Source organism: Borostomias antarcticus (genome assembly GCF_949987555.1).
Source record: "Borostomias antarcticus genome assembly, chromosome: 19".
NCBI classification, from domain to species: Eukaryota; Metazoa; Chordata; class Actinopteri; order Stomiiformes; family Stomiidae; genus Borostomias; species Borostomias antarcticus.
Window position 1 is genome coordinate 17,271,527 of NC_140252.1, and position 53,062 is coordinate 17,324,588.

Consider the following 53,062-nt stretch of genomic DNA (forward strand, 5'->3'; position numbering starts at 1 on the left):
CATCTCCACCATATCCCAGATGACTCCCAACACACCCCCAACACACCCCCCCATAAACAGAACATTTCCACCAGACAGCTCAAATGGCGTCTCCCTGCCATGTTGACGCTGCCCCCTCCCCTTGGCTCTCTGCATGGCTCTTTTTTTAGAATACAGTACACACCCCTAAGCGCCCTCCCTGTCACCTAAGCCTCCGTGACGCAAGGAAAAAGGGGTAAGGCCACGGTGCTTTGGCTGCGCGCCACTTGGCGGTCCTAGTACGGCCGCCGGGCTAATCTTAGCGCCGTGCCGTTATGTGCCAGTCAGGAAATATTGATCCTAACTGGCGTGCAGAGTCATTTGGTGTCAGGGGTATGGTAGCTAGCTGCTAGCGAGGACATGTTATATGGAACTTGTGTTATATGGAACATGTTGTTGGATAACTTCAATAGAAACGACAAACAACTTTGTCATACGGTGGGTTTTTCACAGCACACTGTGATAAGGCACACACACACAGTGACAGAATGTCACATTTTTCTTCACCTATCCTGTCGTCTTTCCCCCCAAGGGCAGCCAGGAGCAGAGCGTAGGCAGCGTGCAACCAAGTGCTCCTTAGCGATCTGTTCTTCTGCGTGCTTTTCATATTGGGTTCTTTTATGGAGGAACGCGGGGAGAACGCGGGGAGAACATGCAAACTCCGCTCAGAAAGGCCCGGAGACCTTCTTGCTGTGAGGCGACAGTACTAAGTACTGCACCGTGCCACACGCGAGTGATTTTGGGGTTCAGTGACTTGCTCAAGGACACTTTGGCACTGCCGGGAGCTGGGATCGAACCGGTGACCTTGCGATCCCCAACCGGCCGCTCTACCTCCTGAGCATACACGGATGACGGAACGCAAACGGGTCTCTTCCGCGTCCTTACGTCACGATGTTGATGATCTCTCGTAGGTCGTCCTCGGACGAGACCCCCGTCAGCGTTTTCCAGTCACCCGGATCCTCCGTGCATCCGGCTTGCTCGCCGGTACTTTCCGCCCCTGCGTCATTCGTGTGGAACGCCCTCGTGGTTGATGTCCTTGTTTTGGCTCCCACAGTACCGGTTCGCCGGCTGGGGGCTATTTGCTGAGCTATTTCGTCGCTCACTCTTGGTGACCCCCCCCCTTCAGATGTTTGTAGGTAACACTGCTTGTTCTTATTGATGTTACACACAGCATTCTGGTGTAGCAGCATTCTGTCAGTAAGTAAGTAGCCTTGGGAACCAATGGTTCTGGAGCCTATTGGCCCATAGGGCAGGAGCCTATCGCCTGATTCCTTAGCGTGAGGCAGCTTGATGTACAAGTACACACCCCCTGGATTGTATGTCACAGGGACCTGCCCCCAATCCAACCCTTGATGCTGAGCGCAGGGAGGCATGGTATGAGTCGACCCGGAATCGAACCCCCAACCTCCCGCTCTCAGGGCGGACACTCCAACCACAAGGCCACTGGGCAGCATTCTGCAGCGTGACGATAATAAGCCCATGATTTTCGCTCCTACATCGCTCTGCTTCTCCACCCAAACGTGTCTCGGAATACACGACTGCAAGTTGCGCTGGATCTTGCGTCAGCTGATCTCTTTAAAGGCAGCTTAGGGGGGGGGGAGGGGGCGGGGCCAAGCAGAGGGTTGTTGAGTTCAAACGTGCCACACGTACAGACTGCAGCCACATTCCGTACCGGGGGGGAATGTTTGAGACCGAGAGCATGTCTCACACACTGACGCTGCTTTTTCTGCTACTCCACTTTCACACTAACCATGCCATTCATTCATTTTAAAGTAGCTTTAACATGTAACTTGGACATCTGTGGTGCATTAGCATGTTAACTTTCAAGCATCGCTAGGTCTGGTAACTTTTACCCCCTTAATTGTTCTGTTAAATTCCCTGTTAAATTGGGAATGTAGGATGAAATGACCCACGTGCAATATTTGCTGTCATGCTCATTCAGTAGCCCGGACCAAGCTTTGTTCAAGATGGTGTACAGTACATGCTGTAGACACTATGGGAGTACAGTACTGTGCCTATGTAGCAGGACAGCTCTCTAAACCAGCTGTTTATATTATTATACCACTAATTCATGTTCATCCAACCACACTGCTCATTCATAATCACACACACACACAAGAAACAAGTCCTTGTGGGAAATGCTTGTTTGAAGACCTGAAAATAGGGACAGATATACACACAGTACGGAGTACACAGCACACATTCTCCAAGTTTATATTCAAGATGAAAGAACCACCAACGAGGTAAGCGAAGAGACTTCAGATCCTGACTGCAGTGCATGCAGACCTATAATCACTCAAGTCATGTCTGGCATGGCCACGCCCGGCAAACCACCAACGAGACATTGTACACCTCTGGGGTTTCGCAACGTGGGACGCCCTGGAGACCGCACCCCCCCCGCACCCCACTATGCCGCCTCTTCCCTCTTGCCGTGGCGTCATATGACTCGTTCCCGCCCGGAGCGTCCGGATGACGTTTGACATATTTGTCGTGTTCTAGACTCTATATGGGTCACCTTACACCATCTTACACAACAAACGCACTGAGCTAGTATCCCAGCGTGTGTTTAGGCATTGTTTGAGGTTTTTGGGTTAGGGTTAGATTGCTATGTGTTGATTAGCCAAGCTGACTGTCTGTCCCCCTGGCTATGAGACAGCCTGTACAGCCTGTCCCCCTGGCTATGAGACGGCCTGTACAGTCTGTCCCCCTGGCTATGAGACGGCCCGTACAGCCTGTCCCCCTGGCTATGAGACAGCCCATACAGCCTGTCCCCCTGGCTATGAGACAGCCCATACAGCCTGTCCCCCTGGCTATGAGACGGCCCAGCCTGTCCCCCTGGCTATGAGACGGCTCGTACAGCCTGTCCCCCTGGCTATGAGACGGCCCATACAGCCTGTCCCCCTGGCTATGAGACGGCCCATACAGCCTGTCCCCCTGGCTATGAGACGGCCCAGCCTGTCCTCCTGGTTATGAGACGGCCCATACAGCCTGTCCCCCTGGCTATGAGACGGCCTGTACAGCCTGTCCCCGTGGCTATGAGACGGCCTGTCCCGGGCGCCGCGGCACAAGTGGAGCTCAGGCACGTAGGGATGCAGGAAGCAGGAGAGGTTACAGGAAGTTGAGAGCAGCTCGTGAGACTACGTGTTTCTCCACAGCAGTAGTGGTTGCCAACTTTCCATATCAAGATGACTAATAGAGGAGTACAGAGGTTTGGGAGATTAATGAGACAGAGAAGTTATAAACATACAGTACATACACAGCCCTTACAGTTGCTCTCCCACATGATATTGTGTGTCCATATACAGTATGTATTTATATATATTTACAAATAATAAGACAAAACATCTATCTTTGTCTTGGCAACATCCACAAGATGACTGACATTCCTGTGTCTGTATCTGGGTCCCCAGGAAGATTAGTTGTTGCTTCGGAGGCAGCTAATTGGGATTCTTATTAAACAATCAATTAATCAATCAATCCTCTCTCCAATATTAACTTCATATAGGAGTGCTTTCGTACAGTAGATTAACCCAGTACTACCTTATAATATTCCTAAGGTGACTGACATTCCTGTCTTTATCTGTATATATTGCTACAGTGGCTTCCCTTATTATTTAATCAAATCAACCAACCAGTCAGTTAACCAACCAACCAACCAACCAGTCAGTTAACCAACCTATCAACCAACCAACCAACCAGTCAGTTAACCAACCTATCAACCAACCAACCAGTCAGTTAACCAACCAACCAACCAACCAACCAACCAGTCAGTTAACCAACCAACCAACCAACCAACCAACCAGTCAGTTAACCAACCTATCAACCAACCAACCAGTCAGTTAACCAACCTATCAACCAACCAACCAGTCAGTTAACCAACCTATCAACCAACCAGTCAGTTAACCAACCTATCAACCAACCAACCAGTCAGTTAACCAACCTATCAACCAACCAACCAGTCAGTTAACCAACCTATCAACCAACCAGTCAGTTAACCAACCTATCAACCAACCAACCAACCAGTCAGTCAGCCAACCTATCAACCAATCAACCAGTCAGTCAACCGATCAACCAACCAACCAGTCAGTCAGTCAACCTATCAACCAACCAACCAGTCAGTCAGTCAACCAACCAACCAGTCAGTCAACCAACCAGTCAGTCAACCAGTCAGTCAACCAACCAATCAACCAGTCAGTTAACCAGCCTATCAACCAACCAACCAGTCAGTCAGCCAACCTATAAACCAACCAACCAGTCAGTCAACCGATCAACCAACCAACCAGTCAGTCAACCGATCAACCAACCAACCAGTCAGTCAACCAACCTATCAACCAACCAACCAGTCAGTCAACCAACCAATCAACCAACCAACCAACCAACCAGTCAGTCAACCGATCCATGTCGTCCTCTCCCTCCACAGGGGTGTTCCTGCGCTGGAACCGCTCCTCCAGGTGTCAGGACGAGGCCTTCGAGGAGATGGTCCACATCGTCCAGTACAACAAGGAGCTCCAGAACAAGGTGAACAGCCTGCGCAGGCAACTGGCCCAGCTGGAGACCGAGGACCCACTGCTGCAGACGCCTTAGAGAGGGGCCGGGACGCCGGCGGAGGGGAGGGGAGGGGAGGGAGGGGAGGGAGAGAGAGGGGTGGAGGGAGAGAAGGAGGTGGGGTGAAAGACTGAAGGGCCCTCTCATAGGGTTCGGGGGGGGTAGGGGGACTTGGGGGGATGTGGAGGGGGTCGATCCCACTTCAATTTAAGCCAGTTCAGGTTAAGGATTAAAATTCCATTAAAATTGAAAGTCAAAAACTGACAGGTGCCAAATGTTTTCAATGTAGATCAGTGGAAACGATGGATTGGAAAGTAACGGAAACCAATCTGTAGTTTGAAAATACTTGTTTCCTAGTATTTGAGAGGCGTCAGAGGGAGAGAGGGAGAGAGGGAGGGAGGGAGGGAGGGAGGAAGAGATACATACAAACAGAGAAACACAGCCAGTCTCTTATTCCTCAGAGCACCGACCACTAAAGGCAAACATCGCCCCCCCCCCTCCAGCCATCCTGCCTCTCAGTATGTACACACACACACACTCACAGGCTCAATTTGATACACACACACACTCCCCCAGTCAGCTGCCTTCACAGCTGTGAACCTTTTTAAACCGTCACTTGAATTTCCACTCTATCGCAACACATGCACACACACACAAACTGTAGACACCCAGCAAACACCCACCATACATACACACTTTCGACACGCACGCAAACACACCATACACACACACACACTGTACACACACACGCAAACTCACCACACACACACACGCAAACACACTGTAGACACAAAAAACACCATATATACACAAACACACACACATCCATACACACAATGTGCTTACAACAGGCCTAACAAAAAGAAAACAACATAACCCTTTGGCAACAACAATCTACCCTGAGTGTTGGATAAAGCAGAGTCTGCTAACAAATGTTTACATGTAAGATAGTCATGCTAGTGACACTCCCAACAGCCTGTATTCTTCCTGGAAAACCAAAAACTCATAAACATCATATCAGATTGACATCCAAAGGCAGCAGGCTACTGTAACTCAGTTACTCTGCTTTTCAGACCAGGGTCAATTACATGCAGAAGTTATTGCACACTTATTATTAATATTAATATAATTAATATATATAATAGTGGTAGATAGGTAAGTACTTGTGATCCCCGTTAGGGGCGGGGGGGGGCGGGGCTTGTAAATAGTGAAAGAGGAAGTGATGACAGGCTTCCAGTCACTGGTTGATCATCACCTCTTCAGAATCTGCGAAGTCACTGTATTCACTAGAAGTCACTATAAACATATTCATCATCTCTAATGGGCGCCAATTCTCTTGGGGACCAAAATACATCTGTTTTAGATTAATTCCCTTCAGTCGGCAAAAACGCACTGTACATTTCAGCCTGTGGCAGTACTGTGTGTTATTACACTGCATTACCATGGCAACACATACCAGGCACCAGAGCCCAGAGATAAGGAGTCATTTATAGATTAATAGAATTCGGCCAATGGTGTACATGCATAGGTACGTACGTACATACATACAATAATATAGTCATACATACATACATGCATACAGTAATACGTACATGCATACATACATACATATATACATACATACATACATGCATACAGTAATACGTACATGCATACATACGTACATACATACAGTAATATAGTCATACATACATACCTACATGCATACTGACTGCAGGTCTGCTGCTCCCTCTCATGTGTACTGTAGGCCCACCTGAGGGGGCCGTCCTGAGCAAAGATGTTCAGCGACATTCCTCCCACCCACGTGATCCGTATACATGAATAGGATAGCACTTTTCCACAACATTCCAAGCAATTCTTCCAAAGGATGATGTGAACAGGAACATTTCCACAAAGCAGTTAGTCGTGGATTGGCCAGTTGATTTTGGAAGCACTAGAATCGCATAACGTGACATGAGCACTATTAGATGTTTTAGGTTATGGGTTAGGGTTCTGAAATGTTACCACTGTTATACTTTTAATAATGATGATATGGCGCTTTTTTGGGGAGACGCATTTCGCGGGCTGTATACAACATGTCATATTCTGCTACAATATATGAAAACTTGCTTATTATGTTATGTACTTAAAACTATTGTGTATGTTTTCAATCATTGCAAGTAACAGATCGTCCACAGTGGCCAAAACTTCTTAATACTGAATGTGAATATCTATCCATCTATCTCTCTTCATGAGACATGAAAAGGCACAAACATTCAGAATGATCAATGATTGTTTTCTCACATCTCTACTTTGGAAGAGACATTGTATATCATCACCACGGTGACCTATATTCAGCCAAATTACTTGAGTTTTGTCCTTTGCTATTTTCAGACGGTAAAAATGCTACTCTAGCTAGCTATTGCTGACAAGGTTAGCAAAGAACAAGCTCTACGGTTGGCCAGTGTCTGTCTGGACTCTGGTTTGGTTGTCTACAAGGGAACATGTTGCATATTGCTCACATCTGCTTTCTGTACTGTATATACCACATTTTCTGTACTGTGTTCTGCTTGTGTTGGCCTGCTTCATATTGCCTTGGTGACTAAATATGCTCACTTGCATGAATGAATGGGGTTTAGATGATAGATTTAGACAAGGGGGCAGTGTGCATGGGAAACAATTCCTTTCCCACACATCGTATTAGTGCACTATTTTAATATGAAGGCCTTGAGCCCAACACTGTTTTGGCGCATTGACAAGCCCAACAGGCAACAAAAAAACAAGCTTGACACACATTTGTTTCTTGTCACTTTCTAATTGTCTTGTCTTGTACATATCACGATCAGTGCAATGAATGCCTTAATGGAAAATGAGAATTTAAGGTCAAATGTTTTTTCTTTTTCTATCATCAATGTTATGAGGAGCCTTTTGTTTATGTTAACCTCACTGTGCAAATGATACGTTAAATATGATTTTTTTTTAATATATATATATATGTTCTGAAGGCATTTAAAGGTGATTGTTCCAAAGGGATTTATTTGTGTCATGCGTGTTCATTGTTTTTTCCCCCAGAGACAAAACCCTGTGTGTGTTCAAAATACTTCTAGTTTTCTATGGAGGGGAAATAATATACCCAGCCCTAATATCTGATACCTAATAGTGCTTCTACTGTACCCTTGGTTACACACATTTACAAATTATTGTTCTCAAAACAACAACTCAAGTGTGATAGCACTGACACGGACACACACGTGTGAAATGCCTCCAAGTGTTGCAATGGCCGAGCGGAATGCACCATCCGATGAAGCCATTAGTAAATAAATAGCCCGGACTGGCCCATGGTGTTTACATCGTACTGTGTAGTTGTCTGAGTTTAAATTTAGTAGGCTACAGTAGTGACCACAACACACACACTTTATTTCAGGCTATGTACATGTAACAAAAAGCATGGGTTTTTGGCTTTGTTGAAACAAGGAAGGGACTTAGTGTACGTTACACGCTCCCTGTAGTCCCAATCAATTAATCAATCAAAACAATCAATTTTTTTTATCCCAGTGAATGGGGTGTTAGTGACTGTTGCTAAGGATACAGACGCACATCACCTGCCAGGCATCACCTGTCTGTGACATGGAAGGTCATGAGAAGGTATGAGAACATCATCAATTCCCGGTGGAGGGGATGGGGGGGGCTTTTTTCCCCAAAGTCACTGAACATAGCAAATAAAGTGTGTCACAAGACATTCATTAACCTGCGGCTTGCTGTTTCCTTTCCCTGTGACGAACGTGGGGGCGTGCAGCTGTCGACCAGTCACATGCCGGAACAGTTAGATTAGGCAGATTTAATCTTGCTCCCCTTTTTGGATACGTTCGGAGCTCTTTGGCACAACCAACCCCAAAACAAACAAAGCTTCAATGTCATGTCACATGGTGGGTGTGAAGAGAGTAGACAGACGCAAACAAGCCAAACCTGTTCTGAATATACATCCAACGCCCCATTATGAGATATTGAATCATTAATGTTATTGTTAGGCACTCGAAATGCTACATTACAGAATTATAAACAGTATGGCTGAGACTGGATGTAAAATGTGGACAGGTAGTGAAAGGCCATGTGTCTGTGGGCAGCAGGTGTAGTGTAAACGCTGATAACCCCCCCACCCCGGAATGTGTATATTGACTTTCAGGATCTGTGTTTGGGCAGCATAGGCTAGGCTACATGTACATTACATGGGTGGTGCTGTATGTGTGTGCAGAAACACACGTACACACACACACACCAAAGACCTTTAAATAGAAGAGGCATGCACATATAGGCTACACACACAGACACACTCACTCACTCACTAACACACACGTTTAATGGTAGCCTAGGCTATATTAGGATATCTGTACTAATTGTGATTGGATCAATGAGACCACAGACGAGACGATGATGAGACCACAGACGATGATAGGCTACATGGTGACAGACAAATAGAACCACGCATTTATAGCCAAACCATTCCCAAAACCTTCCTACTTCTCACACAGCCAAGACCCCCCCCCCCCTTCCCAGCAACAACAAAAAACACTATCAACTCTCAACGAGAAACACTCTCACGCCTCCGCACCACTCGCTCCCAGGTTTGGGACAGAGGGAATTCGTGGCCCATCATGCGGGGCGGAGAGCCAAACTGAACCAGCGAGCCCTCGGTGACGTCTTGTGGGAGTGGTTTCGAGGACCGCACCTCCGAGGATCAGCCAATCCGAGCGAAGCCGGCTTCCCTTGAAACCAGATGGCCGCAGATATATAGCTGGCAGCCGACGAAGCTGATGCAATAGCAGAGGGAGATAACGCTCGTGTGGAAACTGACCAGAATAGCGGAAGGACACCGGTTAAAACAGAAGCATCCTATTAAGGCTCGGAGGAAAAGGACTTGTTTTAGCACTGTGAAGTTTTAATTTATCGGTGAGTGAATAAGCCTATATTTTATTTCAATCCAGGCCTAATGTGTAGGCTGTTGAATAGGCTATTCTTGTATTTCCTTAAAGAAAATGTAGTTCAATTAGTATAGGCCTAATTGATTAACTTAGCTTTAATGCAACCAACGACTGTAATCCTATCCATTCAGAAATTAATGAATTGGGTTTGATCATCCGAAATATGTACAACTACAGGCTTGGTCGCTGAAGTAATGGGCTTAGCCAAAGACGAAAGTGGGAGAATTCGGTAATAGAATAGAATATGTATTTTCGCCATATAGCCTACAACCAGTAGGCTACAGGTAGGCCTACATGTATTGGGCTTCTTGTTATCGCATGTCCTTACAATATCTTATCAGCAAATTAATTCCTCATTACAGTATTAGGTAGCCTACGCAACTAGACATTATAATGTTTCCAATCTGGAAATTAACTGTCTGTAGTCTAGAAGTCCATGGGTGACTGTGACTGAGTAATATCCGGTCTGGTCAGTGCGTAAGAGGAATTCAGAGGAGAAATGCAGAACATTTAGGCCTATTGTGTTTCCTGCAAAAAATACATTGTTGCACGTTGATTACATCACAGATATAGAGCCCGTAGGCTATTAGGCTATTAATTATTATTATGTAGGCTATTACAGGCTAATACGCCCCTAAATGATAGCCTACATAGATTCTAGATCTGAAACTTGGGCTTTAACAAATGATGACAACTGTTGGGAATCTTGCGCTTTCACAGTGCAAAACGCGAGACAAAAGATTCAAGATCCGTTTTAGAGATCAGACAAAAGATAGCCTAATTTCGTGCCCTAAATCTTTATGTATAGGCTATCCCATCTCCTTTGTGGCAACCCTTAAAAAGTGTGTATAGCAATTAATAGCTTGGTATTGATTTCATGTAGCCTGCATCCTCATATCCACACCTCTCGCTCTGATTGGCTGGTGGCGAGCGCAGGGCTGTATAAATGCGCTCAACTTTCGCTCTTCTTCCCTTTTTCGAACTTCACCCGACTTTTCGGTAAGACAAGAAAAGCACATTGAAAACGTGTTGATATTTTACTAAATGTGTTATTGTCTTATACGTGTTGCATATCAAAAGCAGTATTTAACTTTAGGCTTGCGTGCATATCAAAGATGCGTCCCTTCGCGCTCAAGTTCATGCAACAATGTATCCATTGTCCTTATAACCGCTGATATTGTAGCCTATCAAATATGTGCAAAATTGTGTGCTATAATGTGCAATTCGCTTGGCCATGTCCTTTTCGGCTCTCAACATTTCTGCACCCTGAATAGCTTAATAATAATAATAATAATAATAATAATAACAATAATAATAAAAAGTAAAATAAATAAAGTCGTTATATTATAAAGCACTTTTCATTGTGAGACAATCTTAGACAAGCTTAGGCTGTGGACTCTGTTTGACTAATGTCAGGGTTTTTTTTGTCAGTTGAGACTATTAAATCAGTCTACTCCTAATTTTCTTGGCACCCTCACTGTCCCTGGCAAGGCTGACGGGTTTTCGGGAAGGCTGATTTTAAGAGAGAGACAGATAATGGCAGTCAAAGACTTTGCGCTGCCTCAAGGTCTCCTGTAGACAGTACTCACGCCAGTGAACCAAAGAACTTCAAGGATATCTAGTTCCTAAGATACAGAGCTGTGCTTCAACCCAAGACCCAGGCAAACGTGATGGCTCGACCGATCTGTCCTCCCCCTGCTCAGGTGACTGTGAAGATGCCTGTGGTGAGATCCCTCAGCAAGGTGGCCAAGCAGGCCCTGCTCAGCCCGGGGTGTGGGTGCCAAGCGCTGACCGTGGCCGTGCGAAACATCAGCTTCTCGCCACGCCAGGTTACGTCTGATGCCAGCTTCCACTCAGTGTCCTTCTCCGAGACAGACCACCCCAAGGTGCTTATCACAGGTAAGAGACACATTTGGGGAACCCTATCACCACACAGCACTATACCGTAGATGACATGATGGCTTGGGAAGAACATGATTGAACTTAAGAAAATGGGAGAACACTTGACTTTAAGCCAAACATCATAAAGCATTGTTAGTATAAGACCTGTTTTTGAACGCTTAATTATCTGCATGATGACATTTAATCAGCTGATACCGTGTGAAGTCATCCTGATGCCAATTCACCGCATGGGAATGCTTGCTTAAACTCAAGTGTTGGAAGAACAGCTTGTGTAAATGTGTAGGTGTTTGCGTATGAGGGAGGGGGGGGGGTGGGGGGGGGGGGGTTGGGAAGGGGACAGCATGTGCGTTGCCGTAGACCTGAGTCACCATGGCCCCCCTCTTCTCAATCGCTCCCTCGGGCTCTCTGTGACGTACCTGGACATGCCTCTCCCTGTCACTGATCTCTGCTGATTATTCCCTGTTGACAAGCTGAAGGCTCTGCCCTCTGATTATCTTTCTCTCTCTCTCTCTCTCTCTCCCTCTCTCTTTCTCCCTCCCTCTCTCTCCCTCCCTCCCTCTCTCTCCCTCCCTCTCTCTCTCTCTCTCTCTCTCTCTCGCTCTGTCAGGTGGCCTTCTTGGACAGCTGGGGGTTGGGCTTGCCAAAATGTTGAGGTAAGAATGCTGCAGTTCTGTTTAGGCTCTGATATCTACAGCGCTGCTATGCTGTATTACATTTCCTTTCTGGTATGTACCATTGTGTACATACAGTAGGCCTGGTTTTACAGTAGTTTACAGAACACCAGCTGCCCGTGTGTTAACGAGACTTCCTGTCTGACAGGAAGCGGTTCGGCAACAACAACGTGATTCTGTCAGATATCAGGAAGCCACCGAGCCATGTGTTCCACAGTGGTGAGTCAACACAGCTGCTTCTGAGAAAAAACTCCTCAAGTCTCAATGGACTCAACCCCAGTATATACCCCCCCCTACCCCCACAGTATCCCCCCCCTACCCCCCAGTATATACCCCCCCTACCCCCCAGTATATACCCCCCCCTACCTCCAGTATATACCCCCCCTATCCCCCAGTATATACCCCCCCTACCCCCCAGTATATACCCCCCCCTACCCCCCAGTATATACCCCCCCTACCCCTCAGTATATACCCCCCCTACCCCTCAGTATATACACCCCCCCTACCCCTCAGTATATTACCCCCCCTACCCCCCAGTATATACCCCCCTACCCCTCAGTATATACCCCCCCTACCCCCCAGTATATACCCCCCTACCTCCCAGTATATACCCCCCTATCCCCCAGTATATACCCCCCCTACCCCCCAGTATATACCCCCCCCTACCCCCCAGTATATACCCCCCCTACCCCTCAGTATATACCCCCCCCTACCCCTCAGTATATACCCCCCCCTACCCCTCAGTATATACCCCCCCTACCCCCCAGTATATACCCCCCTACCCCTCAGTATATACCCCCCCTACCCCCCCAGTATATACCGCCCCTACCCCTCAGTATATACCCCCCTACCCCCCAGTATATACCCCCCCCTACCCCCATACACACACACTACAGACCATCACTTCATTACGGCTTATTTTTGACGTAGAGACACAACATGAGTTTATGTTAAGAAATGGTCATGCCACGTGTCTTAAAAGGACAAGCATGCATTGTTGGTCGTGCAATAAATTAAGAAAATTATTGGGGTGAGATATTATTTTAACGCCACACAAATTAGAAATACATAAATGACATCCGTTAATATTTTACTTTTGTGCCGTAACCATTTGTATCAGTCAGATGTTGACAGACAAGGCAAATAAAATGTTGAAACGAAGTCTAGAAAAAAAAATCCCCTTCCATTTACCAGCACAGCTGAGAACAACGTCTGTATTTGGAGAACAGTGAACAAACGCTGGTATTGATTATTTAGGGAAAACCTGTGAAGAAAGGTCAATAGGAAGCAGGCTTCTTTCCGAACAGTCTGTTGACAAATTAGGTAACAATCCAGATCAATACATGATGTATAGTGACTGACCTGCCAACACTCAACTGTTTTACACGTGACAAATGCAGGTGTGTTTAACTACAAACTGAGTCAAATATTCTCCCGTTTAGATATTTGTGATATGAATGTGATTGTTCTGTAAGTATCCTGTAACTCCCCATGATAACAAATGTAGAAGGATAGGAAAGAAACATATTGTGAAAATGCCAGTTTGTTAATAATCAATGTAGTACATTGAGGGCGGCCATTTTGTCATAGCGCGAGTCCTGTTTCAAACGCCGGCTCTGTTTCCTCAGGCCCCTTCATCTACTCAGACATCCTGGACTACAAGAACCTGCGCGAGATCGTGGTGAACAACCGCATCACCTGGCTGGTTCACTACAGCGCCCTTCTGAGCGCCGTCGGCGAGGCCAACGTGCCCCTGGCGCGCGCCGTCAACATCACCGGTGAGCACCCGACCGGGACAACCAGCCCCTCCCGGGGCTTTTGGTCCACAACACGTCACAGGCTCTCTCAACGCAGTTCTTAGAAGCGGCAGGTTCCTAACAGACGGGACTCATCTCTCTCTCTCTCTCTCTCTCTCTCTCTCTCTCTCTCTCCCTTTCTCTCTCTCTCTCCTCTCCTTCTCCTCTCCCTCTCCCTCTCCCTCTCCCTCTCTCTCTCTCTCTCTCTCTCTCTCTCTCTCTCTCTCTCTTCCTCTCCCTCTCTCTCTCTCGCCCACAGGCCTTCACAACATCCTGGACATCGCCGCGGAGCACGGCCTGCGCCTGTTCGTCCCGAGCACCATCGGCGCCTTCGGCCCCACGTCGCCCCGAAATCCCACCCCTGACCTCTGCATACAGAGGCCGCGCACCATCTACGGCGTCTCGAAAGTCCACGCCGAGCTGATGGGAGAGGTGAGGCCCTTCTCACTCTTCTCACCGTCCATCCGGTTCACACATCTGATGAGCTGAAATCCTAATATTCGGATAGTCAGTTTCAGACTGGAATATGTGACCTTTGTGCTCATTTATTTTTAATATTTAGACTTTCTGGGACTTATTTATTTATTGTTTACATGTTGTGCGAAGTTTGATGATTTTGAGTCGTAGCCAACCCCCACCGCTTTTGCACAGAATAAGTCGTTGTCATTTTGTAAGTAATAAATTGTTCTTAACTGACCTAGCTGCGTAAATAAAGGTTGATAATAATTGCTTTCCTTTTCTCCAGTACTACCACCACCGCTACGGCCTGGACTTCCGCTGCCTGCGCTACCCAGGGATCATCTCCGCCGACTCCCAGCCAGGAGGCGGAACGACAGGTGAGCCAATCAGGCGCCTGTCTGCCCCGCCTGTTCTCCACCTCTCTCTGTTTGCGCCCCCGAACGCCGGCTTCCCTCGCTGGCATCGACGTATCGCACGGGCTGTTATGTAACTGTGTGTTTTCAGTCACAGTTGATAACACTGGGCAGCGCCGAGGCCGCGTATCTCAGCCCCCCCCAGCCCCCCCTCTCGAACCCTCTTGCCCTGTGTCTCGCCATCTGTTTATCTGTGGGGTGACTTTGCGGGCTGGTATCTTTGGCTAGGGAGGGGCAACAACTACTACAGTAGACTTGTGTTGTCATTCTCAAATGTAACCACGAAGATCTTGGTCCAGAAAACGATGAAAATATGAGTCTCAATTGGTGCATACCTCATAAGATTATATGCATTCGGCTGCTGAATTTCATTGTCGCCGGTCCTAATGTCAGGTGTTTTTCCGACCTCCATACCCCCACAGCTGTAGTGCGAGACACACATGTTCGTAACGGTAACCAATCGGAACGCTTCCCTCCGCAGACTACGCCGTGCAGATCTTCCACGACGCCGTCAAGACGGGGAAGTTCGAGTGCAACCTGAAGCCCGACACGCGCCTCCCCATGATGTACATCGACGACTGTCTGCGCGCCACGCTGGAGGTCTTGGAGGCGCCCGCCGACACGCTGAGCATGAGGACCTACAACATCAACGCCATGAGCTTCACCCCCGAGGAGCTGGCCCAGGAGGTCCAGAAGCAGCTGCCCGACCTGGAGGTCACGTACGACATCGACCACGTGCGACAGGCCATCGGTGAGTACGCTCGCGGTCGGTGTGTATCGCCCTGTCGTCCTACGCAGTCAAGTCAGTGTGGCGAAGTTTTTTGTGCGTGTCTGTTTTGGTGAAGTATTTTACTGAATTCTAAAAAAATGTTTTGTCGAATTGCAAATTAATTGCCGAGTTATAAAAAATAAGAAGTCCGTCGATGTTTGTCTCCTCTCGTAACCGAAACGCGCGGCGGAACGGAAGTGGCAGATCTTGACGCCATCCTCTCTCCCCCCCCACCCCCCCCCCCCCGCCTTTTACAGCCGACAGCTGGCCGATGGACTTCGACGACAGGAACGCGCGGACAGACTGGGGCTGGAAGCACGACTACGACCTCCCGGAGCTCGTCCAGACGATGCTCAACTTCATCGGCTCGGAGTCGCGCGTCGCCCGTGCCAACTGACTGGAACCCGGCGGGGAGGGCGCCTCTTTGTATATAACTGTGAAGAAAGACTGCTAAAAAAAAAAAGAGAAGGGAGAAACGTGGTCTGTACATAGTCTTTTACTCTCTCTCCTCTCTGTGTAATTTGGAAGGGCTCTGTTTGCCTGAGCTACCGCGTCTGCAGAATGCGAAGGTCGCGCTCGCGAGCCGACCGGCCAACCCCCCCCCTCCTCCTCTCTCTCTTTCCCTCTCTCTGTCTGTCTGGGAAGCGATCAGAGGAGCGAGGGCCGATCACAGGGCTTCTGAACATGCGTTTGACTAAAACGTTGGGGATGACTTGCATGGCTATGAATTGCTAGCTGTAATCATCGTAATGTATTCTGGGCAGAACCAAGCAAATTGAACAAATGAATGTAACGACAGGCAATCTTAAGTGCTTGAACACTTTCTCGTTAAGAAAAAAAAAAAGAGCGGTTTTCTGTTAATTTAATTTGCTGAGAACTGAGAACTCTGTTCTCGGGGGACCCCTAATTTATGGCCAAAATCAAGCTTGTAAAGGCGCTTTGATTGAGAGGTTTACAAAATAAGCATTTTCCTTTGATGCACTTTAGAAAGATTGAAATCCTTTAAAATCATCGTTGGCGAACAGATGCAGGGAATGGCGCGAGGGGGCGGTTCTGTCAGTGCATCTGCGCTCGTAGAGGTGTGGAGACACTCATTAAAGATGAGTGAGAATTAGTTCTTATTTTGTTTTGTTTATTCCATTTATTTTGCATTCTCTATTTATTCTGTCTGCTGGTGACATGTGAGTAAATGTGCTTTTTGCACTCTTATATGAATGTTCCACAGCCCTTCTCGAATCTTGACAGACTTTTTTTTTTTTTTCTCTCCAATAGTCCATTCCAGTTGTCTACCCTTAAAGGGATGACTCCATGGGTTTCTGGATTTTAAAAAAGGGATATGTAACCATGTCTGTGGTGATATGTTTATTTTCCGATTCTGTTAATGAATGCATCACTTTCTATGTGAAAGTAGGAGTAAGTTATGTTCTTTTGATTGCAAAGACCTGCTTTGTCATTAAAAAACTATTTTTTTCCAAGTACTGGAAGCCTACGTCTGTCTCTGTACTGGCATCTCCTAGCACACAGTCTCAGTGTAAACAAACACTTCCTCTGGGTTTGAACATGTTCTTACACTTCCCCTTTAACAACTCAAATAGGAGTGACTGTCGGCAGCGCGGCCAAGCAGAAGAATGAGTCTATTTACACTCCAGAGGAAGTCCTGTATGGGGCTGACGGTGGCGTTTGTACAAAATGTGAGACTTGTACAGTACATTGGTACCTAATAAAAACTAGTGGTGTTGAGTTGATTACCTCATAGCATGAAAGAGAGCTCAAGGTGGTAGATTTCTACTTCCATAACTGGAACGGAATAGAATAGAACTTTTATTTTGCCATGTGCAAAGCAAGTACAAGTACAGGTACCTCCTAGGAGAGCAGTCTACTTTCTCTCAGCCACAGAAACTCTGCTCAGGATGTGTGAGAGGGGAGGGTGTGTGAGAGGGGAGGGTGTGTGAGAGGGGAGGGTGTGTAAAGCCGCAGTTCAGACATGCCTTAGCTGAGGTGTTTTAATAAAAGGTCAAAAACGAACTGTCTGCTTATTCTGCTCTCAGGTGATATGTGTGCCCCAACTTGCCATATGCATCCAACCATGCATGAGAGCAATTTTATGGAAAAACAGACTTCTGGTTTTTATATAATGACACAGGGAAGCTTTAATGTAACCTTTACTAGAACTTAGCCTTTTACTAGATCGTACTGTGAGTAAGGACACGTTTTGCAGGAATGTTTACTTACTGCTTTTGAAACATTTGATCTGCAACTAGAGAGAACAGATGACATTTGACATATGAGATTAGTCACCACCCTCTAATATTAAGAGTGACATTCAGATGACATGTCAGTTATGAAACTAGGCTACTGACGGGACTTCAAGTGTATCATGTTGTTTAAATGCAGTGGAACAAGTTCTATATATAGATTCTTGAACATATGACCACAACACAACCCTTACGAAACATCCACCCATGTTCTTGTATAGACAGGAAACATCTGATTGAAAATATGAACTTGATGAACACACATGATGCACCTATAAGCTATTTCTGACAGTCTTGAGAATAGTTGAATATTTATGAAATAAGTGAATAATGATGAATATAGTCTACAATTATGATACAGTAACAGCCTTTCATAATTGAACAATTTAATATTTTGACTGTTATAAGTAAGCCTAATGTGACCGACCTCAACTTTCTTTCAGCAAACGTTTTTTGTGTGCCTTGGTCAAGCTGTTGACTACTTAAACTAATGTTTACTGTAGGTTATCTTGACAGACATCAGATCAAGGGCTGCTGAATTGCATTGCTTTTACACAGATAAGAGTGAAATACCCCCGTCTACTAAGTATTCACATCCTCTGAATGCACCTGTATCATTTGATTCAGCCAAAAGGAAGCATAGAATGAATGTAGAATGTGTTTGACCAGGCAGGGAGTGCAGTTAAAATGGCTGAACATAACCAATCATTAGTGGAGACCACTGCCCTGTCAGCTCCAAAGATCTATCTTTCTGCACATCAGTGTGCAGCCAATGGGAGGTCATCGCCGGTCGGACTGTTTTCAGTGATTGAGTTTGGGCTGGAAGTCGAGCCCAGAGGCCAGCACAATAATCTGACACTTGATAGCCTGTAAATAACGGTCCCCGTGGGTGATCTGTGTTTGGTTCTGAGCAGAGGAGAGGGGAGGGGCGAAGCGCGCGGTGAACAGGGAAACACGCTTATAATCACATCGTTTTCTTCTTCCCAGAAACGGACCCGAGGGGATTATTTGAGATTTGGAAAATACTGTACTTTTCCGATTTTAAATGGTGTGACACCTGTATAGGCCAATTTTAAAGGAGTACTTTGGTATTCAGCACCATAGGTCCTGTTATAAGGTTATTTACAATCATATACATCGGTCAAAATAAAAACTTTGATGGACTTTGCACTGTTGCGATATTAGTGCTGGTAAGTAGTACACAGTGGATCTCTATGGGCATAAAGGCTCATGCTGAAACCATATATCTAGAGATCCATTACAGGTAGCTGTGACATGAGCAATGAGCAATAATATCTCAAGAGTACTTGAGATTTGAGTCTGTCCAATGTTTTTATATGGACTGTTGTATGATTGAAAATAACCTTTTAGTGCTCATGATGCTAAATACCAAACTACTCCTTTAAAAGGAGGGGGCATACCAGTCACGTTTTCATCATGTCTGGAGAGGAACATTTTAAGTTTCAGGTTCTCTAATGAAATGCAAATGAGGGATTTTTTTTGTGTGCAAAAGAGTAAATATTTGCACGTGTTCTGTATGTTTAGTTTTCCTTGCAGCGGTTTTGCAGTATCCCTACACTGCTGCCCTTGTGTAGCCTACAGTATGTTATACTGCACATGAATGTGCATCTTTGTGTTGCTTTTTTCATTCTGTATCTGATCCTTGTATCCTATATGTTCATATGTTCATATGTTATATGTAGGTATGTATTTTATTGCTGACGGCGCCTCTTGGCTAGGTCATCATTGAAAATGAGAACTGGTTTCTCAACTGATTTTACCTAGTAAAATAAAGGTCAAATAAAAAAATAAAATAAAAAATGTCTGGGAATGTTAGATGCAGGACCTCGTTGCATCTGTATAGAACATCTCACCTTCACTCCAACACCCCCGTATAGAAATGACTCATATAATAATCGCAGTCGATAATTCCTCCCTCTTGCAAGATGTCTCATGTGAGCAGTGGTGATCTCTCATTCCTGCTTTTCGCCTCTCCTCCCTTAGCGCAGTATTTCCGAGAATTCTATAGGTCAGAAAGAGAGAATAATCGCAACCTTCTAGGCATTATAATATACTTGGAGCAGCCCAGCCAATTAAGTATGCTTCTTGGGTAGCGTCCTGGTTATGTAACAGGCCTTGGTGCACGCTCACTCACACACACCCACTCACGCTCTCCTGGCCCCCAGCCAATGGGAAGGCTGGACAGCTCTGGGGTCTTGTTGTTTTCGTACGTTCCTCGTGTGACAAGATTGATGGCGGGTTGAACAGAAGGGGGGAGGGGGGCAGGGGGCACAGAGATGTGTACAGTAGTGTAGTGAAAGCGAGGGAAGAAGAGAAGGGGTATGTGTGTGTGTGTCTGTGTGTGTGTGTGTGAGGAGGAAGGGGGGGGGGGGCATAAACAATGTCTAAACCTAATACATCCATGGTCTTAACAATCTGTGCTGCAGCTGTCCTCCACCTGGCAACCAGTTGCCATGGAGACACAGGCCGACCCCCCCCCGCCCCCTCCTCCTTCCACCCGTTGTCCACTCCCTCGTCGGGCGACGCAGGAGCGACATCATCCGCCCTCCCCTACGGCCCCAGCTCAGTCAAAACACTGAAATACTCTGAGCGTTTCCCCCCCGCGGCCCCCTCTCAAAGGCTTATTCAGAGAAGAAGAAATGGGCTTTTCAGGGTGGAGGCCGGAGTTGCGTAACACATGGATCAATTCAATGAGGCGTAAAAAAAGAAGAAGACAGAACTCATTTTTCGCTCAGAGGGGTTTATCAATAGTATTTCTCCAATCCATAGCCAGGCACCTGATCAATGACATTATGGGGTCGGTGACCTTAGTCGTCTGACAGAAGCTGCCATGATATTTATGAGGCCTTCGAATTCAATAATCCTTTAATGATAAAGCCTGCCTTACCAATGACCCATTGACCTGACAATAATAATAAATTTACCGTAGGCCTACTGTACCATTCATATTTAGTGCACACGTATGCACTTTGCAATGTAAAACTGTATTTGTATTCTATATCCAGTGTACACAACAGCAAGGCATTTCAGTTTCAATTTGAGACTACTAGGATTTCCAGTAGCTGTGTGATTTCCAGTCAAAGCTGTGTCTGTTGGGAAAATCCCTTATCTCCTCAGTGATGACCAGTGCCTGTACTCCCAGCAGTCTTTTTAAGATGGTCTGGTTTTTCCAGCCAGGAGTCAAATAAACGTACTGTAGAATGAGTCAAATGAAACCGACTCTAGAAGAAGTCAAATGATATCTACTGTAGAATGAATCAAATGGAACTACTGTAGAGGGAGTCAATTGAAACTACTGAAGGATGTAGTCAAATGAAACCTGCTGTAGAAGGTGTCAAATGATACCTACTGTAGAAGGAGTCAAATTAAATTTACTGTAGAAGGAGTCAAATCAAACCTACTGTAGAAGGAGTCAAATTAAACCTACTGTAGAAGGCGTCAAATTAAACCTACTGTAGAAGGAGTCAAATTAAACCTACTGTAGAAGGAGTCAAATCAAACCTACTGTAGAAGGAGTCAAATTAAACCTACTGTAGAAGGCGGCAAATTAAACCTACTGTAGAAGGCGGCAAATTAAACTACTGTAGAAGTCATGGAGGAGAGAAGAGGAGGAGTATATATCTGTCATAACAACCCAGACATCACCTCCTAACCCCCCTCTCTCTTTTCTTTCTCTCTCTCTCCATCTCTCATCTTTTTTTCTCTTTCTCTCTCTCAGCTGTGTTAGTGAAGACGTAGGGAAGGATGTTCTCCTGAATGGGATGATCCTCATGGTCTCTTTAAGAAGTTCCAGATTGGTCAGGTTGGCGATCTCTGTCACTGATCCATCTTAAGCCCCTGACATTGACTATTGCGCAACCTCCTCTTAATCCCTTGCTTGAGGTAAAGATTGACCTTCCATGCAGACCTGGGATTAATTATCCCAAGCCTAGATAGATAGATAGATAGATAGATAGATAGATAGATAGATAGATAGATAGATAGATAGATAGATAGATAGATAGATAGATAGATAGATAGATAGATAGATAGATAGATAGATAGATAGATAGATAGATAGATAGATAGATAGATAGATAGATAGATAGATAGATAGATAGATAGATAGATAGATAGATAGATAGATATGTAGGGGTGGGACCTATGCCCACTCTCCCATTGCTCTCTGTAAAGCGCATTGTGTTGCTTCTGTGTATGAAATGCGCTATACAAATAAAGTTTGATTTGATTTGATGGATAGATACTGTAGACAAACAGATGGAAGGATCAGACTGACAAGACAGACAGAAAGACAGACAGACAAAGTAGTCATAGGATAGGATAAACTACAGACAAGCACAAACCAGATGTCCACCACAGAGCTGGTTATAAACACACAATCACAATTCTATTGGACATACAGGCTCAATATAACTCTCTTGATTTTGTGCAATTTGTTTGTTTTTCATCCATTTGACCGACCAATGAGTTCCGACTCTTGAATTAGGCCTGGGCTAAGTCATGGCATGCCACGTGCATGTCCTCTCTCGTTTTGTACAGTAGACTACTGGGCCTGAAATAAAGAGATCTGGGAGACTAGCCAGTATGGGAACCACACCACACTGGGAAAGTGTGTGAGGGATTTCTGTTTCCTTATGGAAGGACAGGGGGCTGGGGTAGAGAGAAAGAGATCAGTGAACCAGATTAGTCCTCCAAGAAGATGTGTCTTTAGATATTATCTCGTTGTTTTCCTCCTCGACCCGACCCCGGATAAGCGGATGAAGAAGAAGTTTTCCTACTCAAAGCAGCTGAGTTACACATTTTTGCTCCAGCTACCATGTAGTGTCTCGAACAGCCTGAAAGATAAGATGGTTATGGTTTCTATGCCATATTTCTAATCTACACTCACAGAATGCAGAACACTATTTCTCTAAAACTCAACGATTAGGCCTACATTGAATATTTTACATATCTCAAGACTAGCCTGCATCTATAAACCAAGCCTAGCCATAGGCCTACATTTTGATGGATGTTGACTGTGTTGAACCAGTGATCTCAGCACATGCTTAAAACATATTGTTTTCAACAAAGGCAGATTTCTTTAGTAGGCTACCACCACCACCACCCAGTCTTTCAAGCTCGATTGTAGATTAGATGTACCTGCTAGATGACCCAGGAACTGACCTGCTGCTGCCATGGAAAGGCGAATATAAACACAACTGAACTGACTTAATCACACAAAGATTTTTTTTTAAATATGATAGCAGTTTCCCTTTCAGCTTTACTGAAGGTCAATTAACTGCTCAAGATATTTGACTATAATTGTCTGCACCGGCAACTCGTGTTTCTTTCTACAACTAGAATAAATGGTTAGATTAGGACTATGAAGAACTTTAGTAAACTCAAGACACTTCATACACGTTGTACATTCTGACCCTAGAAATAGCCTACTATTTCCTCTCGTGGGAGTTGCAGAAACCAGGAACATTGCATTAAAGTTGATTGATGGAAACTGGCGCCCCCCCACCCCGTTACACAACAATGTATTAATAAATAAATATTCATTTAAGTCGGTAGCCAATTGCGTCATAGCTGGTGTGCGCGCTGTCCATACCATAATATTGTTATACGATGGGAGAATTGGAGAAAGCCTATCTATAATACTAGAAACTTTAATTTAGCATCCAGATTGCAAATGTATTGGCCAGATAATTAATTATGTTGAACTGTTGCTCATTCTTCAACTTGGCTGTGGACAAGTGTGGAAATCACACACAATGCACATTTCCTCATCACATGTATCAATTTGAATCATATTTGATCAATTCCAGTAACATATCTTATAGCCCACTTATTTCTTGAATGATCGACGATACTTGGTAGATAGAGTAGACAGCTAGATAGTGTTTGACTATGGCGCCCTCCTGTGTTGTAAAACGTTCCGTAAAAACACCAAAAGGAAAATGAGCAGAAAATGAAAACATTCTAGGCAAATAACTATTTGGCAGATATCATTAATTGAATTGCAGAGCAGAATGCATTTATCATCTAATACGGAAAGGATCACGATTTTTATACAGGCAACTCTGAGACACCCAAGGGCCCTTACCCACGCGTTTTAAGACCCCAGGATGTCCATGCTTGCGGAACGTGAGTGCTGAATCAAAAACATTTCTAAACATGATTTTGTAGGTATTTCTGTCAAGATACGTCTATAGTATTGTTGTTGTTTGTTCATAACAAGTTGCTTCTGATTATAATAAAAGTCAAGTCTGTAAATGCCTCTGTAATAAATTGTTATTTGAATTTCGAAATCGTCATGCTAGCTAACGTTTAGCTGTAGAGTGAAGCTAAACTAGCTAGTTACTGTAACTACAGCTTTATAAACATGTAACGTTATGCTTCTGATACAGTACGTCTCTACAGTACTGGGTCAGATTTGTAATTGCCATTGTACAGTAAGGTGTATGTATGTATGTATTGTATGTATGTATTGTTTAGAAGATGAGTTAACACCACATTCCACCTTATTATTGTCTCGTCGGTTACATGATCTTCTGATGATAGATCCGTGACAATTCCTGTTTTCTCTCCACCTGTCTTCCATGAATTCCTGTTTTCTCTCCACCTGTCTTCCATGAATTCCTGTTTTCTCTCCACCTGTCTTCCATGAATTCCTGTTTTCTCTCCACCTGTCTTCCATGAATTCCTGTTTTCTCTCCACCTGTCTTCCATGAATTCCTGTGTTCTCTCCACCTGTCCTCCCTGTAGCCCGGAGGAAACAGAAGTGGTCTGTCGACCCAAGGAACAGCGCCTGGAGCAACGATGAGTCCAAATTCGGCCAGAAGATGCTGGAGCGAATGGGCTGGTCCAAGGGCAAGGTACAGTAGCCTACCTCATGTATTTAGCTAGCCAGCTTTACCTATTTTAACTATGTATTGCTGCTATAACCAGCCAGCATTACAAATGGTAAATGGACTGCACTTATATAGCGCTTTTCCACCTTAGCGGCACTCAAAGCGCTTTACAATGACCTCTCATTCACCCATTCACACACACCAATGGCGGCAGCTGCCATGCAAGGTGCTAACCTGCTCATTGGGAACAATTTGGGGTTCAGTGTCTTGCTCAAGGACACGTCGACATGTGGACAGTCGGAGCTGGGATTCGAACCACTGACCCTTCGATCATTGAACGACCCGCTCTACCAACTGAGCTACAGCCGCCCCCAAATAACGTGAACTTAGGCAAAGTTAGCAGCTACCCAGTTATTTAAAAGTGTGTGGAGCAGTGGTTTAGTCAGTTGGTTATACAGTAGCTTCCCCATGTTATTTGCACGTCACTTGTTTGGGCAGAAAGATTAAGATAACTTTAGTGTCTCTGAGAGATGAAAATGATCTGGAGATAACTGATGTATTTAGATTAGATATTTAGATGACTAGATTAGATTCAATTTTATTGTCATTGAGTAGCCTACATGTACTGGGACAACAACATGTGGTTTAGCATCTAACCAGGTGTGCGAAAGAAGCAGTAAAGTGCTGTCTCATATACATACAGTATGTTTACTGTATTATATATAATATTAAGATATGGAAAATCTGAGGTATATACAGTATGAACAGAATGATTGGTTTAAGAGTATGCACAGATATTGTTCATATTTCATACATGTATGCACTTCTGACCTGTAGGCTGCCTTTGTCCCTGTCTATTAAAGTTGTGAGCTTAGCTTTGTCCAACTGTCCAATCTGGAACTGTGCTCTATCAGTGATTAATGATTGTTATTGGTTAATATCTGTTCCTGTGATTCGACCAGGGCCTGGGGAGAACAGAGCAAGGTTCCACTGAGCACGTCAAGGTCAAGGTGAAGAACAATAACCTGGGACTGGGAACAGCTGCCAACCATGAGGTGAGCAGGGTCTGCAAATAGGTATAGGTATAGGTACTGCATTTGTAACACGCTCCCCATCCAGTTGTTACACTGGCCCGGAGTGCCATTCACACACCAATGGCGGCAGCTGCCATGCAAGGCGCTTGCCTGCTCATTGGGAGCAATTTTGGGGTTCAGTGTCTTGCCCAAGGACACTTCGACAGGTGAAGGAGAAGAAGGAGAAGCCGGGATTCGAACCACCGACCCTACGATCACTGAACGACCCGCTCTACCTCCTGAGCTATACCGCCAAAATGATACATGGTTGGTAGCTTGCAAAGTAAAGCTAATTTCAAAAGCAAGTGTCCGAAAACTTTCAACTACTGCTGAAAGCAGTGTCAAAAAGCTGAGTGGACTGCTTGGATCTCTGTCTGATTTTGATAACTTCTGTGTTATGGTTAAGTATTGACGATGTGTTTCCAGTGTGTTTGATGGCTCCAATCTTTTACAGGACAACTGGATCGCCCATCAAGATGACTTCAACCAGCTTCTGGCCGATCTGAACAACTGCCATAGTCAAAACGGCAGCAAAGGTAAGAGGGAAATGCGTATGTTTTTAAATGTTGTATATACAGACCTGCAAACTTGTCACCTTTAGGCTACAGTCACCTTTTTATGTTAACCATGGTAGTTTCAGTGAATCTAGAGGGTTTTAGTTTAGTATGCCTTTTTCATTACTCCAGAGTTTGCAGGTCTGTATATAAAATCACATAGTCTCGATCAATTCATGTTACTTGTTCCGTGAAAGATAACCTCACTTAAAGTTAAATCATTCAGATCTGTACTGTCAACAAGACAAAATACATCCATACTGGTACCTTATCTTTAATATTAATTGATTGTGTGATTTGTAAACGGTGTATCCATAACATATCTGTAATTGAGCACATCATGGAGCCAGCAGCAACATGTCACTGTGATTAAACACTGTACGTTTACATCTGGATCTGACCACTGTATGCCAGTCCTAGTCTAGTCTAGCTTTGTTTGGTAGATTTATTTGTCGCCCACCAGGGGGTGCTATTGCAACATATAGGAGGCTGTAATGGTCTGTGAGAAATATCAGAGAAAGGTGGTTATCAGTTGGATCTTGTTCCTGAGGAAACAATTTATATCATCAGTAAAATATATTGTAGCTTAATGGAAGTGAGGTTGAACAAGACTAATTTTGATTGGTTTTGACCAAGACTATTTTTTTGATTGGTTTTATATTGTATTTGTTTTTTAGAGCCCATTGCCGAAGAGAAGCAGGGCTTCAGCTTGGAGGAAAAGTCAAAGACGTCCAAAAAGAGGGTCCATTATATGAAGTTCACCAAAGGTGAGTGTCATGGCTGCCTAAAGTTGTTTTTTAACTTCCTAATTCTTCTTCCAAGCACTAATGTAGGATTTGGTCTGTGTCTAGGTAAAATGCATCCTATTCCCAATCTTCCCTTTTTGGATGACTAAATGAAGATTGGATGTGGGGGCTTTGTGTCACTAACAGTTGGGTCTTAGATGGGTTGGCCGGCCTCACCAGTTTGCTGCCACAGAAGACTCTTCGGTACATTTGTACCTCTTTGGGCATAACTGAACACCAAACACTAGCTTTTCGCAAACACTAGCTTTTAGCAAACACTAGCTTTTAGCAATTTATGAAACTGTAGTGTACATAACCATATCTTGTGTGGCCTGAAATTTGAATAACACACACACACACACACACACACACACACACACACACACACACACACACACAAGATCTCTCTCTCTTTCTTTCTCCCTGTATCATAGCACCCATTACAGCCTGACTCAACCAGGTGTCCTTTTTATCACATCACCCAGTGTGATGAATATGACCCTGGTTCCTCCGTCCTCACATACCGGTTCCCCTCCTCGGCCCGCTGGTTGGCTGGGACACGGGTCAGAGCAGCAGTCCATCAGGCCGTGCCGGGTCACCGAGGCCCCGCTCAGGTCAGCATAACCACAGCGTCCAGCTAGGGTGACGGGGAGGTTAGTTATTAATAACCCCTCATTCACCAGGATTACTACCCGTTACAACAGTAAGCCAAGCATCGGGTCAGGTAAGGGCACGGGCTGAACATTGCCCTGACGTTCAGGGCAATTGGAGAAGCCTGCTGTTCTGGTCAGTTGGAGGAGGGATCACAATCGGTTTGCCAGTGGATGGTCAAATATAATCAGCAGGAGTGGCTGCAGGTTTGAGTGGTAGGAGTGAGTGCCCCATCGCACAAATTGGCCTGTTTCCACCACGGGTCATAGAAGCTGTTGCAATAAGCCATGCTCTATGTAACATTTACAATTATACCCTATATAGGCTAGGTGTTTACCTTAAACTTTCCTGCAATACTATGCGATGAAGAATATTATTGTTCAAATATTGTTTATTTTAGATATTGCATTACACCCACGCTGTATTATTGAAAGCCACCTTGTTTTGTCCAATGTGCACGCGTAAACAAAATTCCTTTGCTTACACCTCACCTGGAAGACTCTTTCTTACGTCACTCAATAGCCACTTCCTGTTTCCTGCTCGGGGCATCTGGCCTGTCCATTTGCAGCTCTCTCCCCCCCCCCCCAAACAACACACTCCAGCGTCTGTGCGAGCCATTAGGTGACCTCTTCTGGTAACACCGGGCCCAAGATCTCTCCCCCAGACACACTCGGACCTGTTTTCATGCTCTTAATTTAGCCGGGGCGCGGAAGGACGGTGAAAGATAAAGACAGATAAAGAGCAGAGGTTTGGATGTACCTATGAGGGGGGAGACGCTTGAAGTAGAGGATGGACATCCTTACAGCCTTGCCCTCCCACCTCCCGACCCTCTGTCAACCCCCCCTCCTCCTCCTCCTCCTCCTCCTCCTCCCCACCCCAAACACACACACAAGCAACCCCGATGACCCTCACGAGAGAAGACCTCAAATAAACCCTCTCACAGCCAACACGACGCGGCGGCGTCCACATTCCGTTTCCCGCCTCACCGGGAAGTGGACGTTTGGCCAAGCGTGGGACATGCGCGTGCGATCACGGGCGAGGTTTCGTGTGTTACGTCACAATCCGCCATGGATTTTAAAAAAAAACACTCCACAACCTAGCGTTTAGCATTAGCTAGACCGCTATTCCATATCGTAGTGAAGCTGACGCTAACCTAATCGCACGTGTCGCCTACAGGCGAAAGCACCTTAAACCCCCCCCCCACACAGAGTGTGCTTGACAGGCTAAGCCAAACAGGCATTCTGCAGGATTGTTGACCTCAAGAATCCTCTCCTGTTGTCATGCCATTGAAGGGACGCCGGACAGACTCGTTTGCCCACCAACCGCTAATAACCTCGGTATGAAACAGGATATCTCCACGCTGCACCTTCCTGGGTGGGATGACGGGGTTTCACTTTACATTTGCAAGGGAAGGTGAGTGGGATGGTAACCTTATAAGAGAGAGAGAACCACGAGAAAACTGTTGGCTCGTTGCTAGGGTTCGAGACAGCCTTACAGTTAAAATGGTCGCCTCAGCCGCTTGCTTAAAGTATGTGGTTTTGTTGTTCACCGTGGACAACCGCGGCGTTCCCCCGGCAACCGGCGAACGTCCACGCCCCATGTCCTCCAGTCTGCCCCCTCCTCCCTCTCTGCGCAGCGGTTGTCAGTTTGGACGCCGCTAATGGATTTAGAGCGGCTAAGCTGATTACAGGTGAAGTTAATGAGGCTGCCTGTCAGGCGCTACTTGCCCAGCTCCATAGCCGCACATGGACACAGTGGCTAAAAGGAACAGCGCGTGTTCACAACAAAAGGGAAGTGTCACGCGTCGGGAGCGCTGAGCCGTTCGTATCACCGACCGTTCGAGCTCAGCCGCGAAGCTTATCGCGCTTGTATTTACCGAACGTAACTCCTTGACTCCCGACGCCGAGCCGCGGTCGGCGACGAAGGCGACGCGTCCCTCGGCGGGCGCTCTTTCGGCGTGGCCGGTTTGAGACGCAGCAAACTTTTCCCCCCCAGAGGGCCTCTCTCTCTCTCTCTCTCTCTCTCTCTCTCTCTCTCCCTCTCCCTCCGAAAGCAGGCCCCGTCGCCTCGTCCTCTCCCTCATCCCGTCTATTTTTACCAGGCGTCCCATCGCGGCCGGGGCGGCGAGCGGGCCCCCGCGGAGGATTGATGACCGTCGCTTGGCGGAGAAAGGCACGGGGCGTCTCCGCCGCTGCCAGGGCCCGTGCCCGCCCCGCGTAAACCAGTAACCCAGATTTAATTGCGCCCCCATCTATCACCGCCCTGTCAGGAACGAGGGAGGTCAGCCCATGTGAGCTGTAACTACGGCGCTGACCAGTCGGGGCTCCAGTGTCCAGCTCCGCTCTGACCTCCCCGCTGCACAAAAGTCCTCTCAAACACCTGGGACTTACCAGACGCCAATTTAACCACAGAGCTACGCCACTAATAGTGCGGAGATGTGGTCCTGTAGGGTTCAGTTGATGGGTGCGTGGTGATCGTCTCGCCAGAGGTGTGGGTTCGAGGGCTGCAGCGGTATTCTCAAGTTACATAACCTAATCCCCTGATTACAAACATATTAATCCCCACGCTGGTACAAAACTGTTGCTTGTGAACTATTGCCTTCTGTGCTAAGCCGTCGTTCATTCATTGCTACATCCAGTCTTACAAAAATACCGTCTTAATTCTCCCCGACGCACAGTTAAATGTCATTCAGCATTAATTGTGACAAGATACCTTTAATCTTGGCACCGTACTGCACATCTCAGGTTGTCCACTTAGTTTGCTGTCAGATTAGCCAGCCTGCCAAGGAAAGCCGCGGCGATTGCGCAAGCGGGCTTGGCAGGCGTCTCCGATCGGCGTCTGTTGCCATCTTGGCTCTAACCTTGGAAACCAAGCAAGTTCCACAACACTTCCATAGCGCACAGGCGGCGGCGCTCACCCCCCTGTCCTGACCCGACGGCAACCGGACCAAAGTTGGTTTACATCTCCACGTTGTCGCTAACACTTTCCCCCCCGAAACTGGGTACATTTAGACAGATACTTCCTGAAGACAAAGTGACGCAACAAAGGGCACGACATACCTAACGCTTACCTTCCAGTAAGATCAATAGAGGACGTACACGGCTCGGACGCCTGTTTGTTTTTTAACTCGAGACACAGACTGTTCGGTGGCTCTTCGGGGCCCGGGGGGCCTTGGGCTTTGAAAGCCAGGGAGGAGGAGAGGAGGGAGGGAGGGAGGGAGGGAGGGAGGGAGAGGAGAGGAGGGAGGGAGGGAGAGGGGGGGGGGGGTTTAGAGCAATAAATAACCAAATGTTATCAGGAGCCGCTGAAGGAAGAGGATGCAGCTGTACGAACACGACTCGGGAGTCTGAGACGGTCCCGTCCCCCCCGCGCTCCCGGAGTCTTTGAGGCCCCCGGCTGGAAAGCGGGGCCGGCCGTGGGCGTGGCGGGGGTCCTCTCGCCCGACCGGTTTATTTTTCTTTTCGGGACGTTTTCATCCTTAAAGCGACCACGCAGAAACGTGGGACGTGAGAACTTTTTTTCCCCGAACCTCTTTCCCCTTCAGCTCCTCTGGAAAAAGTTCAAAACGGTGTTCAGATGTTGTCGTTTTCTTTAATTAATAACTAGGATTTTTTTTTTTCCTCAATGAATAGTAGGTGCCTGTTGGTTTTGAAATGGACTAGACTCTAGATAAACTACTGTGGAAATGTTGTCCTTTTCATATTCCTCTACTTTCAAATTTAATTTTAATTATGTTCAATAATATCTACCTCCCCCTCTCTTCTCAAGAACGGCCATTTATACCGTACCTTTGATTGTATTACCATACACACTACGAGTTCGCTAGCTATATACCCAATTTCAACGTGGTCCCTAGAAAGAGCCATACTTGGATGCATTGGAAACGGTTCGACCCAAACTAAACTTGCTTTGTAATGTGGGCCTGACGCCATCGCCTTGTGTAACGGCGTGCACTAATCAGAGCACCTCTGTCTAATTGGATTCTTCCAGGGAAGGACCTGTCGCGTCGCAGTGAGACGGACCTGGCCTGTATCTTTGGGAAGAGGGCCAAGCACTCCAACGACCGTGAGGAGGTAAGACTCTACAGGCTAGGGGAGAGAGGACAGGTGGTCTGAGTGCAGTCAGGCTAACTCGGCCCTGATCATATCCCTGCCTTAACTAGGGCTGCTGGGATCACCTGTGTTCAGTCATACACCTCTTGACTTTAATGGACCTGTGGTCATTGTATAAATTGAGCATTGAAACGCCATTGCTTTGCTTTTTTAATGTATATAAATAAAACCCATTTAGTTTATTTTTACGTATCAGTGCCCACGTCCATCAAATCAAATAAAAAATTGCTATTAAATAATGTTTTACCAATATGAAGTCGGACGATGGATGCTAAAACTGAAAGTGTCATATTTTAAGTGATGAGAGTATATTATATTATATACAGAGTTTGTCATTGCACTCTTATATTGTTGTGTTTCTCATTCAAAAATAACAATGACCAAACCTTCTAAGTATTAGTGTGGTTCAAAGTAATATGGGAACACATTAAGATCTAGATTTAAAGATCAAATTAAGACATTGTGCGTCATCAATGAATACCTCATCTTGTTGTCATGACTTCATTAACCGTTTGGAAAAAAAATCCTCACATGGCACCCCCAATCTTAAACAGAAATTGTTTTTAACTGATCATTTAAACTACTGCTGCGGTCAAATGCCTCCACGGTCTTAAACAAGCAAACATCTGTCCCGATCCTTCAGGGTGCACAGAAATGTGCCAAAATGAAAGATCCAGCCCCCCTGCCTGCCGCCACCTGTCATGGGCAGCACATTCCCAGTGGGGCTGGCACACCCCCCCCCCTCTCTGGGCTTATCCGCTCCTGCCCCCGTAATCAAGACTGAGCACACAGCTGCTGCTACCAGAACCGCTCTAAGAACCGCTCTAAGAACCGCTGGGCCTCATGTGATCCCCGGTCACCCACCCCCCCCTCCCCCCTGTGGGCTCCCGACCCCTCCCCGCTCCAGCCCCCGAGACCCCCCACCCCCACCCCCAGATTAGCCATGTTATAGCGAGCGGCCCGAGGCCCCAGATTAGCCATGTTAATCACAGCGGACCACCGTTAGCGGCAGAAGCACCTGCGGTAAATCCAGTTAAAGGATTTGCCCTCCGCCTCCCTCCCTCTCTCTCTCTTCTCTCTTTCCCTTCACTCTCTCTCTACCTCTCTTCTTCTCTTATGCGCAGGTGACCGCTTGGGTCAGTGTGCCAGCAGGCACCATTACAGATAACTCTTAATCAGGGTGAGGTGGGCAGAAATCTGAAACGATGACACCTGCCCCCCTCTCCCCCCCGAAAAAAAAGGATGTTGATCCATTTCCCCAGTCCCAACTTTTGGTGGTTTGTCACATTCATTTTGTCAGATTTGCCTCATGGCTCTTTGACTGTTGCTTAACACTCACCACCCAAATAGATTCAGATCCCTGTATTTTGTAATAGATGATTAAGACGATTAGCGAAGTGACTTCCAGCCGGTCTACTGGTTATTTCTAATTCCCTCGCTCGGCAATCCTCAGATTAGAATCCCCCCATGGATGAGAGGAGAATAATTAGATTTTATTATCTAATTTTAAAATTTAACATGATTGATAAGTCGCAGATATGACCGTGCTCATGTTCAATTTACAGATTTTAATGTTTATTTTAAGTTTTGCGGAAGAATAGGCAACGGTAGGCTCACATCAAAGGGAGCGTTTGCACACCACATGCAGTTCATGTCATGATGTAATTTGGGTTTAGGAGTTGTTTGATTTGGCAGCATCGCCGTGCCCAGTAGTAGGCTGTGAGGAGTTGTGACTGGCTCAGGAAACCGCATGACTCGAGTTAATAGTTGGACACGCCGTGTTGGTCTCTGTGGACATGCTGCTTAGCACCCGTGTTTGTCCTGTCAGAAGAGGGAACGCGGCCAATAAGCCGTAACATAAAACATCAAAGTGATAATTATATCAGGCTGTTAAAGGAAAGGTTCAACGCATTCTTCCTCAGTAGCCTGATTCCCCGCGATCTATCAAGGGCACAGGTGATGTAGCCTAATGTTGACAAGAGAGTGGTCGTTTAAAAGTTATCTTACAGCGTTCAAGTGTGTATTTCTGTCTGTTTGCAGTCTTGGAAAAAACTCCTTAATAGGGGACAAAGGTAAAGCAAGAAATATTTGTCCTCCCCTATTTCATCAGTTTATTTTTTACATTTGTTATATTTTTAAATGATTCGTGACAAGTCTGGACTCTTGTCTGTGCCACTTCCGACACTCAGATTCCTTCCTGTTCTCTTAGGCCCCATTAACACGGCCAGAAAAACAACAACACAGGTGTAGCTTTGATTAGAATGCACACAGCCCCCCCCCCCCCCCCCCAATCTTCTCCTCTTTCTCCTCCGTCTTTGGCTCGAAGAAATTGGCGCCCCGAATCCATAATTCCCACTAAAGAGCCCCTGCATGTCCCCGGCCACCACCATCACAATGGACGCCTCTCCCTCGTTGATTAACATTGGAAATAAACGCAAGCAATATGCGCTGTCGTCCCCCCCCCTCCCCCCTCCCTCTCTAATCGCTTTGTCATGGCTTATTATTGTCCCGGTCTGAGGGGACACACCATTGGCCAGATAGAAAACACTCAACACATCCACAATGGTATCCCACGAGGCCGTGCGGCGAGGGCCCCGGGAAACGTGCAGGTAGAGGGGGCGCCGGACGTTTCGCACCACACGTGACGCGTCGACAGCCCACTGAATGGCGTTGGCGCGCCAGCTTTGTAGTGTCACGTTCTGGACACGCCACGTTGCTTTGCATGGATGTATTTGTATCGAGTCCGTACAAAGCTTGCATATCTACTCCGGAAGACTGGTGGCCTGGACTGTGGCCTGTGTCCACACAGGAAGTTGCATGTGTACCTGGGTTGGTGCCTGAATCCACAATGGGAGGTTTGGTTTATTGGCCGTGGTGGGGCACCCCCCCTCCTCCACACACACACACACACACACACACACACAGGGGGGCAGAACTGGTTGGGGTGTGCTCATGCACCGTCCAGACCCATATCTGCACTCCGTCAAGGTATGGCCTTGGGACGCCCTCACCGCTGCCTAACCCTCTCTGGAAGAACCTCCCCAAAACCTGCCCCCCCCCTCAACTCCCCCCTCCCCCCCTCCCTGCAGTGGCTGCGGCCCTCCTACCCCCCCCCCCTCCCCCTCTCTGCTGTGGTGTTCCTTCCTCCATAGAGATGTGCTTCCTGCCAGCTTCTTATCGCTGGTCACAACGGCGCTCTTCCACACACTCACACACACACACACACACACAAAAGGCCGTCGCACACAGCCCTGCTCGCCGAAGGCCCCGCCGTCCAGATGGAGAGGGAGGGGCGTGGCGGGGCAGCCAGGGTTCCTTCCCTCCCTCAGCACGCGTCGGCGGCGTTGAAAACTGGCGCCGTTTCTCGCCGCACCTCTCTGGGCGGGCAGACAACACATTGACATCACTCCTATCTTTTGATCTCCGGTCATAAGTAAAGAGGACTCATAAAATTGTTTTTGGCGATGTATCTACCACCGTAAACAAACAAAGATGAAGCAAACTGCTACAGATTGACGTAGCGTAGCACAACGCGGTAGTCTGGCTGGCCAGACGGAGCAGGTGATTAATACGAGCGTCGCCACCGAGCGCCCCGCCTTCGCCTCTCGCCACGGGGAAGTATTTCCACCCCCGACATCATTCACCCCCTCCCAGACCGGCGGGGCGGGTTGTATCTAGCGCCGCTCGGAGCAGCTGTCCATCCACACCGCTCTCTGCGATCCATCACAGACCCCTCCCCCCTCCCCCTCAGCTCCAGCCCCCCTCCCCCTCCTCTCGTCCGCCCCCGGCGCGACACAATTACTCACCGCAAGACAAACGACGGGGCCCTCGCCGCCGAGATATCAGAAGAGCCCCGGACACTTCTAAATGAAGGCGCTTTGGCAGCCCCGCGTTCCCCGTGCTTATCGGCGGGCGAGCAGCGCCCCTGGCCGTCCTCCCCTCCACCCCCAACCCTCCTCCTCCACCTCCTGCCACCCCCCTCCTCTCCCCCCGCCCCCCCCCCTCCCCTACCCCCGGCTCTCAGCGCGCCTCTCCTCGGGGGGTTTAGTTAGGGGAGCCGCGGGGAGGGCTTGATTTATCTCCCCTGCCCCTCCGCCCGGCCACTCTGCCAGGGGGAAAGAGCAGACGAGGCTCCAACGGGCCCCGGCTCCAAAGCCCGGCATTAGCTGAAATAAACCTTCCTGCCGCCCGGTGAAAAATGTCCCCTGATTGGCTAATTAATCAGTCAAAGGGGAGCGACGCGGCCCGCGACTTGAGGGACCCGCGCCGGCGAGCGCAGAGGGCCCGCTGATAAATAGACTCCCCGCCGATTCATACATCAAGAAAAGTTAGTCATTTTTTAAAGCTGCCAGCTCGCCTGAGAGAACGCCTGAGAGAACGCCGAAGCCGCACACTTTCATATTTTCGCCCACTATTTATATATATAATTTTTCTTTTTCGGTGGGGGAAAAAAACTTACTCTCTTTGACAATTCTGTGTTTGACATAGTCAAATTTTCGAAGCTGTATATTTTTATATTCTTCTTCTGTAAAGCAGTGTACTTTTGGGATATAATACTTCTGGCAGTTCATTTTAATTCATCTAATGAATTAACAATATACAGTATTAAAAACACCAAACAAAACCTTGTAATTACCCTATAAATATTACTTAATTTGTTGAAGTGGCAAACTGATTGATGTTGAACAAGACAGATTCCTAGGTGCAGGGGGCAACCATCCCACATCAGATGAATAAACCACAAAGGACCCACTCTCTTTTGTGTGAATTAATTTCAATATGAATGAGCCTAGATTTTGGCTAGGTGCCTGCATTCCGAAAATTCAGTGCCGTCCTCCAACGTCACGTTCAAAAAAATAATAAATTAATTAAAAATAATCCTCTTTTTTAAAAAACAATAACGTGAGGTATAAGAGCGGAGAAGCTGGCGACAGCCAATAAAAAGAGGATATTCTTGTCAGCAGTTATCCACGTTAGGATCAACCCCCTCCAGCTGATTTGTGTGCGGTCGGCGTGAACGGCAAACCTCTCGCGACTTCAAACGTAATTTTGCGGAAACGGAACCACGCCCACTTTATCACATATTCAGATTCACAAACTGCATCGGTGCCTCTCCCTTTCTGATGCTACGGTTGATGAATAAGTGTTTCTTGGCTGTGAGTTGGCGCAGGCCTGGCTTAGATGTTGGGAAAGTTCCAGTCAGGCGGGCGGCTCAGCGTGCTCCTGGGGGTCGCCACGACCTCCGCGCCCTCTCCCACTCCCACGCTGGCCCGGGCACAAAGGGCCGCCGCCCCCCGAGCCTCGCCGGACGCCACCTGTTGAGGGCTCCTCCTGCCCACGCCTCGGCCGCATGAAGGATCGCGCGTCAGCAGGGGGGCCTCCCTCGGCGCCGCCATCTTCCTGGAAATAGGGCGGAGCGGGGGCGGGTCTGGGGGGAGTGGGGGGGGGGGGGGCACGTTTGGCAGATGCGGCAGGGCGCCAGGGAGTCGCCGGGTGCACGGTCGAGAGTGCGGACACGTTGCTGACGGCGCAGAATCCCAGTGTCCTTTTCAGCGAAGAAATATGCTAACAGGCTAATGCATGGGTCTCTTATCAACCCCGGACCCGGTACGACCAAGGGAAACATTCTCGGATGTTCGTTTTGCACTGCAAAGGCTAGAAGCAGGCTTTGGTATTGGTTTCTTAGACTGTTGGGAGGCTTTTTCTAGTTACGATAGCGTTCCTTTTTTTAAGCCTCAGAGCTTTGTCCCTTTTTGCTGCCAATAGTTAAACACAATTTCACTGTACCTGTTTCCTAACGCTTTCATCGCCATCTCTTTTCAAAATGTAGCTCAAATGTTCAGTTTTCTTTGGCTGTTTTACACACACCATTGTAAAAGCAATCTCAGGACCCGTTGTTTTTATTTCTATCAAAGCAGCCATGTTTTCACCAGCCTCAATTTCCACTTCCACCGTTTTCCATCAGTTTTGTCGACGTGTACTTTTATTTTTCTACCGCCGGCACTTGGACTAATGTGTAATTGGCAAAGAGACGAAGATACCGAAATAGACACTTTTATTTTCGTCACAAACGCGCCTCGGCCTCGGCGCGCATCGGGACGGAGCGGCGGCGGGCGTGTTCGGCGCACGGCTAATGCGCTCGCGGGCCGCCGTGTTTGTTGTGAAACCAAGGAGCTCTTAATCCCCCCCCCCCCCCCCCCCACAGATAACATCTAATTGCCTCAGACTGAAGCGCCGCCTCTCTTAAGAGCGCGTCCGCTGACTGGGGGCCCGGCGCTGCTGCCCCCTGCACAATAAAGGGGCCCGCCAAGTGTCAACGCCAACCCCCCCCCCTCCCTCCCCTTCCTCCCACCTGCAACCCCTCCGCCCCCAGACGGCTCTCTAGATGGCTCGCTCCGGGCCGCGCCAGCCCGCTGACACGTACAGATTAGCGCGGGAGGAGAAAAAAGAAAGAAAGCGTCTGTCTCCTAGTTAAGCTGGAATGTACGGGGGCCCAGGTAATTACAGGCGTAGCGAAACTAACCGTCCCAAAGATCTCCAGCCCCTCCTCCTCCAGGCTGGTAACAGACACCGCCTCCCGTTTAATCACTGCCTCTTTAATCTAATAAATCACAGCGCGGAGAAAGTAAACGCCGTGTCCTCCGTCTTCAGGGGGGTGACACCTATGCTCGGGGAGGGGGGGAGGGGGTGGCATTCGCCATGTTAAACAAGCACAGGGCAGTCATGCCGCATGCATAATGTCCTCTCCATTTGTAAGCCATGATTAACGTTTTCGCAGGGGCGGCGCAAAGGTGTGAATTCTTTCATAACTGAGCAAGTTACATTTTAACAGGCCCTCACATTTTCTGGTCTTTTGGACAGTTGGCTTTGCCCGAACCCTACCTGGTTAACAGGACTCTCTGAATTGGGTTTAGCAAGGAAAGATGGAAAGATGTTTCGTCACATTTTCTTCTGTCTCACAATCCAAATTAATCACACGTTAATCGATTTAGATAGATGGATACTTTAATGATCCCCCTAGGGGCAAATTTGGCGTTTCAGCAGTGGGGAAATTACAGCAGAGGTTGGAAATGCAGATACAGATACTATGCATAGTACCATAATAACAATAACCATAAAAAGAAGATCTTCGACAGATCGTGAATGAATCCGGTTGCTTTCGTCAGTGGAGAGGATCAGGTTTTGTTTCAGTGAAAGTAATTGATGAGGATGGAGCTGGTGACGTGGTTATTTACTCAGGGCAGGGCAGGGTGGAAGGGGGGTCCACCTGTTTACTTGTCCGCCCACATCAGGCTTATGAAAGATGGGCCACAGCCCTGTGAGCTGGCCAGCGGAGGACAGCTGGGTAATCTGGCTCCTGATCCATAGACCTCTGCTATCGCCAAATTTATTATTGTGGCAGGACAATGAGGGCACCGCCAGGCAATTAACGGACAAGCGCCCCCCCTCCTAATATTGGCTGGATATTATCGGGAAAATATCCAGTAATGCAAACCTGCACTTTTTGAGAAGAGCTAAAAAAAGAAAAAAAAGAAGAAGAAAAGAAACCAAGGCCTTGTCAGCATTAAAACAGATTCAGAAGCTGAAACAATTAGTTTCAGCCCCCCCCCCCCCCAGAACTGTCAATAAGTAGACAACAGTTTTTTTTTGTCTTAAAAATGTATAGCAGTATTGCACATGCTATTTCAATCTCTTTCTATAATGCTCTCTTGGGTTCATTTTTGACAGGGGCTTATTAAGACTGCTTTTTAATATCGGTGAACCTACTTTGGTTGCATACAACACATCACAGCAAAAAAAAAAAAAAAAAACTTGGCCTGATTAATTCGTCTTTGGCCAAACGGCATCTCTCAGACCTGTCTGGAGTTTCTGCCCCAGAAGGTCAGTAATGGAGGGTGAGGCAGATTTTGGCTGCTCTATGATTTGTAAAAAAAGGGTGGCAAAACCTTGTAGCAATTAAAATGTGCAGTCAACATGACTTAACCATAAATCAACCGGGTACGGTTGATAGGTCATCAGGTATTGTTCATAAGGTTGGATTTGAATCACTGCTGCTTATACAGCAAAAATGAACTCTGATTCCCCCCCCTCAACTGCTATGTAGCTCTTCGGTTCTGAAGGTAAATACGAGAAAGAAAGAGCCATTGAATCGAGCATTATTTTGGCATCGGATAACTTGTTTTCCACACCTTCTCATCCGTTTTTGACAACCCAAACATCTTCTCGGTGACAAGCCCGGGAGGAACCTCCCCGGGAGGATTGCCGAGGCCGAATTCACCTGAGCTTTTAATTACCTGCGTGTACCAGCCAAGTGTTCGAGTAGCCTCCTACAGGCGCCCTGTCAAGTTTTACAGGACCTTCCAGTAGGATCTCGCGTGTAGTAACTTTAAATGCTATACTTTCAACTTAACCGTTGGTTGTAAATGGAGAGATAATTGTCAAAACCAATGAAACAACATGCTTTCCTTTCGATGGCCCAACCCATACTGTCTGATCTCTTAGTGGTTAGCTGTCAGTTATCCTGATCCCAACACTGATAACAGACATCGTGATTTACTCTCGTCAAACCGTCAGAGCTCCTCTGGCTGTTCACCTCAGACGAGCTCCTCTACAGGGACACCAACAGCCACTTCAGAGAGTCCAGGCGGAGGATGTCTAAGGCAACCTGCTGACCTGAATAGCTATCTTTTACATAAACAACAAAGACTAATGCCCTCAACGCAAGAAGGTAACAAGGTTCAGGCAGGGTCGGTGTTGACGTCGGGTGGTTACCGCTTAACGATTTTCAGCCTAAATGTGTATATTTTTGTTTTCTTGGAATGATGTTCCAAGGCGTTTACCGCAGGAAAGGTCCAGACCCAGATCCTAAACAACCAAAATTCAGTCCTAGGTTTCTATCCACCACGCCATCTTCCGTTGAGTAAATGGAGACATCCCACCCTGCCTGACTTCCTGAGCTACAGGCCCCTTATGTCTTCCTGAGCCTGCTCTGAATCTCCCGTTTTCAGCGGTTACAGTATCGCGGCTCATTATTGCATCTCGGCATCATGTCACATCGCCCTCATAAGTAGGTCTTAATCCCTAGACTCTCGGAGAACAGGACCATCGCTGACTCGACATGAACGAAAGTAGCCCCGGGAATCGTCACTTGCGTATTACAGGTTCCGATCAAAGTTTTGTGTCGTAAGAACTCGCGACTTTCGATATACAGGACAGTGTTGTTTTAGTTTAATAACTTGGCATAAACCATTCACATCCGCCCTTCCTCTAGTCATTCTGCTGGCTCCGTATCGATTCTGCCGCGGAATGACTTGGCGTCTACGCTGACAGCTTGGCATCCGCGCCCGCGTCTCTTCAGCACTCCCCGTTAGCAGTGGGAGATGGAGCTGGAGTGTCTTAAAGGAGACGGCCTGCAGGGAAGACCCCCGCCCCACTCCCCCTCCATCCACCCCACCCTTCTCTGGGACCCTGCCCGGGGCCCGGCCCCCGCAGGGGAGGGGAGCGGCGGGAGCAGGAAGAGGGCCGACAGCCCGCCAGGCTGCTCCTCTGCCGACGGGGGCCTTATCTCCCGGCCGCACGCGGTGCAGACAGTGCATCCTCTTCCTGGTGCTCCGCAAGGCGGGAGGCGGACCGAGAGGATGAGGATGAGAGGAGGTGGTGGTGGAGGTGGTGGTGGTGGTGCTGGAGGGGTATAGGTGTGTTTACCAGCAGCCTTCCTGTTCCTCCGCTCCTCAGCTCCTGTGTAGTGGTGTACACCACCGTGAAAATAGAACAGATGCAGTTAAATTTGGTCCCGGCCCTCGTGAAAGTAGGGCCTTGTCTGAGAGTAGCGCCTTGTGTGGTTTGTCACCGTTTGAGGTGTGTGTGTGTGTGTGTGCGCGTGCGTGCACTGTCCATCGGCCTGAAGGTGTTTCTTAGTGTGCGTGTGTGTGTTTGTCTTGATGGGTGTGTAGGTGTGTGTGTGTGTGTGTGTGTTTGTCTTGATGGGTGTGTGTGTGTGTGTGTGTTTTTCTTGATGGGTGTGTGTGTGTGTGTGTTTGTCTTGATGGGTGTGTAGGTGTGTGTGTGTGTGTGTTTGTCTTGATGGGTGTGTAGGTGTGTGTGTGTGGTGCAAACTTCAGCCTGTGCTCAGCACAGTACTTCCCCCTCAGTATGGGAGATAAGCCTAATGGAGGTCCCCAGGCACAGAGAGGAAGAGCTACACACTTCCCTGATGAAGGGGATATCTCCCCCCTCCTCCCTCCCTCCCTCCCTCCGTCCCCCCGTCCCCCCTCTCGTTCACCCCCCTCTCCCCTGTCCCCTGAGAGTAATTTCACAGGCAGTTGAAAAGTGCCCCCTAGCCATCATCCCAAATCCCTGCTACATGTTAGTTCGACCCCTTCAGCCTTAAGCCCCTATCCTCGTCCCCAAACCAGAGGGAATGCCATTGTACGATAACAGGGAGTATAGATTTTTCTGGGGAACTTTGAAAGTTTTGTCTAATGGCACCCTCTCCTTCAGGTCAATCCTCCCCTTGTTAGAAGTTGGGTGCATTTCAACAAGAGGTCGGAGGAAGCAGAAAACTTGGCTTTTTTGAACTGTGCGGTCACAAAATATGGTCTGTAGATCATGTGCGATATCATGAGTATTTAAATCGCGGGCAGGTGCACCCGTTACAACGTAAAAAAGGGAAGAAAGAAAAGGCAGAATTGTTACCATCTCAGGAAAAGTCAAATATTCCACTTAACATCTGTCACCATATTTAAAGTGCTTCTACTTTGAAAATCAGAAAAACATTCAATTTCACACCCTTAATCGTAGAATGATTTATATGTTTTTGCCAATTGATCAATACATGAGTCCTCAAAACAATGCCCATACCTATCTCCCATATGGAATAATATTGATTATAAGTATGTTTTAGTTGGTTAAGGACAAAGATTAATGGCCAGTAGGTTGGTTGCTCAAATCCCAAGTGGTATACCCAGATATACTGTATATGTGAATGTTAGTTGCAATATTCTTGAATTGCTTACGTGGACAGATATCCATTGCATATGTCCACTTACATGCACATAAAGTAAATGAGTTATATGTATATTTTTACTTAATACAGTAAGTGTAAATCTCACTGTAAAGCTATTGAATGTTATTAGTACTATCAAGCTTTGCTAGGGCCATTTCATATGAGCCTGGCTGCCCCAGGCTCTGGACCTCTAGCTGCCGTGGGCGGGAGTACTTAACTTGACAGACAAACTCCTTCAGCCAATCAGTATAACAAAACGTGATGCCAATGGAGGAAGTTAATAAATCAAACTTTTGCCAAATCCAGTCAAAAGAACAGCAAAAGTGTCTTTAATGCTGAGGAACTTCACAAGTGCATACTCTTGTTCTCGTTTAATGTTGTCGTTGAGCCTATTTCTGCAATAACTGCACTCGTGGCCGTCTTTATTCTATTAACGGTAACGTTACAGCTAGCTTCAATTACTGTTTTGCCAGCAGCGGCCTGCATTTCACGTCATTAACTACGGGAACCAATCAGGGGATGTGTTCCACCGGGAACCAATCAGGGGCTGTGTTCCACTGGAGGGACAGAACAGCAGTTAGAAAGCAGTCTCTGATTAATCCCGGTTACATTGTAATTTCTGGAAATGGATGTGCATACAAGGAAGACCAGTCTGTATCGGGAAAGTAGAAAAACTTTTTTTTTTTTTTTTTGCAAGACAGACTGGCTACCAAGCTAATTTCATATTGTTTTGGTCGTTCAGGTTTTGTTTTCTACAGATAATACCCAATGGTGTTTACACAGCACCAGTTCCCTTTTTAGACTCACTCAGTATAGTCGGATCACTCCACAGCGGAATAGAGTTTACCATGTGTTACAGGCAAACAAGCACAGGTACAAATTGCTTATCTTTACAGTATCTTACAGTATCAGCGCTAATCACTTCCTCATTCCAATCCTATGTACTCAGCTAGACATTTAAAGGTTCCCAAACTGCCTATGTACTATACTATCTGTCATCTAGCAGTCTATCAGTATCATCCTCATCTACTTATCTCATCCAATCATGGATGACTGTGTCTGTGTGCATGATGTAGGCAGTGCAATGAAATAACATTCAGGTACACAGTTGTGCATGGCGTTCAATTGTTCCGAGTGTTGGTCAGAGTCCGTGCTGCTATTGAATCCTAATCTCAGTTGTAGAGGCATTAAGGTCTCCCACCGACAAGAGTTTTCCCCTTTTATCTCCCCAATCTGTAGCGTTTGAAAAATGTCGTCCCAGACGCCGTCTCCGCGGTCGCGTCGGAGCGATGGCATTGTTTAGCGCGGTCCTCGGGAGAAGGCGTTCTCCGGGACTAAATCATTAGGCATTCAATAGGCCCATTAGGAAAATGAAGACAAATGGACCTCGCGGGCAAGTGTTTGGCCACGCCGGTACAGTTAGACCGAGACCGCGGTCTTCCACCGCCAGCACCGCCGGTGTGTCATATGTGCCCTGATAGAGCAGTTTGGCCCGCGGCAACTGACATCACAGATCCATTAGTCATTTAGCAGACGCTTTTATTCAAAGCGACTTAGAATAATTGCACATTAAATACCACTGACTCGTGGCTTATTGTTGATTTTCAAATGAGTAGTTGATTCACGTCCGTTATTTGTACGCAGAATAGCGCTTCTCTATATGGTTGCATAGTACAAATTCATGAGTGGTCTCAGTGGCCATTGTTGGAATGCACGTTGAGGGCCTCATGTCAAGCTCCTGTGCTCTTTATGGCTATGCTGTTTGATCCTAGATAGGTTTTCAGTGTGTCTAAATGTCCCATTTCTCCCTCTTTCTCTCTCTCCCTCTCTCCCTCTATTTCTCTCTCTCTCTCTCTCTCTCGTACCGATTCCCAGGGGGAGAAGGAGGAGCCGGAGGCGTCCGCGGCCCCTGAAGCGGACGTGGAGGCCATCGTCAAGACGGTCCCCAGCACCCTCACCATGCAGCAGTACTTTGCCCAGCGGATGGCTCAGCTGAAGAAGGGTCGTGGCGAGGCCCGGGCGCCGGCCTCATCACCGGAGGCGGAGGAGGAGGACGGCAGCGGGACACGGGTCCCGGCAGAGGCCTCCGACTCCACTCAGAACACCACGGACAACGACCCAGAACAACCCCGGTCCAAGAAGAAGAAGAAGAAGAAGAAGAAAAGCAAGAGGGAGGCGACAGTGGAGGCGACGGAGCAGGGCGCAGTTTGTCCCGTGACGGCGGAGTGTGCGGATGAGGAGACCCGCTCGGAGAGGAAGAAGAAAAAGAGGAAGAGGGCAGAGAAGGACGAGGCGGTGGACGGTAGCGCCGCCGCTGGCGAGGAGCAGAACTGCGAGGAGGAGGCGGAGACTCCTACTCTGAAGAAGAGGAAGAAGAAGAAGAAGCAGAAAGACACTAACGCTGGAGCGGACCTAGTTAACACACAAGAACCAACTGAGAATGTGGAGGAGAAGAAATCCAAAAAGGACAAGAAAAAGAAGAGGAAAGAGCTAGACTAGGGACTACTTGATAAGATACTGACCACCAGGGCGGCCATTTCCTAACTCTCCATCTTTCCCTTGGCTCTTTTCAAGCATTGGGGAAACCGTGCTTTTCTGTATGACCCTGGTCAAACATGCAAGAACATGGACATGACCCCATGCTGGGGCTCCCAAATGTAAACCTTCCTTACTAGCAGACAGGTTGAGTTGATTGTGTTATTTTCTCACCAATGCATTCTGGGTAACTGAAAGAGACCTCATTCTAGCCCCGAATGATGCACATGACAAAGTTGATGATCATACTCACTAACCCTTACCTGTACATCGTTGATCAGATATACTGCTGTGTCCAAGACATTGGTTATGTCTTATGTGCCTATGCATACATTAGGGCAATGAGTTTCTCAAACATCTAACATTTTTTAAACAACCAGATCAACTCGGAGCCATAACTATTTAGTAATTTTATGAATGTTTGGCTTATTTTCTGGATTGATGACCATCTATGAGACGTTTCAACATCTATTAAACGTCCAAATGAATTTGGAGCCATGCATATTTTGCAATGTCATGAAACGGCTTATTCTGAATTGATGTGAATCTGATGAGACTTTACTGAATCACAAAGGGTGTGTGTGCACATTTCTTTATTTTATTTTATGTATTTTTATTTTTGGGGGGAGGGTTGGTGTCAGGTAAGTGTTGACCAATTCAGAGAGTCACCAGTGATTGGTCTAACGTTAACTGAAGGAATGTCAGCTGTGTTCTTTAGAACAATGCAGGGGAACTCAATCCATGGTTTTAACAACACCGTCAGGGCTCTGCATGTCTCTATAAAGTGTTTTAGGGATAACAGAAAGATACATTTGACAAGCTATCCTTAAGGGAGAGTAAGACCTCACTGGAATGGATTGTTTTGTTTGACATCTCCTCAACTCCTGTTTTAGAAACATGAAATCCATTTTTCTGTATACACTTAAAATAAATCAAATTCAAAATGACTTCTATGTGACCCAGAATTCATCCATGTTTCCAATACCTTTTAGAACTACTGTAAATGTGAACATGACTGATCAAAACTCAATAAGTGATGTACGTACATCTTGGGTTTCCATTCGCATCATGTCAGCTGTAGAAGATTGCAGTAATGCTTTGTACGCCCTTCAGGGATATGAAGCTTCGATAAACAAGAACAATACACAGGGGTGAGGTCCCTGTCTTGTTGGCAGATGGCAAATTACACAACCAACAGCAACATTTTGTCTACATTTTACTACACGTTTCCTGGTTACTGTTGCAGTGTTTTATGTAGTAATGAGTGGATTATGTGGCACTCGGTCCATAGAATGATACCCAAAACAAAGCCATTGTCTTTCTGGTTAATTGCCCTATTGCATGTTTCATGTTATTTATAAAATATCTTGTCCTACATAGTTAGAATATTGTCAGATACTGCATGAGTAAGCTGTAGACTTTAAGCACTCCATATTCTACAGTAGTACTTTGGTAATTTATCTTAATAATTAAGCCACCCACAAAATGAGGCTTTATCTAAAGCCATAAACAGCTGAGGGATTGCAGACTTTTGCATCTACCTGTAATTGTAAAGGAGAGAGAAATCACTACTGAGATGTTGTAGGGGCCCCTGTAACATGTTGTAAGGGGCCCCTGCTCAACCAACACAGCTGCAGCTTGTGAAATGGCTGTAATTAGAGCACTTGCGTCAAGGAAACTGTGTCTTCTCTGGACAGGTGTCTATTCACCTGTACGACCAGTGACACTAGACAAACATTCTCCGTCTGGGCCTTTTACAGTGTTATGAAATACTATTGCTTTCACCGAGGAAAGTGAGTAAGTGGTGTGAGTCAAAGACGGAAAAAGGAAACTCGCTGTCATCGTTACTCATCAAAACAAAGCGTCATCAAATCTGAAAGAAAACACTAAAGTCATAGGTTTTAAAAAAATGTGAATATCATATTTTTTCAATGCCTTTTCTTGTGGCCGTTATAGAAATGCACCGTCGCTATAAAGAGTTAGAAATAACCTTTATGATTTTTACGAGTACCTGCTCTTTTCAACTCTCCCTTCACTGTGATGCTGAAACTCTCCGTGGTGGATCTTTCTCTGATGAAGAAGAAAACCAAACTCTTCTCCAGCCGCTGCCTCCTAACAACTCATCATGATGGACGAGAAGCAACAGCAGGCAGATAGCCCTGACTCCCACACACACACACACACACACACACACACACACACACACACACACACACACAAACACACTGGTCAACACTATCCTTTGCCTGTGGGTGATGTATAATCAAGCAGTATCTGTTGTTTTGCTATGTTTATATATCCCCTGATTCTGAGTATTTGTGTATTGATCCTAACAATATTAATGCATTCATTCTAAATAATACAATTAATAGTATTCTACTACTACAGTCATCTAGTAATGTGCAATCAGGCATACTGACTGTATACAACAGTCTTAATTCCCATTCACATGTATACAAACAAGTCGGACTCAGACTGAATTGTAACATCAGACACACACACACACACACACTCACACACACACTCACCAAGACTTTTCTGAGTGGCAGGAGGAAGCAGAGGCCTATACCACTGGTGGGTGTGGACTACTCTCAATCTAGGACATCGGGTACGGTTTCCTATTCCTGTAGGGCAAGTCCCTCGCAGTAATGTGGCTGATACTCCACACTAATGGGAGGAGCGACCGGTTGGGTAGTCAAGAGAGACAACACCTCCAGTCTGTCCATGGATGAATCATCAGTGGCTGGGGCAACTCCTACCCAGGCTCCTTTTCAGAAGGTCATAGCAAAAGCATACTGCAGTGTGTATTTTAATGGAACAACAGTTGTGTGCGTGTGCGCGCGCGCGTGTGTGTGTGTGTGTGTGTGTGTGTGGATGAGAGAGCTACTTCATGGCAGCAGTCCAAGTCAATAGTATCCTGTCAACAGGAACTTCTGGGTCCACTCCACTGCTGACCAGAGAGAGGGAGAGGGAGGAGGTGATTTGTGGCACAAAGTAAAGCACTGAAAATCTCTACCACAGAATGGTTCAGAAGGTACTAGATTAGCTTTGGGAAACATGTGGGTTTGTTGATACACTGATTTGAATTTGGCCCCAATTGTCCCACCCGTATGGTTAAAAGGACTTTTTTGTTTTAATGCCACCTTTAAATCGAAAAAACGCAGTGCTGCGGTTTCCTATGTGTTGTAAGGTTATGCTTGGCATCGAGACTAAATGGCACCAAAATGAATGACCGTTTAGCACATGGGGTTTTGCAACTCGAACTGCCTCAGGGCTTGGAAGTGAAGTAACGCCAGTAAGTCGACGAGGTTTTCCAGAGAGCGCGGGTGAGACGGGGCTGAACAGGTTGGATCACTTCGAGGTACAGAAACAAACTACAGGTGGGAATCCTTGGAAAAAATCTAAAAGTTTCAAGCCATGCTACGTCATTAAAAGGTTGTTGAGGCAAAAAATAGAAAGGGGCTTTCACCCGGCTTGGCCCTTGTGCATATGAAGCAAATGTGAGGCAGTTATTTCCACCGGCACCTCCATATATTGTTGAAATTCTCATTATGAATTTTAATGTACAGTGTGTCTATATGAATAGCTTTGAAAACAGCACTGAGTCTGTCAGCAATTTGAAACAGCTATTTGATTTGACTGTCAAGTTTCAGGCTTCATTTGAGAATAAAAATGATCAGGGGATAGGTCTAGAAAATAATTACATATCTGCACTTCTAAATGAACACGTTTAAAATGTCTTTGTTAGGGTCTTAGTAACCTACAAGTGACAATAGGCCTATATGATTATTGAATTAGGAATAGGCCTAATGCTATATCCTAATTTAATCTGTTATGGCGTATGAGGTGATTTAGTGCTACACGGTGTTGAAACGTTGTCCTCTCCCTTTTTCCTCGCAGGTTTCAAGTTGCAATTAAGGAGGAGCTGCAAGTCCTCTGGGGCTTCTCTTGGAACCTGCTCCTCAAATATAAAGAGCTTCCCCATCCTCAAGGAAAGACAAAATCACAGCCCACGAGGAGGAGTCGTAGGTTGAGCTGCCCACCCTCTCAAAACCATTTGTGGCAACCAGTCAGTAGCTTTAACAGCCTAATTGAGTCCATCTGCAGGATCGTCGCATATTATTTCCTTTTAAGTTTTATATGACTACGGAACATATTTTTTGACGACTGAATCTATCACAGAATCTGTAGCGAGTGGAGGAAACTTTCCATTGAAGGCGCGTGAGAAGCGCAACTAAAGTTTGATGGCTGCCCTGATCAGCGCGTACTCGTCCTGGCCGGAGAGCTTCGAGTGCGCAGCGGGGGATGGAGACGTGCCCGACGGACACGGCGCGCACAGGGCACCTGCGGACAAGCCGGTGGAGCCGCGCATCAGAAGACCCATGAACGCGTTTATGGTCTGGGCTAAAGATGAGAGAAAACGGCTAGCGGTCCAGAACCCCGACCTGCACAACGCGGAGCTCAGCAAGATGTTGGGTGAGATGAGAAAATATGAACTTGCAGAAATCATTGACATGTTTTTGGGATTAACAATGACTAAACGATATGATGCATGATCATTAAGCCGTATGTCTAATATTATTTTACGTTATTAAATTCGTCATTGGGTGATAATTGTAAGTTTTGGCAAGCAAGATTGACAATTCTCATAATCTGCCTGATTCTAGACTATTAGGGTAGGCTAATTATTCAGGCAATTCATTGTTCTAAAACTTTTCAAACTTGTCAACAGTCAACGGTAACATTTTTTAGAATACGAAAATGTAATTTCACTAGAAAGAAAAACGTGAAGGAAACGTTTTATGGATGCCAAAGAAACATGTGCGTCAGTCACTTGCCTAAATAACTCAGTGATTCCTCACTGAATTGAAGGTTAGCCTATTCATGCATTGAGCGGACTAAAGTAATTAGATTAGAATGCAGTCAAACAGTTTCACACACCCCTTAGCTATTACAAAACTCAAGCGTCTCTTGGATTAGTGCGTAAAGTTAGTGCGTGTGCCATGACAATCTGATCTCTCTAATTTGGCTTTTGCCACAGTTATATAAACAAATGAAAGCATATCGCACGATGACCACGAAAAGCATGCATAGGACGTGAATCGCATACCAATTTGGTTCTTATAACAGTATTTATAAAATTTAGGGGGGGTGGGTGGCATAAATTAAGGTCGAAATTACGGACGAAGTCAAATGTCAAAATAATAGATTCAAGATAATTTCATGCACAAATCGTTGACCTTTTTCGTTAGGATAATATTGTATGACAGTCACACTATTTTGGCAATTAACAATGTATTGTTCTGTCTTTTAACAAAGAAGAATGAGCACTTGAACTCTATTCCTCACTAGTAAAGATGACAAAAGCCAGAGTAATGTCACTTCTAAGGATATTATCCATTTATTATTATGGCATTACCATTATGTGGAACACACTTGCACCACTACTAATGAGGAATAATGCATTCTATTAAAATATTATTGTAGCCTAATTTCAGCCAAATTTAATTTCATAATAAAATCGAATAATTATGATTCCCTCCCCCTTTCCACAAGCATGTGTTTGGGAGCAATATCACACTAAATATTTCAGTTCTTTACAGGGCAGTGATTTAAATCAGTGATTTAAAAGTTGTATAATTGTGTCTGCTCTTAGTTCGAAATCATCAAATTAATCTTAAGTGATTTTAGATTTTAAAAGTGAAATCCTTGGCATCAGTTTCAAACCTTTAACATCCATAATTAGATAATAGCTTAATAACAGTGAATAAAATGAAAACGCAAATAGGGCTACTCAGTGTTCATAGGCCGACAGAAATTATTTTCGCCATTATGACAGGTACTGGTCAAACATGTAAGAATTAAATGATCAAGTCCCTAAGGTATACATGTACACATATGCAATTGAGGCTGTTAAATTAACATGAAGAAGTGTGCATGGACTAAAGAAACCAAATCTGGTCTTTTTTTCACGCAGGCAAGTCCTGGAAGGCCCTGAACCCTCCCCAGAAGAGGCCCTTTGTGGAGGAGGCGGAGCGGCTGCGGGTGCAGCACATGCAGGACTACCCCAACTACAAGTACCGGCCCCGCAGGAAGAAGCAGCTGAAGCGCATCTGCAAGCGCGTGGACCCCGGCTTCCTCCTGGGCAGCCTGGCCCCGGACCAGAACGCCCTGCCGGACCCCCGCCGCCTCTGCCGCCCCCCGGTCGACGACGACGACGACGCCCCCTCCGGGCTTGGCGGCGGCGGTTACCCCTCCCCTGGCGCGCCGCTGCCCGGCGTCCGCTCCTTCGGGGACCCCTCCGGCTCCAGCAGCAGCTTCGACACCTACCCCTACGGCCTGCCCACGCCCCCGGAGATGTCCCCCCTGGACGGCATGGACCACGAGCACCCCTCCTCCTCCTACTACCCGTCCTCCGTCGGCTCCTCCCCCTCCGCCTCCCGCAGCGAGGAGAGGCACCAGTTGTCGGCCCACATGGGGAGCCCGCCCCCCTATCACCCTGACTATGCCCAGACCCAGCTCCACTGCGGGGGCAGCCATCTAGGCCACATGTCCATGTCCCAGTCCGGGAGCGGGGGGCTGATTCCCGGTCCTCTGTCCTACTACAACCCCTCCTTCCCCCCCCAAGTCCACCCAGGCCTCCAGGGCCACCTGGGCCAGCTGTCCCCCCCTCCGGAGCAGGGCCACATGGAGGCCCTCGACCAGCTCAGCCAGGTCGAACTGCTGGAGGAGGTGGACCGCAACGAGTTCGACCAGTACCTGAACTCCAATGGTTTCCACCCCGACCAGGCGGCCATGACGGTCACGGGACACATCCAGTTGACGCAGGCGGCGTCCGCCTGCCCCAGCAGCAGCAGCGGAGAAACCAGCCTCATCTCCGTCCTGGCGGACGCCACCGCGGCCTACTACAACAACTACGGCATTTCATAAGCCGCCGGCGCCCGTCCCGACCCGTGACCGACCCGAGACCGACCCGTGACCGACCATAGGGACAACGGGTTTGGGATGGGGGGCAAGCTCAACCAGGACCAATCAAATACTGTAGCAATATGATTGGCCGGGGCCTACTGAAGAACAACGAGATGTACAGAGGAGAAAGGGAGGAGAAATTCTACACAGAGTGTGAAGGAACTTTAATGGACACCTCAGGGATGCACACATAGAACGCTAGTTTGGCAACTCTCGCCTGTCACACTCATTCCCAAAACCAGAATTGAAATGGAGAGTTCTCCAGTCCAGTTGTAAATGTCTTGTTGCCTTGTAGGCGGTGTACAGATGCTCTTAAAACTAATTTAAGTACTTTGATGTTTCGCATAAATGCTTATTGTAATGCTATTATCAACTCTTTCCATTTGAATGTTTGATTTGTTCTCTCTCCATTCCTTGGGAGTCTTACCTCAGTAGTTTGTATTTAAATGAGGCTTAGATGGACATTTCTTATGCAATTCTCCCAGACAAAATGGTATATCATGAAGAAAAGACATTTATACTTCTTGTTCTTTTCAAGTACTTAATATATAATCATAATCTTTACGATGAAAATAATAATGATAACTATTACTGTATGCTGATTTAGGTTTGTGAAAATGAATTAATTTAAAATAAAGTTCCACTTTTATATTGATGTTATTGCCATTTGGATATGCTCACAGAGACACAGCTCCTTCATTGAATATCCTATCGCAGCACAGCTGTGCGCACAGC

The 53,062-nt window shown here is 46.7% G+C and overlaps 3 protein-coding genes across 3 annotated transcripts; all 3 read left to right on the forward strand.

Annotated features, from left to right (window-relative positions):
- Positions 1–10,509: 10,509 nt before the first annotated feature.
- On the forward strand, positions 10,510–16,439 carry tdh (L-threonine dehydrogenase). The gene is made up of 9 exons (XM_084453441.1): positions 10,510–10,520; positions 11,225–11,420; positions 12,031–12,076; positions 12,243–12,313; positions 13,723–13,872; positions 14,150–14,322; positions 14,636–14,726; positions 15,244–15,513; positions 15,789–16,439. The coding sequence occupies exons 2-9, from the start codon at positions 11,237–11,239 to the stop codon at positions 15,926–15,928; spliced, it is 1,125 nt and encodes a 374-aa protein (XP_084309567.1). The 5' UTR covers positions 10,510–10,520; positions 11,225–11,236; the 3' UTR covers positions 15,929–16,439.
- Positions 16,440–23,918: 7,479 nt separating this feature from the next.
- On the forward strand, positions 23,919–46,265 carry pinx1 (PIN2 (TERF1) interacting telomerase inhibitor 1). The gene is made up of 7 exons (XM_084453374.1): positions 23,919–23,936; positions 24,558–24,667; positions 25,606–25,698; positions 26,171–26,252; positions 26,948–27,037; positions 31,697–31,779; positions 44,699–46,265. Exons 1-7 carry the CDS (start codon positions 23,924–23,926, stop codon positions 45,320–45,322), a joined length of 1,095 nt encoding a protein of 364 aa, XP_084309500.1. The 5' UTR covers positions 23,919–23,923; the 3' UTR covers positions 45,323–46,265.
- A 3,337-nt stretch (positions 46,266–49,602) lies between these two features.
- On the forward strand, positions 49,603–52,288 carry sox7 (SRY-box transcription factor 7; the record flags this gene model as incomplete). The annotated part of the gene is made up of 2 exons (XM_084454202.1): positions 49,603–49,834; positions 51,336–52,288. 2 exons carry the CDS (start codon positions 49,603–49,605, stop codon positions 52,286–52,288), a joined length of 1,185 nt encoding a protein of 394 aa, XP_084310328.1.
- Between the last annotated feature and the right edge of the window lie 774 nt (positions 52,289–53,062).

Excerpts from the sequence above, each read along its gene's own strand:
- tdh (XM_084453441.1), top strand. The coding sequence starts at position 11,237 with ATGCCTGTGGTGAGATCCCTCAGCAAGGTGGCCAAGCAGGCCCTGCTC. Across the intron at positions 12,314-13,722 it reads GAGCCATGTGTTCCACAGTG|GCCCCTTCATCTACTCAGAC; the intron begins GTGAGTCAACAC and ends CTGTTTCCTCAG. Across the intron at positions 15,514-15,788 it reads CCACGTGCGACAGGCCATCG|CCGACAGCTGGCCGATGGAC; the intron begins GTGAGTACGCTC and ends CGCCTTTTACAG.
- pinx1 (XM_084453374.1), top strand. Across the intron at positions 24,668-25,605 it reads TGGGCTGGTCCAAGGGCAAG|GGCCTGGGGAGAACAGAGCA; the intron begins GTACAGTAGCCT and ends TGATTCGACCAG. Across the intron at positions 31,780-44,698 it reads ACTCCAACGACCGTGAGGAG|GGGGAGAAGGAGGAGCCGGA; the intron begins GTAAGACTCTAC and ends ACCGATTCCCAG.